Consider the following 72089-nt stretch of genomic DNA (forward strand, 5'->3'; position numbering starts at 1 on the left):
AATTTTGATCTAACTCTTCACGTTTAATTTTTGGGTTCTCGAAAAACTATAAGTTGTCAACGGATCTCACCGAATATATATATATATATATATATATATATATATATATATATATATATATATATATATATATATATATATATATATATATATATATATATATATATATAATTTTGATCGAACTCTCCACGTTTAATTTCGGGTTCTCGAAAAACTATAAGTTGTCAACGGATCTCACCCGAATATATATATATATATATATATATATATATATATATATATATATATATATATATATATATATATATATATATGCTAATAAAAAAGACAAAAGAAAATAACAATAATTTGGTCTTTTTTGTATAGAGTAGAGAACTAAAATGCAATATTCACTATAGACGCCGAAACTCCAAATTCGAAAAAACGATAAGCACCATTTCGTTAATTTACTCTGTGGATAATGTGAAATTACATAAAAAAATAAATATATGAGACCCACATGCCTAAATGTCATTTGAAACCCACTTTCAATATTAATACTAGATGAAAGATTATATTGGCCCTTTGCATGTCATTTACAAGATCATTAGCAATGCTTGTGAATGCCTGTGTTAAATGGCAAAAAATTATACAAACTGCTAAGCCATATAAGTGTGTCATTTAGGTCTTAAGTCATTGATTTCAAAGACACGTGCGGGAGATAAATGAAAAATAAGTAGAAGAATGAGGAGACCTTTCTAATATTTGAATCTTGTGACGTTTTTTGTCTACTTGTCTGTCGGCCCCTCTAATAATAAATTCCCAAAATAAAGACAAAATAACTACACATATAAGCGTACTTTTTTGACGCTAAATTTTCTATTCTTTTGTTTTTATTAATATTAGAACTAGAGTTGGTTATGATTTCTGCTCATCTATTCGACAATAAGTTGAATTGTTTATTGTATGTTTTTGATAGATTGAAGATTTTTGAGATTTTAGTCTTATTTAGTATAATCATGATTGCTTCGAGACATAAAGTTTATCTTTTGCTATTACATAATTTGGAGCTCTAAAGTGAACGATAAATTAAACTTAGAAACACAGGGTGTTTGAGTTCAGTGTCTTTGGTGGGGTTCTAAAGGGCAACGCCCTTAACACCTTACTAGGTCCAAGGGGTTACTCCCTTAGCGGCAGTCCCTAGTTCAAAAGGGGGTCGGCCTTACAAGATGCGGGGTGGCGCACCGGCAAGATACTCCATCCATATGCAATAGGGGTGGGGAAAACCCGGTACCCGAAAATCCGGATATCCGAAAATTTTTACATAAGATTTTAGTATCCGAATCCGTATCCAGATTTCGGATACCAAAATCATATATCCGAATTTTTTGTCTAATCTATTAAACAGTCAATAAACTCAGTAAAGTAAAAATTAATAAAAAAAAACTAATAAGCTATGCAATGTTAATATTACAAACCACAACAAATATTAGCTTTCAACTAGTTCTTACAAATAATTCAAAACTTCAAACCAGATCAAAAATTACAAACCACATAACTTAAATATTAAAAGTTCAAAACTATCATATTCTTAATAGAAAACCAACAAATAACGAAATAGCAGTATCCAAAAGTGCATTCTTTTATTCCTGATTCACCAGTAGCATCACTTCATCAATCACCATTCAAATACTTGTAGGTTGTATTTCGAAATGATAATTATTAATAACAACTTTATAACAATCAAACACACCAGGAGCTTTGAAATATAGCACATATGAAACAAAAACAACAATATAAATATATACATAATTATATATATGTCATAAAAAAGAAACATACCCATAAGCCTTAATCAACTTTAATACTTTACTTACTCATCAGTTACATTACTTTCATCTACACTTTCATCAATGATAAGTTACATTACTTTCATCTACACTTTCATCAATGATAATGATTGGTTGCTCCAAAATCAATTCCTTATAACCTATTAGACACAAAAATTACGACATTAAAACTATGTACAATTAGAATTAAAATAATAATATTCACAAGTTACAATTAACAATTTTCTTCCAGCTTCTCTATCTCAAGCATGATATCGTCAATCACAATCGGCTTACGCGAAGAACGTAACCAATCTTGTGCACAAACGAGGGCTTCCACCATTCTTGGAGTTATGGAAGTACGGAAAGAATCAAGCACTCGGCCCCCGGTGCTAAATGCCGACTCCGAGGCAACCGTAGAAACCGGGATAGCAAGAATATCTCGGGCCATCTTAGAAAGAATCGGGTATCTACATTGTTGAATTTTCCACCACAAGAAGATGTCGAAATTGGTGTCCATTGGTTCACGTTCTTCCCCCAAATATATATCTAATTTTGTTTTCTTCGATGTAGTATCTAAACTTCCCATTGCCATTTCAAAATTTTTTGTCATGATAACCTCAATATCCATTACCATATCACCCGCCACGATGAATTAGGATCAGAAGTAGAGTATGTAGATGACACCTTGGCATCCTTCTCTTTTTGAGGCATAGAAGACTGATAAAAATCAAACAAAGTGTGAATGTTGTAATCTAAGTTGAAAATGAAACAATTGGCACTATCTGTCTCGAAGTTTTCTTTAACAACCCGGTGGATATATTGCCATTTACGCCTTGGGTCGAAAACTACACCAATAAACATAAATTGATTAAGCTTGGTAACGTCCCCCCAACACTTCTTGTATTTCAATTTCATTTTTTTTTGCTATTTCCACGATGGACTTGTCGGGATGCATCGTGAAACCATCAATCACATTACCACTACCAAATATTTCATGTACATAACCATTTAATGTTACATACTTTGAACCAGAGAACCTTGATGTAGCATCAAAAAATATCTTCAAAAAAGGGAACAAACTTTGCACATTCACCCAATCCATGTCACCAAACAACCCACCATCAATCTTTCTTAGTTCCTTGACACAACTTGAATCCTTCAAAAGCAAGTTTGAGAACGCTTTCCTAAATTTAATTGCGCTCCCAAGCATCAGGTAAGTCGAATTCCACCGTGTTTCAACATCCATGGAAACCAAACTATTGCTTTATATTTTTTCCTCTTGAATGCACTTTTTAAATCCTTGCAGGAGAAGACCTCACATATTTCACAAATGCACAGATTTTCTTTATAGGTGAACTAATATCACGCAAACCGTCCCTAACAACTAAATTTAATACATGAGCAGCACATCTCATATGTAGAAAATATCCTTTCAATACATCACTTTCCCAATGGTTAAACACCTTTTTCAAATGGTTAATTGCTACATCATTTGAGCTAGCATTATCAACCGTTACAGTCAAGATGTTTTTCAATCCCCATTTAATCAAGCATTGCTCAACAGATCTGCCAATTAGTACCCCTTATGACCAATGATTGGACAAAGTAAATTTGATAATTCTTTTATGCAAACACCAATCATTATCAATGAAATGTGCGGTCAAACACATATAACATAAATTTTGCCTTGAAGTCCAAGTATCCATGGTTAGGCAAACTCTGCAAGACAAAGTTTTAAAAATATCTGTTAACTCTCTCCTTTCATCAATAAAACAAGCGTAGCAATCATTGGTAGAGGTCGAACGTAAAGGAACAAGAAAATGGGGATTAACTACCTTCATAAATTCACGAAAACCCTCACGTTCCACAAAAGAAAATGGAAACTCATCAACGATTTTCATTTTAGCTAAGGCTTTCATAATTATGTCTTGGTTGAACTCCCACGGCTTAGGTATTGTTACAGTTTCAACAGAACCATCATCACTTGCATGTGTTTTGGACTCGAGATCGATAAGCTTTTGTTTCTTATCAATATTTGGTTGGTATTTTTTGCAACTCAAGACATGATTTTTCAGAAGGGAAGTACCATAAACAGTTGCACAACCGATCCTACGCTGACAATGTATACACTCTGCAAGATCCGGAATGCCTGTATCTTGAAAGTGAGCCCACCAAATAGATTTTCTTTTCCCCACATGTATAGAAGGGGATACACTTACAGAAGGAGCACGAGGTGGTTTTTTTTAACATGTTTCGAGTTTGAGGTCTTTTTCTTTTGTTTCTTTTTCCATTTGTCATTAGTCGTCACATCGTTTTCAGATACAAATTAGCATTCTGAGCTAACTTCATCAACAATTTCCATTGCAAAAAACCTGAAATAATACATGTTATTGAGGTCGAAAACATAAACACTAAATATGGTCTAAAATGGCAACTTTTGAAAAATGAAAATTAATATGACTTTTTGGAATCTATTGTTTAATAGTTGAAAGTTATACATGTGAAATTGTTAGTATGTTGTGATAGCCTGATAGGTTATTAGAAAGCATCTATAAATAATATATTGTGGGAATTGAAAGTGGAGAATCATAAATTTAAGTGCAATATTATCTAGAATCATAAATTTAAAGTGGTAATTGAAATAATACATTTTAATCTGATAAACAGATTCGTATTCTATCCCACTCAAGTATAATATTGTATAAAGCTTCTTTCCAATACACATTCTAATAGTATGTGTTATACTATTACTCACACTACAGTAAAGTTCATTATTCTTGATGAACTAGAGAAATGGCAAGAAGAGGCTTTAAAGTCAGAAAATGTAAAGAAAGAAGGGATGATACATTATACTGATGCTTTACTTGATGATCCACGAGCATTGAAGGTATTTAAGAATCAGTTATGGATCCCAAAGATTGGTCGATTAAGACAAAAGATTTTAGATGAAGCTAATTAGTCTAAGCTGTCTATACATCCTGGTACAAGTAAAATTTACCATGATGTACGAACTGATTATTGGTGGCCTGGATTAAAGCGAGATATTGGAAGATATGTGTAGGAATGCTTAGTATGCTTACAAGTCAAAACAGAGCACCAAAAGCCTTACAGAACTCCAGAAAGTCCTTGTGTTCCCATGTGGAAATGGGAAGCACTGTCCATGGATTTTATTACCAAATTGCCAAAGACTGCTAAACAGCACAATAGCATTTGGGTAATTGTCGACCGCCTAACTAAGAGTGCATATTTTCTCACCATGCGTGAAACAACTCCAATGGAGAAATATTGCGAGACATTGTGTGCCACTAAAGATCATTTCTGATCATGATACTCGCTTCACTTCTCACTTTTGGGCGAGTATGCAACGTGAATTGAGATCTCGATTTGCCTCAACACATCTTATCATCCCCATACAGATGGTTAAACGGAGAAAAAAATCCAAACGGTAGAGGATATGCTTCGTGCATGTATCTTGGAGTTCGGTGGTAATCGGGATAAGTACTTACCTCTTTTCGAATTTTCGTATAATAATAATTACCACACTTCAATCAAAATGCCACAATATGAAGCACTTTATGGACTTAGATGTCGTACTCCATTATGTTGGTGTGAAATAGGATAGAAAATCCTTGGAGGCCCTGAAATGATTCAAGACACCACCGACAAGACTGAAATCGTACGAGAAAGAATGAAAGCGACCCATGATCGATAGAAGTCCTATGCAGAAAAGAGAAGACGACCCTTAGAATTCTAGGTGGGTGATTTTGTAATGCTAAAGGTATCCCCATGGAAAGACATTATGCAATTTGGGAAGAAAGGAAAAGTGAGTCCTAGATTTGTTGGTCCTTTCAAAATCATCTAGAGAAATGGTAAGCAAGCATACCGCTTGGAATTACCTGAAGATTTGACAGGTATTCATTATGTGTTTCATGTGATTTATGTACGCATATGCTTGAACATATATGATGAAACAGTCCCATTATCTAAGGTGAAACTGCATAATAAGTTAATGTATGTAGAAGAGCTTGAAGAGATCGTAAACGAAAGAACGACTAATCTACATAATTAAGAAGTGGAATTTGTGCTTGTCAAGTGGAAACATCATTGAGGCCCAAATTATACTTGGGAAAATAAGATGTGATAAGGGGGAAATATCCCCATTTGTTTTAATCACTGTAATTTCGGGGATGAAATCCTCAAAAAGAGGAGGTATTTGTAATATACACGTTCGGTTATCGTGTTTTGTAGTTTAAAAATAAATAATATTATATGATATTCAGCGTTGAGTTCTAACAGATGTTTTTTAATAGAAATGAAGCAAAACTATGTTTAGAATCACTCGAAAAATATTGGAAATCTTATGAGATTTCAATCAAATGTCAAATATTGAAATTTAACGAAAATATAAAATTTAAAATAACTAAAATTTGATTACTGAAAGTTGTAAAGAATCTCGTTAGAAACATTTTGGTGAAACCCTCATCTTAATCCGAGTTATAACGAAGAAGTTATGACTCCATAAAGTTTCACGACAGAACCGGCACAATGCCATATGACGTAAAATGTGAGTTTTCGATAAACTACTTTTTAGCCTTTATGATATAAATGAAAGTTGTAGTATTCATTAAACCGAGAACTTTCATAAATAGAACATCAATATCTGACTTCGTATGAGGAAATTATGATTTTTCTAAGTTTCGATATAGCTAGGGATGTCAACGGGACCAAACGGGAGCGGAAATAGCTGCCGCCGCTCCCGCCGCCGAAATCAGTTGTTGCCCCCGCTCCCGGTCCCGCCCCCGGATCCCCCGTTTACATAGCCCCCGGTCCCGCACCCGTTCCCCTGGTTTATAGGCTTAAAATTCATTTTTTTTGCTAAACAACTAATTTGGTTTAGGCTAAAAAGTTTATTTTTAATAACTTTAAAAGTTTAAGACATAATCTTCTAGAAACAAAAAAAATTAAAAATCCAACATTACAAATTCATCGTTACAAAACGATAATTCCAACAATCTTAAAAATATAAAATATGGCAAATCCAATATTACAAATATAAAATACTAACATATCCAAAAATATATGATCAATTCACTACCTCTTCAATATCTATTAATTGGAAATGGAAAAGTGAAACCTAACCTATCCCTAAAATTAGAAAATCTATTTTGTATATTTATTTTATATTAAATATATATTTTTTACATAAATGTACAACCGGGACCCCCACGGGAGTACGGGATGGAAATACCAACTCCCGACCCCGGTCTCGAAAATAAGCGGGGTTTAATTCTGCCGCCGCTCCCGTTTTTTTTTTTAAAATTTAGTCCCGTACGTGGTCGGGGTCCCACGGGGGTTTTTGACATCCCTATGTATAGTAGTAGATAGCTAAAAACTCGAAATAAAGATTGATTGATTTTTAGCCGACGCAACCTAAACGAGAATCGAAGGTCTCGTCAATAGTAGTACAAAGGTAAAAAGACAGACTAAAACGGACGTCAGAAGAAGAAGTTATGAATTTTTAACGGACTTTTCCTATCCCGGCCTGTTAAAAATATAATAATAATAATAATAATAATAATAATAATAATAATAATAATAATAATAATAATAATAATAATTTCAATATTAGCCGACGGAGTCTAAACGAAAGTTGTAGAGCATAATTTCACCTACGCATGCATATAAAGAACGTCAAAAAAGAGCTCGTATGCAAAAGATATGAATTTTTGAAATTAAGGGCACAAATTACGAGAATTTTTCGAAGTCGTACGCCCAGTGTACACGGAATCAAGGTAAAAGATCGGCCACGTTACCCTCTCTTCGCTCAGGTGATGTGCAAGAAGCCAATTCTAAGGCCTAGGTTTCGAACGATGCACATGTCACTGGAACGCCCCGCATATGAGGGGTACGCCCTGCGTAGCGGACGCCCAACGCCCTCGCTGGACGCCCAACGGACTCCGAGGCTCCACTACCATATAAATAGAAACCGAAGACTCACGGATTATTTTTACGAATTCTCCCATTTTATGCCCTTTACTCTCTCTAAGTTTACCCTAACACCCCCCCCCCCAAGTCCCAGTATCATCCCCGACACCCGAAGCATGTACTGATGCTCCGATGTTCCCGAGAAAATCATATTTTCTATTTGAAACTCTGCCCGAGTAAGGCCGATTTTCAACTAAAATCCCTAGTTTCATCACAGAATGTCATATTTAGAGTTGAAGTGCTGCCTAAATTAATACTTTAATCCGCAGTTATTTCACGGTGAGCTCAATATATAGGAATAATTGATGTTATGTGTTATATGTGTTATTATTTCATGCTATTATGTTAGCAAAGTTGCACCCTTAATCATGTGATCAGTGAAAGGACTAGTATCACAGTGGTATTGGTATGTAGCCTCTGGCCATGTAGTGCATGTCTTGTAAAAGATTGACTTCTATCCTATGGCATTGGCAGAAGGTTAGATAGGGCTGAAAGCCTAAAATCTACCAAAAAGTTTAATCAAAAAGTGCATGTCTTCTATGTCATTTGGGCCGAAGCTTTATTGATGTAAATCAAGTATGGAAATTTTTATTTCTCATTGATTATATATCTTTGAATCGAATCATTGGTTGATATGGAAAGCTTGTCACATGATTCACATATGCATTTGTTGTTCCTTGTTCCTCTTTGCTTCTGCCATATTGAATTATATATATGGCATAATGTTATATCATATCTATTATTGAACTCAGTAAGCGTCACCGCTTATCCCTCTCGGTGTTTAACCATTGCAGGTAATAAGGATCCAGTATAGACGTATACTGTTAGAAGATTTTGAATAAATAATACTATTACTTTTGTAATTAGTGTTCATGTATGTATAAAACTATAATATCCTGGTAGTTATGTAATATATAACACTTTGTAATGGTTTAAATTGCCGGTTTGTATCCAGTACTTTGTAATCAAATTATCAATGTAAAATATTATTTATGAATATGCATGTAGCATGTTTTGAAGTAACATAATGTAGTTTAAAGTTTTATTGAAAGTGGTTCTCTCAATCATATGAAAGTGTGGGTCTTTCAGTATATGCACGGCATGTCGGCCAGCTTCCTTGGGGATTCATTTGTAATTTAATCCATTAATTCCTGACGTCCATAATGTAGATCTAGGCCCTTTTGGACATCCTAGTGCATAAAGTCACAAACTTTATGTGTTTGCATGCATGGTTGGGGGTCAAAACATGATTTTGGTCCTTTAACCAACTTTGTGACCATAAAACACTTGCATGGTTGTGGCTTAACCATCAAGGTAGGATTTTTATTACTCTAAGTGCTTCTAAGAGCTCAAAAGGACAATTCTTTTGTTCTGAAACTATCAAGATTCAAGCAACCTCAACAATGGAGTCCAAAAGTGACATAAAACACCCCAAAATCAAATCTAAGCATGAAATGATCATGTTTGAAGCTTGGTACCTCAAATGAGTCAGAAATGGTGTTAATCTCCTATATCTACAAGCTCCATTTGAATCCTAGCTCCTTCTTCAAACTTCTTTCTCTTCTACACACCAAAACAACAATCAAGTGCTTTCAAGTGGTTTCCAAATCACAGGAACACGCAATTATGGGTTAGGGTTTTCGTGGTGGCTGTCTAAGGGTGAAAGGGAGGCTGGAAAAAAGGCATAAGGTCCTTTATATAAGGATCAAACCGTAAAATTTAGCATTTTAGATTTTGCATATGTACGATGTGCGTATTCTTGGTATGTTGGGCGTGCGTGCATGGCTTCCACGTTCCAGTCTCTTGAGTACGCTAAGTGTACTTGGCGTAGTATGCCCTGCATACGACACTTCTCAGCCCAATCTTAAGGGCCCAAATGCCTGATCCCAAATATTTTTTTAAAACTATTACATTATATAAATAAAAATAATACCTTATAAATCCTTGACGTTACAATGTTTATAGACGTTCCTAAGAAATCTATTAAATTCTCATTAATCCTGAGTAGTACCTTCCAAAATCTGATCATCGACCATGCGACCGAAATTCATTTCTCGCAATCAGATTTAGCTTACTCTTCTTAAGCTTCATTCTTTCTCTTAGATCCAACAAAACATTAAAATGTGATCATCACATCATGTATCAATAATCTATGAATAAGAACTTGTTAAAATAATGGAGTTACATAATGGATGTACCTGAAGTAGAGTTACACGAATTGACTTTACCGTTTCTAAGATCTTTCAGTTAGTCTGGGAAACTTCGCAACCAATGTCCCTTCAAATTGCAATGCAAGCATATGGACATTTTAGGGTTAGCACACGGAACTATCTCAGAAATAGCCTTTCTCTTTACCATATGATCACACTGTTTGACCTTGGCCAATCCCTATCCATCGGGTTGAGAAATCTCTTCTGGACCACCATTTTCAATGTCAATGGAAACCATAAAATTTGATACTTCAAACACTTTTGCTTCACTTGTGTTCTTAAGCATTTCTGCTTCAAAAACAATAACCATATGTGTTATATCAATTAGGGTCACGTCGTGGTCTGTCATATTAAAGTCCTCAACAAACTGACTATATGACTTGAGAAGTAAAAGTAGAACCAAATCAATGGCCTGCTCCCTTAGGAAAATGACACCTAATCTATCCAATTTGTCAATCTACGATTTCATTCTCATAACATGCATACACACGAAATTTCCATCTCGATGTTTACTTGCCAATAGGGTTTGCACAATTTCGTATCTTTCAACTTGTGACGTAGGGAGAGTTATTGGAGGAGGAGGAGGGGAAGGAAGATTTTGAGAGGCATGACGTCCATATAATATATATTAAACCATTTTATAGGCCGCTTCCTTAAACTCCATTTATAGTATGGCTTCGTGAATTACCCATACTAGCGGTTCGACTAACTTTTTTTTATACATATCATATATATTAAACCATTAATGATATATACATAGTATAAAGTGTATTTTAAAACATTTTAAAATAGCAAGGGTTTAAGCTTTTAGTAAAGTAAACTTTTAATTTAATTAAACTTATACCTTTTATGGATTTATTAATTACCTTTTAATTAATTACTTAATTAAATTAATAATAAGATCCATAATGATGTATCTTAAAATTTTCAAAATACCAAATATTGTTTAACATAATTATTTATTTCAGTTAATATCTGGATTTATTATTTATTCACTTGGGTTTATTATTTATACACTTAAAGGATCAATCATATTAATAAACAACACAAATAATCAAGCAAAATGATTTTCTCCTAACTTCTAGGCTTTTAATTTATCATTCTATATACATCAAAATCCTATTTGGAATATAATTATAGCAAGAAATCATCAAATAAAATCATATTAGGAAGAAAAAAACACAAAATCATGGATCATGCCAGAGCTCACGACGTGAGCAAGCATGCTCACAATGTAAGTTGCGATAATTGCAAAAACAGGTTTCGTTGATTTCTAAAATCGATTCACCAATGTGCAAATATATGAAATACAACCCCAGGATCTGACATCACTAATGGTTTTATAAGGTTACAACTACAATGCACTAAGCAGAATATATTCAAACAATTCAAATAATTAGGGCACATATAACTTATTTGGATCTGTCTTTCACATATAGCAACATACTACAAATGGATAATCTACAAAAATTTCCTATGCACAAACGAAATCATAATATAAGAAGCCTAACCTTGAAAATTGTTATTGTAAACAATCTTGAATCCTTACTTGAAAACCTTTGGTAGCAGGTGTCACAAGTGTCGTGCCTCTAATGGTTCACACCCAAGTCAAGCAATCTTAGGATTATGGAGAGAGAAGAAGAAAATATATGCCATAAGTATTCACAAGGAGTATGTCACGAAATTGTGATGGTTTAAGGCCCTTTATAGAGGTGAGGTAGCTTACAGCTAAATTAAGCTAGGGTTTAAGGACGGAAACCCTAATCCCTTTGCTTGGTGACCAAGCAACTCATGAGCCTTCCATTTAGGATGATTTGGATGAAACTTCTAGGTCCTTCCTAGAAGTATTCATCCAACCCCTACAAGGAGGTTCCAAAGCCTCTTTCCTCAACTTTCAATAAATTACTAAACAACCCCTACACTTTTAATTAATTGAATTAATCCCAAAATTAATTCCAATTAATTTCTGACTAACTATTAATTAAATATTATAATTTCTAAGTAATATATTATTCTTATAATATATTAACAAATTATAATTTTCCAATTTATTAATCCAATAATAAATTATCTCTCTCTCTTCAATATAATCCTATCCAAATATTAGCTTTGCGGGTAACCCAAAATGATTGTTCTACCATCAATTCAACTTTATACCAATTATAGTTATGTACATAGACACCTAATCCAATAAAAACATCATTAAAAGTTAGCAAGCTCTTTCTATTGCATCTTCTGCTTTATCAAAAGCTGATTCCGTTTTAGAGGAAGTCAAGGGTATTCGTCAAACTGTTGTTGTTGGGAATTCCACTCATAATCAATAGGTTATCAATTCTATTAATACTATTGTTGATAAATACACTACTAAAGCTACTTTAGCTGATCAACTAGATAACAAAGAGATAAAATTTTAATCTTTACGATTGGAGTTAATTCAACAGAGAAATCACTGTGAAGATTTTGAAGAGGAGTTGATCTTGACAAAAGGGAATAAATTTGAGATTAATGAACACCTTGTGAGATAGTGTAAAATAAGTATGATCCATATATTGATCACATATATAAGATTCTTGATGCGAACCTCACTCCAATTCTTTCTATTATTAATGTTGGTGTTACGAATAGGATGCTCATTCACAATAAGGGGGAGAAAAGTAGACAGTTCAGATTAAAAGTCCTTATGTTAACCCAAACCTGGTGAAAAGCAATTGTATTCCTCAAATTAAAATGGGTAATATTTCTATGTAAATAACTATTGAGAAAGCCTGTTTTGATTCTCAAAAGTTTATGGATATATGTTCTAGATTTGTTTCTGTAAAGATTTTGATTACAAAAGAAGTTGATCTGAATGATGTTAAGGCTTTGAGAAAGGAAGAAAATGAAAAGGAATATGAAAATGAGAAACTCAAAAGGTATCAAATTGAAGTTGAGAAGAAAGAAAAAGAAGCTATTGAAACCTTTCTGAAATTGATCTGGCCAGAATGGACAATGGAAAGAGTTCAAGTGGTTGCAATTAAGAAGGCTAAACCTTATTGGATTGAACCAAACTCTTCTTATTTCATTGAGAACTTGAAAGATTCCCAACTTGATTTTCCAATATGTAAGAGAGCTTTCTTATTCGATGTTTTATTCATCTGGCCAATATTTCGTTATCCAATTTTGAAGAGAACAAGAAGTTGTTTATGTTTTATTTGAAGTACTCCAAACCAAAATATGAACTTTGTTCTCTGAAGCGTATTGCTGCAATCAAGAAGCTGGAAGAAACAAAGATTAATGAATTTACAAAATAAAAATTCACAATCTTAAGAGGTGATTTAAAGGAGCAAGTAGAATATTGTTTTTTTGATCTTCCGATCATGAATCATCGTGATTGGATTATGATATATTATCAAATGATGAAGAATGCATAAAAGTTTGGTTATCAACTTCGTCACTTTATAAGAACGCTCAGGATGTATTTCTTTAAAGTTGGAAAGATGGATGTTGAAATTTCAATTGTTGCAAAGAGACGTGTAACTTTGAAACCTAGAGCTTAACCTAAGTTGAATTACGAATTGAAGGAATGTGTTATTCAAAACTATCCCTTGGGGATTTTTTATAAAGTGAATGAAGATAGTATGGTGACGAACAATGTACTATTCTTGGATAAAAAGACCTTGTTTCGGTTATGATACTATAAATAATATTCTTTCTAAAGATGAAATGTGTAAGTCTATTTCCAAAGAAGATGTTAAGTGTGTTGCAAAAGTCATAGTAAGGTGGATAAAGATTTTTTAGTGATAAAAGGAATTGCATAAGAAGTTTTTGCTGAATGATAATTGTTTCTTCTCAACTCAATACAAAGGGAGAGATTGTTGGGTTCATATTGTAATAGATTGTACTGAGTCAAATTGAAAAATGTTGTTAAGTACGATTTCGTATTTTGTGCTACTTAATGTGATTGGTATGTTGATATTCACATTAAGGTGTTAGGTTCATAGTTGTTAGTATTTTGTTATGACAACTGTTGGCAGCCTATGTGTCCTGACCTGATTTGTTGGATGCCACTCTAGCTTTCTTTTCTGTCATATAAATAGAAGTTTAGTTAGAAGTACAGACTACCATTTATGAGGAGTCTTACATTCATGTTGTCACAACTAGAAAATTTGGGTTAAGATTTCTAGCTTGTGCATGGTAATTTCTTTGTGTAATCTTGTAACCCAACATTTGGTATAAATGAAACTTCAAAGCTATAAGAACTTACACATCCAAAAATTGTGATTCAAGTCGAAACTTCCTCGTGAAAGCCCAAAACCTAACTCAATAAGCTATGTCTACTCAATTTTGGGCCTTAACCCAAGCTTTCATGGTCCAAACCTCTTAATGGACCAAGGCCTTTCTTACTGGGCCCTAATGGGCCAACAACGCTTCCAATGGATCTTTTGGGCTGTAAAACCCTTATTGGGCCTTATTGGGTTTCAAGAATTTATTCTAAGACGCTAATGGGCCAAATACCACTATTAGGTATTATTTTGGGCCAGAAAACTCTCTAATGGGCTTCCAAGACCGAAAACTACTATTGGGCCCTTTTTGGGCCAAAAGCCCTAGTTGACCTGTATATGGGGCGAGAACCCGTATTTGGGCCATTGTTGGGCTGAAAACCTTTTTTTTGGACTCGTCGAACCGAAAATCAATATTGGGCCTCCTATTGGGCCGAAAACTCTTCCATTTAATCTCTTTGGGCCGAAAAAACGTATATCGGCCTTAATAGGTTGAAAATTCTTATTGGGACCTATGTGTTCTTGGTTACCCTTCAAGCCTAAGGTTTTCACATCACCCTAGCTAAGGTCAAACTCCACTACCCCCCCCCCCCCCGGTCCCCCTTCATCAGCCAAACCCCCTTTTTATCCCCTCTCCATTTTTCATTTTAAACTACACACTTATCTAACTTTCCTCTCAACACTCAAGGAAACTCTCTGATTCCTCCTTCAATTTTTGTGGGTTTTGTGTGTGTGTGTGTGTTTCAAGAATTTTTCTTCAAGCATTGTACTCATGGTAAGATCCTATCAAACTTAAGATGTTTTATTTACATATTCTACTAAGATCATTCCTTGTACAACTCTATTTTTTGTGTTTTGCTTCCTAGAACCACCTTAACTTAAAAAAATCTCCTCAAGGAAGCAATCTAGGCCAAAAACATTCTCCATCTTCCTCTTCAAAACTAAAAAATCCCCAAGGTGAGCTTCACACCCCTTGTTCTCGAGTTTTTCCTTCTTGAGGGGGGGGGGGGGATACAAGTCAAAGTCTTGTGTAAATCTTTGTATATTTGCTTGCATGTGCATGTGTTGTATGATATGTGTGTGAAATGTTGTGATTTCATGTTAATGGTCCATAAACTCGAGATTTTGTACAAGTCTCAAGTTGATGGAGCTTAGTTATCCTAATATGGTTTCATTACATTGGTGTTTGTCAAAAATTGAAACAAGTTACTTGGTTTAAATGCATTTTCTTGGTTTGTGTTGAAGATCACCAAAACTATGTCCATGAAGAAGCTAAAACAAATTCTTGGCATGAAAACTTGAAAATTGGTAAAAGATGGAAGTTTCACTCAATAAGGGTTGTTTCTGGCCATAAAGGCAAAAATGGGCCATTTATAAACATTTTGGTAAAATGAACTATTTTTGACAACTTTAGTGAAAATGGGCCAACTATGAACATTTTATTAAAATGGGCTATTTTTTACAACAATGGTAAAAATGGGCCATTTATGAACATTTTGGTAAAATGAACTATTTTTGACAACTTTAGTGAAAATGGACCGTTTATGAACATTTTAGTAAAATGGGTTATTTTTGACAACTTTAGTGAAAATGGGGCATTTATGAATATTTTGGTAAAATGAGCTATTTTTGATAACTTTTGTGAAAATCGGTCATTTATGAAGATTTTGGTAAACTGGACTATTTTTCACAACAATGGCAAAAATCGGCTATTTTTGACACTAATGGCAAAAATGCCTAATGATATTCGTTCCAACTTTAATTATTCATAAAAATAATTCTATAAATAAATCTATCAATTTGGTGAACAAAAACTCACTTCATGACACCAAAGTTGCGTGTCATAAAGGACATTCAAAAATATACATTACTAACATTATTCATAACGTTAAATAATGGGATTAAATAATTGCATAAATTTATGTTAAGGCTTTTGTGAGATACTCCTTCAGTCGTACCTACCTAACGTACATCGTAAGTACTGTAGTTATAACCAGAATCTCCTAGAGGGAGAGCGGGATAGTATATGTAGATATATACAGGGTTGACTCCCTCACACCTGAGTTGTTCGCTACAGCTAGATAGAATAGTCTAGGGTGATAATTATCTTTAGAAACCGATTCCTGAAGAACGTTAAGACAGGCACTCTCATCATATCAGTATGGTTGTAACGACTCACATAGAGAATAACATTATCATTTTAAAATTTACGCAAGATGTAGACTCTACACGTTTTACAAAGTACAAAACTACGTGCCACCTATTTTTTTCACTAATCTCATCACTCTGGTCTTAGGGTCTTAAGACCACTATATTTCGTATAACAGAAAATTTAGGATTTTCTAAAAAACTCTCTATGAAATTTTCAAACAAAGTATACACATGCAAATACACAGGATTTTAAACAAGACCCTCAAAACTATTTTTACATAAAATATTGTATTTTTTGGAGTTTACAAACAATTACACAGTTTTTCATACAAACTTGGTTATGAACTCACCAGCATTTTATATGTTGATGCTTTTCAATCGATTTGTATTCTTAGGAACGCATTAACCAGGTTTTTCTCAGTCATCGACATTGGATATTTGTTGTATTTTTGGATTATCATACATTATGTTATTTTGGATGTATTTACAGGAACAAATTTAATGTTGTAAACAATATATGTTGGTATCCTCAATGTATGATTGTGATTGCTATGTTTCATTCATATTCAAGTGTTATGATATTACAAGATGAAGTCACCCGCCTGTGGACGTTTCTGCCATCCCGGTTTGGGGGTGTGACAGATTGGTATCTGATCATTGTTTATAGTGAACTAGCATATCTAACCAAACAAGATATGCAACTATAAATACAATGGGACTAAAATACTCTGAATAAAAAAAATCCATACATCTGTGTATTAGGAGTATTGTTATAACAAGAAACAATTAGAAGTCTTTAAAAGATTTTGACATCGCGGTTAAGCGTGGGAAATTATGTAGTCGTATTGGGGATAAATATGGCCTGATCAACTATATATATTCAAAATACGACAAATATGTGCTTGTGATCGTGGTGGACAACGAATCTAAAACTTACCAATTTTGTATGCCAAAGTTATAAGGAACCAAACCTAAACAATTAAAATACTATAGGAGTATTTTTTTAGCAGGTTATATGTTTTATTGTACTTATACATTCTTGTACAGACACTATGGTTGGCTTTCATCCAGTCCCCTATGTTCCCAATCAGGGAAATGTCGGATGGTTGGAAGCAGAGCCAAAAGAAGATCCCAAAGAATTGGAAGTGGAACCCGAGGAGCCTGCGGTAGATTTTGATGAGGAGGAGCTTGATGTTAGCGAAGAGGAAAACGAGGAGGATGACTCGGACGTGGAGTCCGATATCATCGATCCACTTTACATGGCTAGAGTGCCAGCATATAGGATGGGCCCCAATGGCCCTACACCTCCGTGGGCTCACGACATATGGCGATGTAGCAGGCATCAGAGGATGTGTCCACCGTTTGGCACAGACCGAGGATTTTTTTTACCTTAGCCATGGAGGGCTAGCGGATCGGGCTCTACCAGTTATGGTCCAAAGTACCAGAGACATTGGCAACTCGGCCCAAGCAACCGCCAACCAAATAGACGAGATGAGGGATGTGGTGGAGCGCACAAAGAGGAAGACCCATGCCATAGTAAGGGAATACCAGGAGTGGCAGGCCACCCTTGAGGCAAGGATACGAGTCACAGAGCGCAAGCTATCCCGACTCTAGGGCACTTCTACTTCATCATCAGCACCACTAGATACCTCTCGAAGTGACTAGGACCCATCCTACTCGCCACCGATGTTTATGAGACTTCCTTTTCTTATACTTTATGTATCTAGGACTGGCCCTACTATTAAGTGATTACACTACTTGCGGGTGATGTGCACAAAATTACCCACTAATTTTATATTTATAACCTAACTAACTTAACTTACTAAAATGCACCTAGGCAGTGTACCTAATCGAATTATAGAATAGTTGGGTAAGTCGGGTGTCGATCACAAGGAACAGTGTTGACTAATTAATTTATCTACTACTAAACTAATCTAATTACTAGCAAAGGAAGGGTTTTTATCTAAGTTTGCAAGTTTAGATGAACTTAATTATTTATCACAAACTCAATCAATAAACAAGACACTTCTATTAGTTCGAATCCACTTTCACTCAATGGTTATACATTAGCTATAACTATTACTATTGGTTACCAATTAATGAAGTATTAGCAATTTAGTTCTAAATCTACTAGTTATTAATCAATTCATGTAAATCTATGTGTGGTCACGCAATAGTTAACACAAAATCAATTATTAAATAAGATTGGAGCCATGAAAGATTGATTAATCAAAACACAATTACAGTCATAATATGAGTTCTCTAACACAACTTAATTCAATGATTCAATAACATATCTAAGATTTGTTTGATCTTATCTCTAACAAACTTGTCACAACAAGGAAATTCGATGCCTTGTAAACATGGAACAATGATAACAAATGTGAACCAACAATGTGAAAGCATGTAAGATGCTTATTTCCAATAACAAGAAACTTCAATCAAAAACTTCATGGAAGCACTGCAAATAGTCAACAAAGAATTGGAAACCCTATAAATCCTGGTTTAAGTCCATTCTGGACTAGGATTTTCTTATTGGACCTAGTGGGCCAATAAGCTTCCAATTTGACTATCTTGAACCTAAGACTCTCAAATCGGCCCTAATTGGACTCATATACATGAACCATAACACTTTTGGGCCTTAGGAGCCCAAAATACACTAAGTTAACTTAGATAGGCCTTAATGGGTCACAATCAAGTTAAATTAGCCCTAATAGGTCATAAAAATCATATTTTTATTTATTTGGGCCATAAATCACCTAACTTAACCATAAAATGGGATAATCATTCACAGACCAAAAGTCTTCTCTTTCCCTCTCCAGTTTCGGCCCAAGCCCACAAAGAAAGAAAGAGTTGACTTTGTGGTGCCAACTCATTTTTATTTAGTGGACTTCCATGCAAGCTCTCATACTTCCATGCAACAATCCCATCACCTTCTCTCTTCTTGTCCCTTTCTTCCTCTCGGCCGAACCCAAACAAACACACACACACTTCATTTAAAATTCTCTCAAGAAACTCTCTCCATTTCTCTCCAAATTTTCGAGATCTAAGAGGCTTTCAAAGAGATTCTTCCACAAAAATCATCATCCAAGGTAAGTTGATGTGTGATCCATGCTTTAACTCACTTCTTTTCATCAAAACTCATCTCTTAATGCATTCAAATTCATGATCTTGCATCTTAGAACACCGTAACTTCGAGATCCATCCAAGAAACTTGTTAGGGCCGAAAATAGCACCAAACTTCTCCCAATCTTCTTCAAAACCGAAAATACAACTCAAGGTGAGTTTCATACCGGTTTTCATGAGTTTTATGGGGAGAATACAAGAAAATGTGTAGATCTATGTGTATGTGTATGCTATGTGTGATTTTATGCATGTATGTGTGCGATTCCATATGTTTTTGTGATGAATATGTTAACAAAAAGGGGTGTAAACCCGAGATCTATGACATGAGAAAGGAAACAAACATAATCTAAGCTATTTTACACCAAACAAGTCAAGAATGATAGCTTATAAGGTTATGATGATCATATTCTAACATAAAACCCATTTTAGGGTTTTAAATTGTCGAAAATACAAAACATGGGTTACAAATCGACAATTCACGATTTCTTGAGGGTCAAAAGTGTCAAAACAGTTTCTATAATCATTTTCTGAATAATAAAAATTTCAAGGGACTTAAAATGTCAATTTTTAGCTTAATGGGCTAATTTTGGGCTTTTCGGCCCAATAAGCCTCAAAATGTGAAAAATGATAAACTTTAGGGGCTGAAATGAAATTTTCGATAAAACAGGGGGTAATTAGCATAACAAAGTCATTTTAAGAGTCAAAAATGCTTTCACTATCAAAAACGACCAAAAATGTAAAGTTTTTAGATTTTGGGCCAAAACTGTAAAAGTTGTGAAAAATGGGGTTCTAACCGAGAATCACTATTCTGGGAGGGCTGAAGCTGTCCACAAAATAAATTTTGGGTTAAAACAGTGTTTTCGTCAAATAAATGATACAAAAGTCTCAACAACATGTTTTAAGGACTAAAAATGAAATTCTTTTATATAAAAGGAGCAAAAGTGTTATTTTTATAAAAGAAAGATAGCAAAAAGGTCAAATCCCACTTTGAAACAAATTAATTCATTAATACAAGATACAAAACCCACAACTACCGACGAAACGAAAAACAAATAGACTTTCTACAACAAATATCGTTACAAACGAAGTGATTTGGTCTCGAATCAATACAAACAACAAGCGTTGAACCAAACCATCTAAATAAATACGCGATAACTACGATGAGAAAACTTACAAAATTTGGGCTTGGAAGTTTCAAATCATGCTTGTTGGGCCTTGCTAGCCCATTAACATGATCTTTGGGCCCAAAGGGAATATGCTTATGTGCTATTGGGCCTCCTATGACCCGATTTCATGTAAAAGGACTTTCAATGGCTATGATGTGCTATTGGGCCCTAGTGGCCCATTAGTATTGCTAGTGAGGTCAAGAAATCAAATGCGAGTTGGGCCAATGTGCCTTTCGCATTCTTGACAACCTAAAATAACTCACGGAAATAATGGGACTTCGTACTCCCTTTTCCTCGTTTGTTAGGCTTATGCGTAATCAAGGTAAAGAAATTCAGGACGTAAATAAAGAGTAACCATGGTCATGGATTAAGTGAGTAGTAACGGGTAACGCCTTCAAGGATCGATCAAAAAATGTAGTTATAAACTAGTCATTTTCTAATGTGTGGGTATAACAACTCACAACCCAAATGATTCCAGCGCCACCCAAGAAATCAAAATCATTCGTCGTGACGGTATAACAATTGAGAAATCACTGTATTTTATGTATTGGGAAAACATCGGGTTTTCCTGGGAAGTTCAACATTTTCACTTGCTCTATTAATACTACAGTTCAACAATTATACTTGTTTTAAAAAAATCAACAAGCATATATTTACGGATCTTCACACTTTTTATAAACATTGATCTTTTCAGAAAATATAAGATTTTCTGGGTTTTACAAACTGCACAAAAATCATTTTATCACAACATTGCTTATGAACTCACCAACATTTTATATGTTGATGTTTTTAAAAATTAACTTGTATTCTCAGGTAACAGGTAAACCGAAGAATAAGTACCAAGTAATGTCACAGTGTTTTGCTTATGATATCTATCACATAATTATGTTATGAATTTGTAATGTTTAAAACAAAGTACTGGATTTAAACAATAGTAGTTGTACTATTTTAATGCATGGTGATGATTTATGATATGATTCATGTATATTCATGGTGATGGTATTTAATTTAAGTTACAAGATCCCTCAGACGTTTCCACCGTCTGGTTTGGGGGTGTGACAGGTTGGTATCAGAGCTCTATTTATAGTAAACTAGCATATCTAACCATACATTGATATGCAACTATAAACCAAAAAGAGGGACTAACACAACTCTGAACAAAACAAGTAGAACACAACGATAAAAACATCTTTGCTTGTGTGAATTAGGAAAAAGAACATAATACCGAATCAAACAAGATAATGCTAGCATATTGGTTAAGCCAAGACTATTCATACTCGTATCAAGGAGTAGATGTAGTCTGATCAACTACATTTCCTCCAAGGCACAACTATCACATGTCCCTAGGAAATCGTGATGGCTAGGGAACCTAAAAACATACCCCTTTATCACCAATAATAGAACATCAGCTCAATCTATACAATAATTGTAGCGTCCTAGGAGTAATGATAGTTTATTCGTACACCTCCTCTCAGTTGCTATGGAAGGGGAGCAGCAGGGCATTCAGTTTCATTATGTCTTAGTGGCTCACGGGATGATTGAAGATGAGCCTGAAGGAGATCAAGGGGGAGCACACGACGTTGGGCCTGAAGAATACATAGAAATTGACTACGAGTTTGATGAGGCCAACGATGACATGGAGGAAAGACAAGACTAAGGCAAGGACTTCGCCACACCACCGGTCAGCGAGGCACAGCAGGACCACCCCGTCCACCAGTGAATCCCGCAATGTAGAATCGCTCCCCCGAAGCTGAGATTGCCGCCCTGCAGCAACAACTATTCGCGATGGAAGCACATGCAGTGCGAGTTGAGCATGAGAGGGATGATGTCATTGGAAAAATGACTGAGATGAATCAGTTGTTGGCTCAACACTTCGACATATGATCTCGCTACTATCATAGGGCGCTCCATAGGGTGTTAGGAATAGACTTATCTTACTAGTACTACGATCTATGCTATGCACCAACGACTCTATGTTTAAGGGATTACACTACTCATAGAGCCGTTATGCTGCCGAACTTGTACCGCTTATGTATGCTCTCTCGAGCAAAATTTTCATGTATCAAAGTACGGATAATATTAGTGAAAAAATTTTATATGTTTACTGTGATGTTTTAATCTGCTATGTGTTATATATCCATGATTGTGAGCTAAGTTGTGAAATTACTTAATTTTGTGCCACACACCTGGTTTATAGGAGCACAACCTCACAAAAAGCACAGACACTCAACATCTTTCCGTTCGATGACAAAAAGATGCCTCAACAACCCACCCGTGGAAACCCTGGGCCAACCCCACCCGAAGTTGACTCAGATGCATTCCAGGCAGCTGTATCTGCTGCGGTCACTGCAACGATGACACGAATTCACCAGGGGAACAATGGAGGAGTCAACGGAAAAGGGGCTAGAAGTTCAAACAACTGGATAAATCAAGGACCTACCAAAACATGCTCCTACAAAGATTTCACCAACGCCAAACCACGAACCCTTAACGGAACTAGAGGAATGATTACCCTGAAACAATGGATCGAGAAGGCGGAATCAGTGTTCGAGATATGTGAATGCCCTGAGGAGATGAAGGTGAAGTTTGTCGCATGCACTTTTGTTGACCAAGCACTCACTTGGTGGAACGGACACGTGGAAGCCATGATACTCCCCGTAGCCAATTCCATGCCATGGGCAGAGATGAAAGAAATGTTGACTGCTGAGTACTGCCCTCATGGAAAATTTCAGAAAATCGAGCAGGAGCTGTGGAATCTCACCGTCCGAAATGCTAATATAGATGCACACATATCAAGGTTTAGCGATCTGTCACTGTTATGCCCTGGCATGATCACCTCAGAAGGAAAGAAGATCGAGCGATTCATTTGGGGACTAACCTCCCCGATCCAAGGAAACGTGATAGCTGCAAACCCCAAAACTTTTAACAGTGCCAAGAGATTGGCCAAGAAGCTGTATGACCACAACAACAAGAAGGGTGAGAAGCCAGTGGAAGTTGAAGGTAAGAAGGAAAATGACAATAAAAAGAGAAAGAACAACAAGACGAAGGGGCGTCCAGGCTCCGAATCATCCAAGAAGAAGCAAACAATGGCAGTTAATGCTACTGCCACTCAAGTTCCACCCACACCATATGCTCCAGCCTCAGTTGCTCCAAGTGCTCCTAGGCCTTAATCTGGTAAACTTCCTAAGTACAAAAAGTGCGGTCTCCATCACAATGGAGAATGCAGAGAGATGCAGTGCACTAGTTGCAATCGGAAGGGGCACGCGGAGAAGTATTGCAGGACCTACCCTCCTCAGAACCAACTACAGGGAAGCAAAAACAACAATAACCGCAACAACAACAACACCGATAATGGCAGCAACAATACAGGACCAAGCCACACCTGCTATGTATGTGGAAGGACTGGGCATTTCCATCGAAACTGCCCCAACAACAACAATTCCGAGAATGGAGGGACAGGAAGAGTGTTGACCATGGGTCAGGGAGAAGCGGTTCAGGATCCTGCTGTCGTCACCAGTACGTTCCTCCTAAACCACACTTATGCATGCATCCTATTTGATACCGAAGCAGAATGAAGTTTTGTGAGCAATAAGTTTAAGCATATGCTAAAACAACAACCCCAGAAGCTCAATGAAACCTCTATGGTGGAAATGGCCAATGGGAAAACAGAATGCACTGGGGAAATCTATATCGAATGTACCCTAGATGTGATTATTGGCATGGACTGCTTAAGCCCCCACCATGCTGAAATTATGTGTCACGAGAAAGCCGTTAGCCTTCACCTTCCAAATCATGAAACCCTCATTATTTACGGAGACAACCCCAACACAATCTTCTTCTCATCTCGTGCGTCCAGGCACAAAAGTATTTGCGAAAGAAACATTGACGTTCCTGGCGTAGATAATGGCTAAATCCAAGGAAGATGTTAACATTCAAGACATTCCTGTAGCATGTGAATTCCGAGACATCTTTGTTGAAGATCTTCCTGGGATACCCCCAGAAAGACAAATTGAATTTCGAATTGATCTTGTGCCAGGAGCTACTCCCATCGCTAAATCGCCTTACTGATTGGCTCCTACTAAGATACAAGAATTGTCCAGCCAGCTCAGTGGGCTCCTGGACAAGGGATTCATTCGACCCATCTTCTTGCCATAGGGAGCTCCAGTTCTCTTTGTCAAGAAGAAGGATGTATCTTTTAGGATGTGCATCGATTACAGAGATCTAAATAAGCTCACTGTCAAAAATTGCTATCCACTCCCATGACTCAACGATCTATTTGACCAGCTCCAAGGACCTATTTACTTCTCTAATATAGATCTGCGGTCAGGGTACCATCAACTCAAGGTCCGGGAAGAGGATATTCCCAAAACCACTTTCCGAAATCGTTACGGACATTATGAATTTGTCATAATGCCCTTGGGTCTAACGAATGCCCCTGCCGTATTTATGGACCTAATGAATCAAATATGCTAACCATTCCTCAACAACTTTATTATTGTTTTCATTGACGACATTCTAATTTATTCTCGAAGCAAAGAAGAGCATGGACAACATCTCCGACAAATCCTAGAAACATTGCGAACTGAGAAGCTATATGCAAAACTCTCTAAGTGTGAGTTCTAGCTCATTAGCGTGAACTTTTTGGGTCATGTTTTTAGCCAGGAAGGAATACATGTGGATCCTTCTAAGGTCAAAGCCATCGAAGGATGGGCAGTCCCAGCAACGCCCACAGAAATTCGCCAATTCTTAGGTCTAGCAGGTTACTACAGGAGGTTCATTTAAAACTTCTCTAAGACCGCCAAACCACTTACCTCACTTACACAAAAGGGCGTACAATTCGAATGGACAGACAAGCAAGAAACTGCGTTCCAAACTCTGAAGCAAGCAATCTGCAATGCCCCGGTACTATCACTACCAGAGGGAACAGAAGATTCCGTAGTCTACTGTGTCGCATCAAATCAGGGTTTAGGTTGCGTTCTCACGAAGCGTTGAAAGGTGATAGCTTACGCGTCCCGGCAACTAAAGACACATGAAGTGAACTATACAACCCACGATCTGGAATTTGGAGCAGTGGTCTTCGCCCTGAAGATCTGGAGGCACTACCTTTATGGTACGAAGTGCACCATCTTCACGGACCACAAGAGTCTCCAGCACATCTTGAATCAAAAAGAGTTGAATATGAGACAACGAAGATGGGTTGAACTATTAAACGATTATGAGTGTGAAATCAAGTACCACCCAGGCAAGGCTAACGTGGTAGCTGATGCCTTGATTCGGAAAGAGTACTCTAATCGCCGTGTGTAAACTCTCTCAATTACCATCCAATATCACCTAACCACTCAAATCAAGGCAGCCTAGTCAGATGCCATGAAGGCGGAAAACAGAACAAGCGAAGCATTATGCGGAATGGAGAAGAATCTCGAGGTGAAAGAGGGAGGATTATATTATTTCATGAACCATATTTGGGTCCCTAAACTTGGAGGATTTAGGGAGGTGGTCATGAATGAAGCTCATAAGACACGATACTCCATCCATCCGGGTTCAGACAAAATGTACTTTGATGTTAAACAACATTATTGGTGGCCTAACATGAAGGCAGATATTGCCACCTACGTTAGCAAATGGTTTACTTGCGCCAAAGTAAAGGTAGAATACCAGAAGCCCTCTGGGTTATTACATCAACCAGTAATTCCCGAGTGGAAATGGGAAAGGATTACCATGGATTTTGTGACCAAGTTACCGAAGTCGTTAGATGGATTGGACACTATATGGATAATAGTTGATATACTGATGAAATCCGCTCATTTCCTGCCAATAAAAGAATCCTACAAGATAGAGAGATTGACAAGAATATACATTCAAGAAATCGTGAGACTTCACGGAGTGCCAGTGTCTATCATATCAGATAGAGATAGTAGATTCACTTCACGTTTTTGGCAATCACTTCAAAAAGCACTAGGAACCCATCTCGACATGAGCACTGCTTATCACCCACAAATGGATGGTCAAAGCGAACGAACCATTCAGACGCTTGAAGACATGCTTCGCACATGTGTGATAGACTTTGGGAAGTCCTGGGATACCCACTTACCCTTATTTGAATTCTCATACAACAACAGTTACCATTCGAGCATCAAATTTGCTCCTTTCGAGGCACTGTATGGATGCAAGTGTAGATCACCGTTGTGTTAGGCTGAGGTAGGCGACACCCAGCTAGCAAGAGAACTGACATCAGAGAAGATGTTAACAGGACCGGAGATCATACGTGAAACCACATAAAAGATATTTCAAATCATAGCTCGACTACAAGCATCACGCGACCGACAAACGAGCTTTGCTGATAAACGGCGAAAGCCCTTGGAGTTTCAGGTCGGGGATCGAGTACTGTTAAAAGTTTCTCCCTGGAAAGGAGTTATTCGTTTTGGAAAGCAGGGAAAATTGAATCCACGATACATTGGACCTTTCGAGATTCTTTCCCGAATTGGTCCAGTGGTGTACAGACTGCAGCTACCCACTGAGCTCAGCAACGTACACCCCGTGTTCCATGTCTCAAATTTAAAGAAGTGCCTATCCGATGAAACTCTCGTCATTCCCCTTGATGAAATTGAAATCAACGAGAATCTTCTGTTCGTTGAGGAACCAGTCAAAATCATGGACAGGGAGGTGAAGCGTACCAAGCAAAGTCGCATTCCGATTGTGAAGGTATGGTGGAATGCTAAGCGTGGGCCAGAATTCACATGGGAACGCGAAGACCAGATGAAGCAGAAGTACCCTCACCTATTCTCACATTCTCAAATCTAGCTTTCAAAATAATTTCGGGATGAAATTCCCTCTAACGGGGGGATGATGTCACAACTAGGAAATTCGATGCCTTGCAAACATGGAACAATGATAACAAATGTGAACCAACAATGTGAAAGCATGTAAGATGCTTACTTCCAATAATAACAAACTTCAATCAAAAACTTCATGCAAGCTCTGCAAATAGTCAACAAAGAATTGGAAACCGTAGAAATCCCGGTTTAAGTCCATTCTGGACTAGGATTTTCTTATTGGACCCAATGGGCCAATAAGCTTCCAATTTTACTATCTTGAACCTCACACTCTCAAATGGGCCCTAATTGGACTGATATACGTGAACCATAATACTTTTGGGCCTTAGGAGCCCAAAATACACTAAGTTAACTTAAATGGGACTTAATGGGTCACAATCAATTTAAGTTAGCCCTAATAGGTTATAAAATTCATATTTTTATTTATTTAGGCCAAAAATCACCTAACTTAACCATAAAATAGGCTTAATCATTCAAAGCCCAAAAATCTTCTTTTTCCCTCTCCATTTTAAGCCCAAGCCCACAAAGAAAGAAAGAGTTGACTTTGTGGTGCCAACTCATTTTTATTTAGTGGACTTCCATGCAAGCTCTCATACTTCCATGTAACAATCCCGTCACCTTCTCTCTTCTTCTCCCTTTCTTCCTCTCGGCCGAACCCAAAAAAACACACACACACACACACTTCACTCAAAATTCTCTCAAGAAACTCTCTCCATTTCTCTCCAAATTTTCTAAATCTAAGATGTTACGCCCATAGATCCGGGCTAGTCGATTTAGAGGTAATAGGGGTCGAAAATGACTTTTCGACAAAAGATTATTTAGAATAAATAATCTTAACCAAGTTGTAGAATATGTCACAATGTTTTCGACAAAAGATTATTTAGAATAAATAATCTTAACCAAGTTGTAGAATATGTCACAAGGTTTCCGTACATATAAAGACCGTCAAAACCGGAGTTATAATGAAGAAGTTATGACCCGTCGAAGTTTCGCGACGGAACCTGCACGACACCGGGAAGCGTAAATAGTGATTTTATGATGCAGGACTTTTTAGCCTTAGTGATCTAAACGAAAGTCGTATAATGTGTTAAACCGAGAAAATCCATAAAAATAATGCCCAAATCTGACTTCGTATGAAGAAGTTATGATTTTTCTAAGATTCGGCTTAGCAGTGCACGACCCGAAACTCGAAATTTAGTTCGAGTGGTTTTTGGCTTACGTGACTTAAATGAGAGTTCAAGATCTCATTAATAGGAGCTTAACAGTAAAAAGACAGACGAAAACAGAGTCTGTATGAGGGAGTTACGAATTCTTCGCGGTCATTTAACAGTCTAAACGCCTCGTACTGTTAAATTTAAGATCGGTCGAGAATTAGCCGACGACGTCAAAATAAAAGTTGTAGATATTATTTTTACCCATGCATGTATACAAAGAACATCAAAAACGGAGGTCGTACATGAATGTTACGGATTTTAGAAGTCGGAAGTGTGTTGTGCGAAAATGGGTGATGTGGCACAATCTTGGCCATTGCTTTCTCCCCAAATCTTGCCACTAGATGGTGACATGTGGCACCAAGTTCAGCCATTTTCACCCTATAAATATAACCTATCCCACCCTCATTTTCTTCACACCTTTCTCATTCTTTATTCTCTTTACTCTCTCTCTAGAACCTCTCTCTAGCCCCGAAATCCCCCGAAAAGCCTAGGGAACCTCCCTAGCACGAGGTGGAAGCCCCGGAGTGCTCGACGACTCCAAGAAGAAGAGCTTTTCGGCTTGGAAACGTTGCTCCAAGCAAAGCCTGGTTTCTATAAAACCCGCTGTAAGTGAGCTACGCCTACGCTATTTTTAATATAGTTTTTATTTAATTATATTAACGTTATGAAGAGCATATAATAAGTAATTGGGCTATTATTATGGGTTATATAAGTATTATTTAACGGTTATATAATAGTAATAATAGCTAGACTATTAATTAGTCTCGGTGAATAATAGACTAAACTCTAGTGGTAATAATACTAGGTTTCGTCGAAGGAATTTTTTTTTTCAAGAAGTGAAGTGTTGTCTGAGTTCGTAATCACCACCTTTTCAAGTGAGTGCATAGTTACTTTCATCTTACACATAGATATGAAGTATTTTATATAAACTACGTGCTATGTGTGCATATTATTTGTATACTTGTTGTCTATGTTGGATGAACGTTTTTATACATGTTTTAGATGATTTAAATTGTATACGTATTTTATATACGCGAATATGTTGGGTATGATACGGGTAGATGAATGATGAGAGATAAAAGATGATATGATTAAACATTGGCAGCTATAGACTTAGTGCCTAACAAATAACATCGGCAGCTATGGACTTAGTGCCTATTGGACAAACACTGGTAGCTATGGACTTAGTACCTGTTAGGAACTGGTAGCTATGGACTTAGTACCTGTTAGGAATTGGTAGCTATGGACTTAGTACCTATTAGATAAACACTGGTAGCTATGCATTTAGTACCCAACAGCTATGGAATTAGTGCTTTACGAATGAGCATTGGCAGCTATGGATTTAGTGCCAGTCCTATAACCCTGGAAGCAAGGGACTTCGGAATAAACGAATGCAGGATAAATGACTCTTAGGATAGATGCTTAAGAGTAAAGAATACAATGGGGATGGGTAATTGGGTTTATTGTTTGATTGTTTAAACATAATAATTATATTATTGTGGGTTGAAAACCCTATGTACTCACCAGGTTTCCCAACCTGACCCACTCAGTTTATTTATATCACAGGTGTTGATATGAAGTCACATTACACTGATAGATTAAAGTGATATAGATCACTAGTGTAAATAAATGTAAGTTCTGTTTATGCTTATGTTCCTGTATTGACAATGACATCCCAAACGTTTTAAAATGAATAAAATACGTTTCTTCGAAAATGTTTTAATAACGTATTTATCGTGTTTTTCCGGGAACGAATTCCGCAACATTTTTATTAAAAGAAGAACTATGATTTTTATAAAGCATAAACAAAATCGGTCTTTTCTGGCCGTGAAAATGGGAATGTCACAGTTGGCATCAGAGCATTAGTTTAAGCGAACTAGGAATTTGTAGGAAATTTCTAGAATAAACTTAGAATGCTAAGCGATGATTGTGAGATGTGAGCACTAGCTTATTTTAGGAATTATGACTAAAATGTTTCTATGTGCTACATGCTTTGTGATTTATATGTTGTTATTTATTCGGATCTATGGTCTGTTGCCAACCGTATCTGGAAACCTTATGTGTTTAGGAATCTAAACGTACGACTATGATATTAGAACTAGCATATAAACGTTTCGGAGTGATAAGGATGATTCAAAATGTCAATCCTAAATAAATAACTAGATTCACCTTATTTGATGTATAGATCAAAATGGCAAGAACCCGCAGTGGAGCTGGGAATACAAATAGGAATAGGAATCAGCCCCGATGATTTAGCAAATACCTGTTGTAGTCGAAGATGTACCCGAGCCAATCACCATGGCTGGAGTACAAGCCATGATTCGGGCTATGTTAGCTAAACAAAGGGAAGAAATGAGGCGGATGTTGAATAGGGACGAACCTACTATGCCCATTGAGCAACCCGAGGTGATTCTCGAGCAATCAGAGGAAGGGAACTACATCCGCCAAGTGAGTCAAGTGGGGACTCAAAGTGAACGAAGGGATGGCCCGGAGAGGAGAAATGACAAGGATGGGCGAATGTACAAGAATTTCTTGGGTGCGAAACCACCGAGTCTCTTAGGAAGCCCGAAGTCGGTTGAGATTATGGATTGGATCTCCAAGATGGAGATGGTATTTGAGAGCTGCAGTTGTATCGAGAAACAGAAGACTGTCTTCGCTGTCAGATAACTAAAAACTGGAGTCCTGAGCTGGTGGAAGCTATTGGCAGATACGATGCCACTAGGAGAAGCCCTAAGGATGTCATGGGAAGAGTTCTTGGAACAATTGAAAATGCAGTACTGCTCAGAGATAGATCTGATAGACCTGAACAACGAGTTTCAGAACCAAAAGAAAGGGAAGATGAGTGTTGATGCGTATGCCACCGCATTCATCGAGAGGATGAAGCTATTTCCCTACTTGGTTCCTACTAAACTCTCGAAGATTGATAGGTTTGCTAACAGATTGCCCATTGACTTTGGCCCAATGGTCAAAATGGCAACTACTTTGAAAACAGTCGTTAGAGCAGCTAAGAACGTAAAGACCCAGATAAGAGAAAAGGTCTAGAAAGAGATAAGGCAAGAGAAAAACGGAAGCTTGAAGGATCTTCAAGGTCGAACAAGGAGAGCAAATTCTCAAAGCTTGGAGAAGGAGAAGGAGGTGAAGCAAGATGGTGCGATAAATGCAAGAAGAAGCATTGTGGGAAGTGCAACGAAGAAGTGACTTGTTACAAGTGCGGAAGGACTGGTCACTATTCCAAGGATTGTACACATAATGATAGGGTATGGTACAGATGTGGAGGCAAGGGGCACATGTCTAGAAATTGCCCAAAGAAAAATGAAGCAGTTAGGCCAAACACACCACCAAGGCCAAGGGCATTCCACATGATCCTCGACGAAGCAGAAAACAACGTGAGGAACCAAGGATGAGGAATCCATACTCGAAGACCGAGTTATGAGATAGCCTAAGAGATAGAACAATATGATGTAGCCTATTAGAGGCATAGTCTAGGGTGAACTTGAACACCTATGTAATAGTTTCAAGAAATAATAAAGCCCTTGTTTTGTTATCTGATGTGTTAAACTGTTATGTGATTTTTCCTGTATGGTGACTTGGAAAAATACGAGACAATACTTGGGACGAGTATGAGTAGGTGTGAAAAGTAGTAGATGCATATACTACCGGAAGCACATGACTCACGCTTGGATCAGGGAAAGTCACAAGGTTACGAAGAAGCCAATAATTGAGTCTGTTTTATTCAAGCATGTAGTTACCATCGTTTCGGTAATGACTAAGACGATTGTTGTTATTATGACCCTAGTGGTCATATCAAATGGAGTCCGAATACGATGAGTATGTTACGTGGTTCAGAGAACCAAATTCGATGTAGCATCTAACTTAAACCAAAACATTGAAATGAGAGCTAACCCAGGGCGATCAGTAGAAGTATCGCGATGATTGTTAAAGAAGTTGGTAGCTAGAAATGCTACATATTAAAATGTGATTGTATCACATTAGAACATGAAGGAAGGTATACTTTGTTTTGGAGTTTGACTCTAAGAGACCTAAGTCTAAAGCGTTGCAACATACGATGATAGGTCATTAGAATATGACACATAGATCCATAGTAGTAATAAAAGAAATTATCTCAAGTTCGTACCCAGTAAGGATCGAGATTGTAACTTGAAGGTCATAATTTGGAGTCTAGCCTGAAGAAGAGAGCAGGTGCACGATGGAGTACCTCTTACAGTCAATGAGTCTAAGAGATAGACCTGAAGGAATATAGAAGTTACAATTATTACCTAGGATGAAGAGATGACATATGGAGTCATTATACGAGCCCTGTTTCATTGATGATTCCGGGACGTAATCATCCTAAGAGGGAGATAATTGTAACGCCCGTAGATCCGGGTAGTCAATTTAGAGGTAATAGGGGTCGAAAATGACTTTTCGACAAAAGATTATTTAGATAATAAATAATCTTAACCAAGTTGTAGAATATGTCACAAGGTTTTCGTCCATAAAAAGAGCGTCAAAATCAAAGTTATAATGAAGAAGTTATGACCCGTCAAAGTTTCGCGATGGAACCGACACGACACCGGGAAGCGTAAATAGTGATTTTACGATGAAGGACTTTTTAGCCTTAGTGATCTAAACAAAAGTCGTATAATATGTTAAACCGAGAAAATCCATAAAAAGAACGCCCAAATCTGACCTCGTATGAAGAACTTATGATTTTTCTAAGATTTGGCTCAGGAGTGCACGACCCGAAACTCGAATTTTAGTTCGAGATTTTTGGCTTACATGACAAAAATGAGAGTTGAAGATCTCATTAATAGGAGCTTAACAGTAAAAAGACAGACGAAAACAGAGTCCGTATGAGGGAGTTACGAATTCTTCGCGGTCATTTAACAGACTAAACGCATCATACTGTAAAAACGGAGGTCGTATGTGAATGTTACAAATTTTAGAAGTCGGAAGTGTGCTGTGCGAAAATGGGTGATGTGGCACAATCTTGGCCATTGCTTTCTCCCTAAGTCTTGCCACTACATGGTGACATGCGGCACCAAGTTCAGCCATTTTCAACCTATAAATAGAACCTATCTCACCCTCATTTTCTTCACACCTTTCTCATTCTTTATTCTCTTTACTCTCTCTCTAGAACCTCTCTCTAGCCCCGAAATCCCCCGAAAAGCCTAGGGAACCTCCCTAGCACGCGGTGGAAGCCCCAGAGTGCTCGACGGCTCTGAGAAGAAGAGCTTTTCGGCTCGGAAACACTGCTCCAAGCAAAGCCTGGTTTTCTATAAAACCCGCTATAAGTGAGATACGCCTATACTATTTTTAATATAGTTTTTATTTAATTATATTAACGTTATTAAGAACATATAATAAGTAATTGGGCTATTATTATGGGTTATATAAGTATTATTTAACGGTTATATAATAGTAATAATAGCTAGACTAATAATTCGTCTTGGTGAATAATAGACTAAACTCTAGTGGTAATAATACTAGGTTTCGTCGAAGGAAATTTTTTTTTTCAAGAAGTGAAGCACTGTCTGAGTTCGGAATCACCACCTTTTCAAGTGAGTGCATAGTTAATTTCATCTTACACATAGATATGAAGTATTTTATATAAACTACGTGCTTGGTGTGCATATTATCTATATACTTGCTGTTTATGTTGGATGAACGTTTTTATACATGTTTTAGATGATTTAAACTGTAGACATATTTTATATACACGAATATGTTGGGTATGATACTGGTAGATGAATAATGAGAGGGAAAAAGATGATGTGAGTAAACATTGGCAGCTGTAGACTTAGTGCCTAACAAATAACATCGGCAGCTATGGACTTAGTGCCTATTGGACAAACACTGGTAGCTATGGACTTAGTACCTGTTAGGAACTGGTAGCTATGGACTTAGTACCTGTTAGGAATTGGTAGCTATGGACTTAGTACCTATTAGATAAACACTGGTAGCTATGCATTTAGTACCCAACAGCTATGGATTTAGTGCCAGTCCTATAACCCTGGAAGCAAGGGACTTCGGAATAAACGAATGCAGGATAAATGACTCTTAGGATAGATGCTTAAGAGTAAAGAATACAATGGGGATGGGTAATTGGGTTGATTGTTTGATTGTTTAAACATAATAATTATATTATTGTGGGTTGAAAACCCTATGTACTCACCAGGTTTCCCAACCTGACCCACTCAGTTTATTTATATCACAGGTGTTGATATGAAGTCACATTACACTGATAGATTAAAGTGATGTAGATCACTAGTATAAATAAATGTAAGTTCTGTTTAAGCTTATGTTCTTGTATTGATAATGACATCCCAAACGTTTTAAAATGAATAAAATACGTTTCTTCGAAAATGTTTTAATAACGTATTTATCGTGTTTTTCCGAGAACAAATTCCGCAACATTTTTATTAAAAGAAGAACTATGATTTTTATAAAGCATAAACAAAATCGGTCTTTTCTGGCCGTGAAAATGGGGATGTCATATAAGAGGCTTTCAAAGAGATTCTTCCACAAAAATCATCATCCAAGGTAAGTTGATGTATGATCCATGCTTTAACTCACTTCTTTTCATCAAAAATCATCTCTTAATCCATTCAAATTCATGATCTTGCATCTTAGAACACCCTAAGTTCGAGATCCATCCAAGAAACTTGCTAGGGCCGAAAATAGCACCAAACTTCTCCCAATCTTCTTCAAAACCGAAACTACAACTCAAGGTGAGTTTCATACCCCTTTCTTTTCGGTTTTCAAGAGTTTTATGGGGGAGAATACAAGAAAATGTGTAGATCTATGTGTATGTGTATGCTATGTGTGATTTTATGCATGTATGTGTTTGATTTTATACGTTTTTGTTATGAATATGTTAACAAAAAGGGGTGTAAACCCGAGATCTATGACATGAGAAAGGAAACAAACATAATCTAAGCTATTTTTCACCAAACAAGTCAAGAATGATTGCTTATAAGGTTATGATGAACATATTCTAACATAAAACCCATTTTAGGGTTTTTAATTGTCAAAAATACAAAACTTGGGTTACAAATCGACAAGTCATGGTTTCTTGCAGGTCAAAAGTGTAAAAACAGTTTCTATAATCATTTTTTTGAATAATAAATTTTTCAAGGGACTTTAAATGTCAATTTTTAGCTTAATGGGCTAATTTTCGGCTTTTCGGCCCAATAAGCCTCAAAATACAAAAAATGATAAAATTTAGGGGCTGAAATGAAATTTTCGATAAAACAGGGGGTAATTAGCATAACAAAGTCATTTTAAGAGTCAAAAATGCTTTCACTATCAAAAACGACCAAAAATGTAAAGTTTTTAGATTTTGGGCCAAAACTGTAAAAGTTGTGAAAAATGGGGTTCTAACCGAGAATCACCATTCTGGGAGGGCTGAAGCTGTCCACAAAATAAATTTTGGGTTAAAACTGTGTTTTCATCAAATAAATGATACAAAAGTGTCAACAAAATGTATTAAGGACTAAAAATGAAATTCTTTTATATAAAAGGACCAAAAGTGTTATTTTTATAAAAGAAGAATAGCAAAAAGGTCAAATCCCACTTTTAAACAAAATAATTCATTAATTCAAAATACAAAACCCACAACTACCGATGAAACGAAAAACAAATAGACTTTCAATAACAAATATCGTTACAAACGAAGTGATTCGGTCTCCAATCAATACAAAACAACAAGCGTTGAACCAAACCATCTAAATAAATACACGATAACTACGATGAGCACATTTACAAACTTTGGGCTTGGAAGTTTCAAATCATGCTTATTGGGCCTTGCTAGCCCATTAACATGATCTTTGGGCCAAAAGGGAATATGCTTATGTGCTATTGGGCCTCCTATGACCCGATTTCATGTAAAAGGACTTTCAATGGCTATGATGTGCTATTGGGCCCTAGTGGCCCATTAGTAATGCTAGTGAGGTCAAGAAATCAAATGCGAGTTGGGCCAACATGCCTTTTGTTGGGTTATGAGCATTCTAACACTCCTAAGTGTACATGCAACCCTAAATACCTTGGATCTATGTTTTCTCTATTATACATGCAAATATGAACATCCAAGGTATTATCCTAATCTAGCATACAAAACTATCAATATAACAAGATAGAATACATACCTCTTTGATGTAGAATGTCTTCATGAAGCTTGAGTGCCTAGTGCCCCAAGTGTGACACCTCAAATGGTTCACAATCATCAAAACACTTAGAATAACTTAGAGAGAATTCTACACTTCATGAAAATCGGCTAGCCCTTTCTTACTCTCACTAGTGTCCGATTTTGGTCAAGAATAAGATCTTTATATAGTGTTACAATTAGGGTAAACTCTAATTTTCATGACTTTCCATTTCCTTGGATCCATGGGTTCAAATACACCATGGAGCATCCATGGAGCATCATATGGGTTTTGGCCCAACTAGATAATCCATGGAGCATTAGCCCACTATACAAGTATGGATGATTTACACAATCAACCCATATATTTAATTAGTCTTCTTTTGATCACTTAATTAATCCTAGATTAATTCTTGATCAATACTAATTAAATAATCTTATTATTCTTATTATTAATATACTAGAACTTATAATATATTAATAACCATAAGTGTCTTATTTCTCTCATTATAGTCTATCCAAGTGCATGATGGCAACCCAAATGGACCATGCCGGGTCGGGTCAAGTCGTACCAATTATAGTTATGGACTTAGACATTAATCCAACAGTCTCCCACTTGGATAAGTCTAAAACTATTATTGCGTATGACTTCAGGAACCAACTAGCAATCGTAGCTCTCAAAAGCTTCTGTCGAACTCTGACCTTGTAGATGAACTCTGACCTTTGTTAATGACTTGTCCATTAGATAAGGGATCATATATTCCTCCATTCTATATATCATATGGACTGAGACATGGATTATAATCATTCTCTCTGTCCATTTGTTGTTTCCCGATTTCTGATTTATGACGACTGACTAATTGAACAAATCAAATCAGTCCTGGTACGGCCGAGCACTTCCATTTGTCATCATCAAATCATCGAGGGGCCCACAGATATCACTTTTATCCCGAAGGTAAAAGGAATGGATAAACTTCGACTCATATGGCTTGTTCTACTACTTGTTGAATCATACACAAAGGCACGTTTTATAGCACCGAGTTACCAAATGCGGTTTCATGCAATCAATGTACAACCAACTCATAGTAAAAACTCATATCTCTAGGTTTGAAGAATATAAGATATTATCGTCTCATGATCACTCGTGATAAAATCCATGAAATGATTCCAATGAGCGCGGGTTGAATCCAATACTCAGAACTTATGAGCACTCATGAGTGTTGTAGCCATTTGTCCAACAACTTAGACCTCTACAAGCCAACCCATGACAATCTTAATTCATATCTGCTTCCAACATATGACCGACTGTGGATGGTTTGAATAACTTAGTCATTCCGGAAGAATAACCTAGTTTACTTGGGAAGTCAAAACATGCAAAGTGCAACACAATAATAATTGAATCCAATATGGTCTTAGAACTTATGAATATAAATAAAACACCTTTTATTTATCACCATATGATTACACATTATTCATTGTATACTGTTTCAACTATCAACTTTATTCTTGAATTTAAAACAATAGTTGTCCCATGCTCCAAGCATGTACACTATGTTTTCTAAACACTAGTCATGCCACACACCAAGTATGCATACTATGTTTGTCTATGATCTTTACTTTGTGAACTAGATCAACTGAACATAACTTCAATGATTCTCTTTTCACACTCCCAAATCCTTACTGCAAATGCAAGAATTCCAAATTCATGTCATTTACTGAAATCTGTTAGATTCTAAACTTATATGCATTGATCCTCTTGTAATGGTTATGTACAAAGTCAGAAAGACTTGACAACAATCATTACAAAGCATTCCAAAGGAGATAAACTCCTTGGAACCATCCTTCTTGCATTAAGTTTCCTTAATCTTACACAGATTGAAAATTCTAACTTTGAAACATTTCCAGATTCCATTTCGACTATCACTTCTGAACAAGAGTTGCCTCCTTACAGACTATGTCAATATGGTCCTTCCAGAATTATCACTATACTTCCAACTGTCCTTAAGCAACCATTCTTTGTTAAACCTTAGATTGTCCTCGACAATTGTTTAATCCTTTTAGTCATATCCAGTTCTAAACCTTTTCCCTTCTTAATGCCCCAGGCATTTGGAAACTTTTAGAAAGGATAAATATAGCACATGTAATCGATCCTATATCCGAAGCATATGGGACACAATTCATGATGTCTCACATAAAGACTAAACCAGTCTTTTGCTATAACATTTCCATTTCTATTTGCCAAGTTCTAATAATTCAGATTATGAAAAGGGATGCCGTAATCATAATCGAATTTTAGAACGCAAATAATGGACCCATATACAGAATTTCCTTATGTTGAGCCATTCCAACATGAAATTCATATATATTCTTGACTAAATGATTAAAACCTCACGATCTAAGCTTATAGATTTGAGATGAAGTATAATTTCCTCTCCCTTAATTATAGCAAAACAACTTTTTCCCAATTGAAACCTTTTGTTTTCTATAATTAACATTGCTAACTTGAAATCTTTATCATAATTATCATGCTCCCACTAACATGATGATTATTAGCATAACACTTATGCTCCCACTAGCTTTGACATGTACTCAGAAATCAGGTGGACTTCTAGAAATCAATACTTTATTGACTTTCTTACCAAAGTTCAGATTTCTGATACTAGATTGTTTTGATAAGACTTTATCAAAAACATACACCTTCCCTTAGATAGCACACTTGTGTGTCTAAACAATTATGAAGAGGGATGTCGTAATCATAATGGTTAGACCTTTTTGCTACTTCTCACAAGTCCAGGTTAGTGTGCCGGTAAACCACACACGCTCCACTAACAACTTTGAGAATGCAAAATATCACATTTGCTATCTAGCTAAATTCTACTTAGTGAAAGTGTTTCCTCACCATCATTTTCATGAATCGGAGAGAAACTTTATGACACTTAGATTTAATGGTATATGTGTTCTTATCCATGTGACTTGTCAAAACCATAGTCACAAGACAAGGATAATGACAAATCCAAACTCATATGGATTGAACTCAATCTTAATTTCTTGCCACCTGGTAGCTCAAGGGCCTACCATTGCTTCCAAGTTGTTGTGCAACACATTGAGAACTTTAAGAACTCATATGCAAAGCCAACTTTAACTGGAATGGGCACAAAATATGTCAACACGATAGGTTATAAACCTTAAGTTTTGTGCTAGTGAAGAACTTTAGGTTTTATTCTTGATTAGTTCTTGAGACTTTCAAGACCTTTAAGACTCCCATTATCCTCTTAACCTATAAGACTTCCTTGTCAAACATCCAAGAGATAGTGTGGATTCTAATCAAGACAAACACTTCACACAATTGGCCTAAGTTGGTTTTTGTTTTATCCAAAACATCACAACTTACCAATTTCAAATGTACAAGAGTAGAAAACTTTTACTCTTACATTTGACAAGTGTTTTAAACCTTCTTAAAGACATGTCACTCAAATTACAATCTTGGAGTATGACTCTAAGACTTGTATTGGAACGAAGTATGACTCATCTTCTTGATTTAACCATCTCAACAATTCAAGATCCCTTCTTCTTAGTCATAAGAATGCACTAAGACTTCCTTAGAGAACTAATTTTGATATGGTTTCTTAATCATTAAGATGATCACAAAACTGATACTAAAGTATTCTCCCATCTTTTCAGATTTGAGAAACTTTTATCTTTCTGCCTAAGTTGATTCTTCTTATTCGCTCTGCCTTACATTGGAACCTTTTCCAATGTCTCAGAGTTACACTTAAGCCTGTAAGTATAATCATATTTACTGAGCTTTAGTAAACTATGACGAATAGTCTTATTAATCTTTTGTGGTGGACTTAATCAGTGCACATGACTATGTACTCGATCCCTTAGTCCATTACTTGACTCACACATCCATGTGAATATGTAATTAGTCTTAATTTTCCAATACTTGAAAGTTCTCATTCATCATGCTATACACCTTGCATGATTCCAAGTTCCGGTCCAATTGAGACTTGGGTGATGAGAATCTTTCCTTTATTTGATAAATTTAGACATTACCACAAATGAAAGAATCAATTTCATATTTCCACTCTTGCTATTAATGGAATCATATAAGCAACAATTTTTCCTCAAATGCCATTGTAAGGATATTTAAAATAAATAAAATCAAAAATTTCTTTTATTTTAAAACTATGCGGAAAAACTTATCCTTACAACCCATATGAAAACTTGTTGTTATCTATTCCTAAGAAATATCTCATAACTCCTAAGAAGTAGCTCAAGAATCCGATCTTCAAACTACGCGATAGAAATCCATCTACGCGATCAGATTCAGCATATTCTTTCTTTAAGTTTCTTCACTTTTCTTTGATTCTTAAAACATTACCATGTGATCCAGTCACATCATGTATCAGGAATCTCATAATAGAAACTTAACAGAGTTAGATAGTGGACTTTACCTGAAGTAGAGTCAATCTTATTGACTTTAACATCCTTAGGTAAATTTGGCAGCTTCGCAACTAATGACCCTTTCTTTGGCAATATAAACATATGGACCCTTTGATAATGGTACACGGGACTATCACAAACTTAGCTTTTCTCTTTACCATTTGGTCAACCTAGTTGACTATGGTCAATCCCTTTCCATTGGGAAGAGAATGCTTTTCTGGATTTCCTGTGTCACTATTATCAATGCCCATAAAGTTTCAGGAAGTTGATCTTAACAAATAGATAAGATCATTAAGGGTCTTGTCATAGTCTGTTTCATAGGTGTTCCAAAAGAACTCACTATGTGACTTAGAAAGTGATTGAACCACCAACTTTCTCAAGACTTTGACACCCAACTCTCCCGGCTTGTCAATATGTGACTACGTCTCCAAGATGTGATCACACCTAGACCTTGCCTTGCCAAAAGGGCTTGAGTGACTTTGAACTTGTGGGTTGGGAGAATAATTTGAGGAGGTGAAAGAAGTATGATTTCCAAGGGACATCATCTTCATTAGGAAAGCTTGTTTCAAGAGATTTGGGAAGATCATAAATGTCTAAACTAGACATCTTTTGGGAGATATTCAAGATAGTTGATTTAAAGTCCTTAATATGACACCCAATATGAAATATTAAGGCTAGGACCCAACAAACTATTTTATAACTTAGAAGAGGGATGCCGTAATCCAAGCTATAAAATATTTGAAGGTAGGTGAATGACGATTCACCAATTTCCACCATGAAAAACGAAATAATAATTAGGTTTTAATTGGTTTTGAAACTCCTAGATCTTTGAGATTCATTGAACTGTTCAATGGCATGTTTCAATCTCGAGTGTGCCCTTCAGGTTTTGTGACTGGGATGCCGAGGATCACAAAACAAGGTGTGAAGTAACCATGCAAATTACTTGGCACCCTTAAGTGTTTACCCCTCAATCGATGTGCCGGTTAACCACACACGCTCCATCGATACTATGATAAACATTAAGTCACCCTTTACCTACCTTGTTAAGTCCAAGTTAGTGTGCCGGTTAACCACACACGCTCCACTAACGACTTAGACAAAGTGTAAAGTGTAATTTCATGGATTAGCACCTTATTCACATTTTCCTAAGTAACTAAGATTGGGTATTTATAAAAGGTTTAGTTACTTAGTATTTATCATTAATACTTTTAATGAAGAGAGAATTATAGTCCTAGTCCTACCCGTTCGGCTAACGACCCTCCACCAGTCAAGCAAGCGGTGGGTGAGAGTGGACACCCATTAAGTTGCCATTTTATAGGCAACAACCTTATACCCACCTTATAGACCGGCTTCGTGAATGAGGCGTACTAGCGGTAAGACCGACTTTACTATTATACATATATATATTATTAACTTATAACATTATAAAGTATAAGGGTTGAATTTTAACTTTTAAAATTCTAAGGGCTAACTTGGAATTAAAGTATTCATAAGAGAAAACTTTACAAATTCCAAAACTTGAGGGCAAGTTTTGAAACTATTCAAAACTAATTAATTCCATAACTTATGTGTTTAAAGTAGTTTTAATCCAAAAAACTCTTCAAGTTCCATAACTTATGGAAGACTTTAAACTAATAAAAGAATTAACTTTTCTTTATTTTTATAATTTATGGAATTAATTAAGGTTACATTTTTTATTTATTTATTGAAGAGACTCTTGGTCCTCCATAACTTGAGGACAAATTATGGAGTCATAACTCCAATTAATTAGAACTAGACTCTTCATTTTTGTCACCTTTGCCAATTTTATGAGTTTTATGAGTCTTTAATGTAACTCTTCATGTAACTTGAGGACAAGTTACACAAACACATTTTATACTCAACTCTTAGATTAAAATGGATTGAAAACAACTAATTCAATTAACTTTTCTATTAATCTAAGCAACTCATAAGAACAAGATAATTCAAATCAAACTTTTTCATGTAATTAGTCTAAACCTTAAACTAATACAAAACATGAATCTATTGACAATTATCTTTGAAAATGGATTAGCATGAACATTACCACATTAAAAAACAAGTTTATAAGTTCAAAAACAACATAGGGTAATGTTCCTAGTCCATTTCTAGCCAAAAAAACTCGAAAATATGCTGTCTGGGGTCCAACTCGTCGAGTGCATGAACATAACTCGGCGAGTTGGACGCATTTTGCGTTGGACTCGTCGAGTCCCTTCATGGACTCGGCGAGTCTGCTGGGTAGACAACAACAAAACTCGATTTTTCAGCTTCTATTGCAAGTATAACAAGAAAACAAACCAGTCTCTGATACCACTGTTGGGTTATGAGCATTCTAACACTCCTAAGTGTACATGCAACCCTAAATACCTTGGATCTATGTTTTCTCAATTATACATGCAAATATGAACATCCAAGGTATTATCCTAATCTAGCATACAAAACTATCAATATAACAAGATAGAATACATACCTCTTTGATGTAGAATGTCTTCATGAAGCTTGAGTGCCTAGTGCCCCAAGTGTGACACCTCAAATGGTTCACAATCATCAAAACACTTAGAATAACTTAGAGAGAATTCTACACTTCATGAAAATCGGCTAGCCCTTTCTTACTCTCACTAGTGTCCGATTTTGGTCAAGAATAAGATCTTTATATAGTGTTACAATTAGGGTAAACTCTAATTTTCATGACTTTCCATTTCCTTGGATCCATGGGTTCAAATACACCATGGAGCATCCATGGAGCATCATATGGGTTTTGGCCCAACTAGATAATCCATGGAGCATTAGCCCACTATACAAGTATGGATGATTTACACAATCAACCCATATATTTAATTAGTCTTCTTTTGATCACTTAATTAATCCTAGATTAATTCTTGATCAATACTAATTAAATAATCTTATTATTCTTATTATTAATATACTAGAACTTATAATATATTAATAACCATAAGTGTCTTATTTCTCTCATTATAGTCTATCCAAGTGCATGATGGTATGCAACCCAAATGGACCATGTCGGGTCGGGTCAAGTCTTACCAATTATAGTTATGGACTTAGACATTAATCCAACACCTTTCGCATTCCTGACAGCCTAAAATAACTCACGGAAATAACGGGACTTCGTACTCCCCTTTTCCTCGTTTGTTAGGCTTACAAGTAATCAAGGTAAACAGATTCAGGACGTAAATCAAGAGTAACCATGGTCGTGGATTAAGTGAATAGTAATGGGCGATGCCTTTAAGGATCGTTCGAAAACTGTAGTTATAAACTAGTCATTTTCTAATGCGTGGGTATAACAACTCACAACCCAAATTAATCCAGCGCCACCCGAGAAATCAAAATCATTCGTCGTGACGGTATAACAATTAAGAAATCACTGTATTATATGTATTGGGAAAACATCGGGTTTTCCTGGGAAGTTCAACATTTTCACTTGCGCTATTAATACTAAAGTTCAACATTTATACATGTTTTAAAAAAATCAACAAGCATATATTTACGGATCTTCACACTTTTTATAAATAATGATCATTTCATAAATATCGGATTTTCTGGGTTTTACAAACTGCACAAAAATCATTTTATCACAACATTGCTTATGAACTCACCAATAATTTCATATGTTGACGTTTTTCAAAATTAACTTGTATTCACGTGTAAAAGGTAAACCGAAGAATAAGTACCAAGTAATGTCAGGGTGTTTTGCTTATGATATCTATCAGACAATTATGTTATGAATTTGTAATGTTTAAAACAAAGTATTGGATGTAAATAATACCAGTTGTACTATTTTAATGCATGGTGATGATTTCTGTTATGATTCATGTATATTCATGGTGATGGTATTTAATTTAAGTCACAAGAGCCCTCGGACGTTTCCGCTGTCTGGTTCGGGGGTGTGACAAAACTACTTTTCACTATATTATTAGGTATTCAAATTCATGCATAATTGTATTCACTAACTAAACAGAACAAGAATTTAAATCAATCAAATATTTAATTTAGGCATGCTAGGTAAAATCAATCAACACAATCATATCACCAACAAGTAAAGTCAAATCTGATGCATTAAACCATGAGTTCCAGCTTCATCTAGCTAACAAAAGCAGCTAGATTTAGTTGGAGATACTAACAGCTAAACAAACAAAAACTATAATCAAATTTTTAAGTGTACCAATCTATAAACTAAATTATGAACTTCTCCTTCCTTGGTGTTAAAACCAACTTCTAGATCTTCTTTTCCTCTGAATTTCGTCTCTAAGAAACCTTCTCAGTCAGCCAAAAGTCTCTAAACCATAATGGGCAAGGGTATTTATAATATCCTCCAAATTCCCGTTCATGTCGTGACAATTTGAGTCTTACGTCGTGAATTTGTGATAATCGTGATCGACAAGGATTCCTTCACTCGGATGCTTATCTTCTAGAATTTCATATTCACGTCGTGAATCGTACTTCCTCACGCCGTGAACTCGTTTTTTTCTAACTTTTTCATCCTTATTTTCTTCAAGCTCCGAAAAGTTCCAGGTATTGTCGCTTTTGGTCCCTTTCTTCGAAAATACTTCTATTTGGCTGCACATAACAATTTATCCTTATAAGTACCATAATAATATGCAAATAACCAACATATTTATAAAAATGTAGATTAATATTGCCTAAAAATGTGTATAAATATGGCAATATCAAAATACCCCACACTTAGACTTTGCTTGCCCTCAAGCAAATCTTCTTACTTAAACTTAAACCTTTATCACTAGCATCACATAAAACAATCCAATTCCAGCTCAGCCATTATGCTAAGACCTCAATACATGCATTTGTGTCTAAAAATTGTTGTAAGTAACCCCCCTCAATTTTAAATACTCACAATCCTCATAAACACTTGCCCTCTTCTTGTGAACAATGCTCATTTTATGCAACCCTCTGAATCCATCCCCAGAAATCCTACTTAACCTCAAAGTATTTTTGTAAAGCTATCCAAGCATACATAAACTAGAGAATTTTAACTTTTTAGAAGATACCACAAATTGGAGCTCTTGAATTCTTCTTTCTTTGATGTTTGATCTTTGACTTCTTTGAATTCACTTCTTTCATGATTTTTGGCATCTTTAACTTTCAACTTTGAGAATTTTTATCTTCAAACTTTGATACTTTTATGCTACAAAATTCTTCAATTTCTTTACTTTTGGTAATTTCTCTCTTTTTTTTACATGTATCTCACTTTTTTATATCACTCAAAAACCTACATGCTTAAGTACGGACGCTTAACTTCAACCTTTATTGGTTAAGACATATCTCTCCTGGATACATTTCAGGTTTAGGGTGCTAAACATATCGTGTCTCTCAAACTAAGCGAGATTGTGTTTTTGTCCCATGATTTCACTAGAATAAGGGAAGCCACAAATGCATTATAACATGTATTGGCTCAACTAAACATTTAAGCTCTCATGATATCATCCCATATAATACTAGCAACTACAGCTCAAATTATTACTACTAGATTCAGTTATTAAAATTTTAAATTTTCCAAGTTATCTAAATAATATAAATTTACCAAATTTTCTAGCAATTTACTTTTTCTACCCCTACCCTACACTTATTACATACAATGCCCTCATTGTATGCATAAAATAAATTAAAATTAAGAAAAATGGAGAAAAAGGAACAGACTCCCCTGGGATAGTGGCGTGATCATCTCCAAAAGTGTGGGAAAATGTGTATCTCAAATATTGGACCTCTTCAAAAATAAGGACTTGGACTTGAACTTGCGAAACTAGCCATCAATCAAAACTTCAATCTTCAAAAAGAATGGTGCAAGCCTCCAAATCGTGTATACAATGTGGGAAAGCATACACCACATTGTATATTAGAGAAAACAACCCATTGAATCATCACAAAAGTGCCATAAGGAATGGTAGTAATTCAATGTAATGAATAAGAGCGGAACGGAATCAATATAGTGGAAATTCAAAACTCACGACGTGAAGCAGTACAAGCTCACGAGGTGAAGTCGCTGGATTGCGCATTCTAGATTTCCTAGTAACTTTGTTCACGATGTGAGCAAAGATAGGGTCACGATGTGAATTTTGGGTAAACCAGAATTGAAATTGCCTTCTTCCATGTAAATACATATACTCCAATCAGCTTCTTAATAAATTAAGGCCTTTCTAAATTTAGTTTATTTTGATGATTCTTCTAACTATAACCTCTCTCTCGACTCACCCCACACTTATTTCCAATTGTGGGTTTCAACTTTCAATTTCTAGACGTGAACGACACTCGCCTAAACGAACACGACTCTTGACTCGACCATACTCCTTCCCGAAGACTCCTTAGCAAGCTGAAAGTTATCAATCAAAGAAGAGAAAAGTAACATAATATCTTAAAGTATTACAATCCAAACAAATTTAAAAACAAAATAAAAACAAATCAAATAAGTCTAAAACAAACAAGATAAAAGCTAAATGATCAATCATCTTTATCCTCCTCGTTTGCTCCATTAGTGCCCACACCATCTCCTCCTTATCCCCGATACTCTGTCCACCTCGAGAAAATTGGGTAATGATACCCCAAATGAGCCGGCTGCTCCACATGGAAATGTTGAACCATGTTCTCCATAGTACCTCCAATCCAATTGACGCGCAATGATAACTGGTCAAAATACCCATCCATATCATTCCCAATGTGTGATCCTACCATGGGTGCGGGTGGATGCATATGCTGCCCTTTCTCTCCTCTTACTCTCACGTTTCTTCTCCTAGGTCAGGGATATGTTTGTTGTTCTAGTTGTGTATCCGGCTGCTCATCACCCTCATTACCCTCATCATCTGAAGGTATTATTCCCTAATGCGACCCAAAGTTTCTGACAACCCACATGGTCTCCAAATACCCCATGCCAAACTCATGCTCATACACACAAGTCATGGAATGAGTAATATCAGGGACAAGCAAATGATACGAGAGGGCCAAATGCGCAATAAATTACCCTCCACAAATAGGAATCCCCTTGCAAGAACTAGCTGCAGACCCGGCCAGAAAACCTGCCAAAAAATAAGGAATGTTGCAATAGACTCCGAGTTGCAAGATATACCATAAGAAGAATAGATTTTTCTTTGTTACTTTATCTCCATGCCTCCTATGATTGATGGAGAATGTGATGAAAATGTGGATTAAGCGGTGGATAGGGGACCGAATACTATTCTCGGGAGACACTCCGGAATTAAAAGTCTCGGATGCAATACCATGCCAGAATGCATATCCACTGACACCCTCCGTGTACCCTTTAGCTTCCACACTCAAGAGCATACCAAATTCTAGAGTCATTGCCTCTTGTCGATCATATATTCCAACCCTCCAACAATTCAACGAGGCTGCATTCCTGATACTCACCCCATAACTGGAATACCAAAGCTTGCGGCCAATGTGAGTCTAGGACAGTCTCAACACAAAATTCCTTATACACCCACTCTTGGATATGAAATCGGTTAAGCCACCCTGAGCAAGTGAATGAATACCCATCTCCAATGAATATTTTTGTCAAAAACGGGGACAACCTTTCCACGAGCCTGACTTCCCTTAACCACGTCTAATTGATTATAGGAGCAACTGCAATCTCTCGGTTGTAGATTTACCCTAATTTGTTTTTCCATCGGGTCAAAATATCTCGGGACATCATTGTGGGAAAATTTTAAAACGGGTATAAACCCGAAACTCCAAGAGGTGCCTCCTTTCTAGGACCCATTTCTGCAAAAACACAGAGCAAACACAACCAAAAGAAACAAACCACGAGTTTAGAAATAAAAGAAACAGAAAACTGTTTAACCCAGAATTCACGTCGTGAGTTCGTCATCGATGTCAAATTCTGTTATGTTCTTGTACAAATCGGCCAATACAATGTTGGGGGTTTATTCCTATGTTATTTTCGACCATAAATCATCTGCATTCCAAGGCTAATTCACGAATTCTAGGGCACATTTTTTTACATTTCAACTAACTAGAAAACCCTAAACCTAAATTCAACTATTAGAGAAGAATTAAACTTAATAATTAAGAATCATTACCTTAGATTGAATTATTACGTAAGCAAACACGAAAATTGAGTGTATGTAAGAAAAAATCGGAGAAGGGGGGACCAGATTTGTTGTTCACTTCATGAGGGATAAACAAAGTGGTAGGTCAAACTGATTCCTTATCCTTTAGTCTGTGGTTTTGAATAATTTAGAACTCACATCGTGAATCCATAATGGTTCACATCGTGAGTTTTGTCTGGACTCTAAAATTGGGCCAAATAATTAGGAAGTGGGTTAAGGCATATATTGGGTCATCACAGAAAGTGGGTAGATTTACAAAAAATGGTTAACGTATAAAATAATTATGCCCGTTTTCCATCCGAATTCACGTCGTGAACCATAAGGTTCACGTCGTGAAGTACGTCTGATCGTGAAAATTATTAATTTCTCCAAATTTAATTTTTTAAGACATTCAATAAGTTTTACTACTTGATTTTAATGACTCATTACTTGGTAATTTATTATGCATATAATAATTCGGATGAGATGATCAACTTCCTAATAACTAAAAAAATGCGAAAAACTAAAAAGAAAGAAAACGCAAAACAAACTCGGGTTACCTCCTGAGATGCGCTTCTTTTTTAGGAGTCTTGAGTTGGAATCCGTGCCTCCTACATTGAATCATCTGAAGAGTCCACCACTAGGATCTTCTGCTCCTTGAAACACCTCTTGTAAGCTTGCACTCGACGAATATATGCCTTTTTAGAATTTTCCTTTTTAGCTTTAATTTCGTTTCCATCGAGCTTCCGTTTGATCCCTTGAATCTTCAATTCTTCATCATCTTTAAGCTCCATAGCATCCTTCTTTTCTTTCACCACTGGACTTGTTACTGTTGAAGTAACCTCCTCTTCATCACTCGACATCTCATCATCTTCCTTGCTTACCCAAGAAGTTAGATTCGTGTAGGCAATGACTTCAACTAAAAATGGAATAGATGCTCTCGGTTTTGTTCTTTTAACTTGTTGAATTGTTTTGAATTCTTCTTCCATGAGCTTCTCTAATTCTTCAAGTTCATTGTCTTCATCAATGTTGAAAACCTCTTCTTGAGCATGATCCCCTTGGAAACCATCTTCTATTCCAAATATTTCCCTCTCATATCCAACTCTCAAGGTGAGCCTGGACTCGCGTATATCAACCAGAGCTCTAGCAGTGTTAAGTAATGGGCGACCAAGAATAATCAGTACATTGGGGTCTTTTTTCATATCCAAAACCACAAAGTTTATTGGAAAAACGAATTTCCTAATTTTCACGAGAATATCTTCCACAATTCCCCGGGGCTGTGTCACATAACGGTTCGCCATGTGAATAGTCATCTTTGTAACCTTCATTTTATGAATATTTAACTTTTGATAAAACAAATAAGGCATCAAATTTATGCTAGCTCCAGAATTGGCTAAAGCATAAATCTTCATATTATTCCCAAACTCACATGGAAGAGTGAGTCGTCCAGGATTCCCATCTTCTTAGGTATTTCTCCTAACACCACTTTTGAGCTTTTCTCACTTAGAATCACCTTAGAATTCTCCTTTAATTGCTGACGAGTGTCTAAAAAGTCTTGTAGGAACTTAGCATATTCTGGAACTTTTGCAAGTGAATCAATAAAAGGAGTATTGAAAGGAATACCCTTCAATTGATTGATAAACTCCTGATGTTCTCTCTCCAGTGGACTAAGATTAGCTCTAGATAGGAATGGCAAAGGTATTTTATAAGCTGGAACAGATACGAAATTCTTCTGTTCAGAGCGAGCCCATGACGTGAGCATAGCGGGCTCACGACCTGAACTGGGTCCAGTAGATGCTTCAATTTTGAGCTTTGGCTTCTTTGGATTTGGATCGAGTTGTTGTGGCTCCACTTCTAATGCTTCTAGGAACTCATATATCGCCTCTTCTTCAGTATCAATGGCCATTACATGAGATTGGGTATTCTTTTAAGGATTTTTTGGGAACATTTTCTAATTAACCAAAGTGGTAAGTTGACCAAGTTGTACTTCATGCTTATTGATGGAGGCTTGTTGATTCTTTATTAATGCTTGCTGATCTATCATCATTACGTGATGATTCTTCATCATAGTTCTTTGTTCTTCCATTGCAGTGTCAGTAGCATCATGCTTTTTTTCTGAAGCTTCCATGAATTTCATCAACATGGTCTCTAATTCTGATTTCTTCTCAACTAGTGGTTTCTCTTTTTGGTAAAAGCCTCTGCCAGGTTGTCTATTTTTTCTTCCTTTTGCTTCTTCTATTCATCATAAGACATCAACTCTTTCTTTGGTTTCCTCCAATCTTCATCATTCTTGTCCCCACTCGAATAGAAAACTTGAGCTTTCTTGTTTCCATATTCACCCAAGTTGCAATCTTTTATCAAATGTGGGCCACTACAACTGTCGCAGCCAACTCGAATTGCATGAACTGATTGCTCCATTTGAGTTAATATCCTTTCCATAGTATTAAGCATTGCCATCATAGCAGCCATCTCTTCAGTTTGTGCAACCCCAACTCCTTTCATGCCTTCATTCCTTGGACTGTGATATTCATTAGAGTGTTTTTCAAATTCTTCAACTAATTCCTTGATTTCACCGTAATTTTTCTTTGTAAGTGATCCTTGAGAATCAAGGAGTTGCCTTGTCATCACAATGACTCCGTCACAGAATATGGACACTTCTTGTTGAATGTTAAGATCATGTTGAGGAAAATTCCTTAACAACCCTTTGTGACGCTCCCAAGCTTCTTAAAGTGACTCACCCGGGTTTTGCTCAAAATTGGCTATTGCCTTCTTGAGTTTAACAATCTTGGATGGTGGATAGAATTGGTCTAGAAACTGCTCACGCATTTGAGCCCAACTAGTTATTGTACCAGGTGGAAGTGTTTTTAACCAATCCTTTGCAGCTCCTTTAAAGGTAACGGGGAGCATCCTTAGTAAGACGGTGTCTCTATTAACATTTGGGACATTGAAATAATCATCAATATCGTTCACTTCATCAAAGTGCTTGAGTGCATCCTCATGATCTTTTCCATAAAATGGGATACTCTTTAGTGCGGAAAGGATATGTCTCTTTAGCTCGAATGTGGCAGTGGCAGGAATGCCAGGTTGTACTAAGATTGGACTAACATCATCTAGAATTCTTTTTATGTAAGCTCCCATAGACATTTCTTCAATATTCACCATCTCGTTCCTTGGCTCGTTCTCGGGTTGACTTGTATGTTCTTCAAATTCAGGCTCGGTATCGTATTCAGATTCGGTTTAGACGGGTATTTGATCCAAGTGTTCAAGCTTGCTCTTGTTCTTTGAAGATGAACTTGACTCCCCCATTTTCTTCCTCGACTTCTTTCAGAATACTGATTTGAATTCTTGTAAAGGTGTCTTCGGTGTTTGATCTTCTTTCACGCTTTTATGCTTCTTTTTGTGAATTGCAGACTCGGGATTTTCAAGTGGTGGCACCAAAGGTGTGTTAGAGCATCTGGTCATGAACTCCTGAAATAAGACAAAAATAAAATGTAAAACTGAACTAAGAAAAACGAAATGAAATAAACAAAACTAAGGACTTCAGAACTCACGTCGTGAATCTTAAAGGTTCACGTCGTGAATCATGTAATGCAGGAAAAAAAATTAACACAAAAAGTAACTTCTTGCAGGTTTTACCCTATAAAAAGGATCAATTAATTTAAAGCAAACAAACTAATAATTAACTAAGCCGTTCACCGGCAACGGCACCAAAAACTTGATGTGCACAAAAGTACCCACTAATTTTATATTTATAACCTAACTAACTTAACTAACTAAAATGCACCTAGGCAGTGTACCTAGTCGAATTATAAAATAGTTGGGTAAGTCGGGTGTCGATCACATGGAACAATGTTGAGTACTTAATTTGTCTACTACTAAAGTAACCTAATTACTAGCAAAGGAAGGGTTATTATCTAACTTTGCAAGTTTAGATGAACTTATTTCTTTAGCACAAACTCAATCAATAAACAAGACACTTCTGTTAGTTCGAATTCGCTTTCACTCAATGATTATACATTAGCTATAACTATGACTGTAGGTTACCAATTAATGAAATATAAGCAATTTAGTTCTAAATCTACTAATTATTAATCAATTCATGTAAATCTATGTGTGGTCACACAATAGTTAACACAAAATCAATTATTAAATAAGATTGGAGCCATGAAAGATTGATTAATCAAAACATAATTACAGTCAAAGTATGAGTTCTCTAACACAGCTTAATTCAACGATTCAATTACTTATCTAAGATTGGTTTGATCTTAGCTCTAATAAACTAGTTTTCACTATATTATTAGGTATTCAAATTCATGCAGATTTGTATTCACTAACTAAACAGAACAAGAATCTAATGCAATCAAATATTTAATTTAAGCATGCTAGGTAAACTCAATCAACACAAGCATATCACCAACAAGTAAAGTCAAATCTAATGCATTAAACCATGAGTTCCAGCTTCATCTAGCTAACAGAAGCAGGTAAATTTAGCTGCATATACTAACAGCTAAACAAACAAAAACTATAATCAAAGACATGTTTAAGTGTACCAATCTATAAACCAAATTATGAACTTCTCCTTCATTGGTGTTAAAACCAACTTCCAGATCTTCTTTTCCTCTGAATTTCATCTTTAGGAACTCTTATCAGTCAGCCAAAAGTTTCTAAACCATAATGGGCAAGGGTATTTATAATATCCTCCAATTTCCCGTTCACGTCGTGAGAATTTAAGTCTCACGTCGTGAATTCATGATAATCGTGATCGACAAGGATTCCTACACCCATATGCTTATCTTCTAGAATTTCATATTCACGTCGAGAATCTTACTTCCTCACGCCGTGAACTCGATTTTTTCTGACTTTTTCATCCTTCTTTTCTTCAAGCTCCACAAAGTTCTAGGTATTGTCACTTCTGGTCCCTTTCTTCGAGAATACTTATATTTGGCTGCACATAACAATTTATCATTATATGTACCTTAATTCTATGTAAATAACCAAAATATTTATGAAAATGTAGATCAATATTGCCTAAAAATGTGTATAAATATGGCAATATCAGTGGGGTCGTCATGCGGTCTGTTTTTCTATCCTCTATGTACTGTAGACCTTTCAAATGTCAATTTTCATGCATTTATGTACTCAAATGTTATCATTTAATGAAACAATTATGTGTTTTTATTATGACATTATTATCTATTATGTTCTCTCTTTTTTTTATATATATTTGATATAATGCAATTCAATTATAAGTACACTCGAACCACCTTAACCGCTAAAATAAGGCTTTTCGTAAACTCATCAATGTTCCCGTCTCATAACAGGAAATGGCTAGAAAATACAATCGCAAAAACACCACAGCGACGCCAACACCACCACCGTCCCTGTAACAGCCCGGAAATTCCAGGTATTTATTATTGGTATATTTTGGAGAATGGTGAGTGGACTCGGCGAGTTGGAGCTCAAACTCGCCAAGTAGGATCGCGATTTTGGACGCAGGTTCGCGTCTGGACTCGGCGAGTCCACGCTGTGTAATGAAACCCTAATTCCTAGGGTTTGAGACCTGTTTAAAGGGCCTTATGGCCGTCATTTGTGCTCACCAATCCATAGAGAGAAACCCTAGAGTGCTTGAGCATTTTGAGAGAGAGAGAGAAAGGAAGCCATTCTTGACCTTTGTGGTGTTGTTTAGCAAGAAGAAGGAGGTCCTAACCAAGAGGAAGCAAAGGAGGTTGCTATACTGTGGATTTGAAGCTTAGATCATCACACTTGAGGTATTATTTCAGCTCAAGTATATTTGGTTTTAGGGTTTCTTGTGGCCTTTGTTGGGTTGATTTGATGCCCAAATAGTCCCTTTCTACTGATGAGGCTTTGGATCTGGATCCATAGAGGTCCAGAGAGCCTCACTCATCAAGCTTTATGAAGAGCAATGGAGGTTATGACCTTGAGTTGTGGTATTTGGGGCTAAATCATCATATATGGTCATATAGATGTTGTATGTACATCAAGATAGTGACTTTACGTGATAAATAAGCTTGGAAGGACTGGATCAATGAGTTAGTGAAACAGATCTGACCTCAGGAGTGAGTTTGAGTCGTTGCATGGCATGGACTCGCCAAGTCCGAAGAACAGACTCGGCAAGTAGCATGAAGATTTTCCAGCACCACTCAGCGAGTAGTCTTACCGAGTTGAGGGATTGACTCAGTGAGTCAGGGAGAGTCAGAGTGGGTTGACAGGTGGACTGAGTCAAGCTGGGACTCGCCGAGTTGTTCTTAAGACTCGGCGAGTTGAGTCGTGGAGGCCCAACAACTCATGCCAGGTGGAACTCGGCGAGTTAGGAGAATACTCGTCGTGTCAAGCGAGGATCCCAAGGAAATCTGTGTATGCGTATAGACTCGCCGAGTCGCTATAGTGCACTCGCCGAGTCCGGTCAAAGTTGACCGTTGACCATTGACCAATGTTGACCTATGTTGACTTGTTAAGGGATAGTCAACCTTAGTTGGGAAAGTGTTAATTAGAGATGTATTGTGTTATAGGAGGACTATAGCTCGGGAGATCGAGCACTAGTGATTTCAGGGATTTACGAATTACCGAGATACGCGAGGTGAGTCTTCTCACTATACTTTACCTTGAGTAGGTAAATAGAGTTATGTGATACAGTGCTTGTATGCTATATTTATATGTTATGTGTTGCGCTGCATTATTCTTTGTGATTTATGTTGTGCATGTTCACAGAGTTAGAACCTGAGGGTTCACAAAGTTTGGGTGCACGGACCTACAGAGTTATAGCCTCGAGTGGCTAATATGTGTTATATGTGGTATTTTAGGGAAATCACTAAGCTTTGTGCTTACAGTGTTTGGTGTTATTTGTTTCAGGTACTAGTGACGGCCATGGGAAGGCGTCGGCTTGATAAGTACACACGCATGGGATTTATGATTTTGAGATCTTGGGATTTTTGTATTACTTGGATTGAATGTTCAAATGTGGTTATTTTATGAATATTAAGTGAATTATGTTTTATAAAATTTGAAAATTTTGTTTTCAAATTTACGGTGTTACAAGTTAGTATCAGAGCCTTGGTTTGAGGGATTCGGGTACACCTTCGGGACTATTTGAACTCAAACTGAGGATTTGGAAAATATTTTCAAAAAGAATACCAAATTTTCTAAAAGTAAAAGATTTCTAGAGAAACTCAGAGGAGAAATGTGTGTACAATCAGTCAGCGCTCGTACGGTGATTTCCCAAAATACCCTTATATTATATGTTTATGAGATTGTTATGATGTATTCTCTTGCAAAAGTAGGATAGGTATTCCTATTAGGACTAGAGTGCCCTGATTTGTGATGCCTTAGCCTAGGGAGAGGTGAGCTGCCATGAGATGCTTGAGAGAGAATAGGTAGCAGCAAGGAGCTTATGAGAGATCTGTTAGAAAGTGATTGAGTACTTAGAAATTGAGATTCGAAGAGGAGGATTTGGGGTGTATGCTGAAACGGTGTGGACAGTAGTATTGGGCCCGTACTACTGAAAGCACCGGGGCGGTGTACAGTCCGAGTAAGAATCTTCGGAATGCCAAGGATCAAGGAGGGATGAGTTGTCAAGTGTGAGGATGCTCGAGCGGATTCTAATTTATCATATGTTGTATTTCAGAGGTTGATCATGGTGAGGACACGTCATATGCCGGAGGGCGTCGAGGGTAGTGATGAGGAGATCCGTCAGATCATTCACGAGGAGGTGGCTGTGGTCATCAGGGCAGAGATACCAGAGATGTTCGGGTCTATTAAGACTGCGCTGATTGAGACTTTCGACGAGCGTTATGCTGCTCTTTCTGAGGCTGCTGTTGCGGCAGCCACCGCAGCTGTTGCTGTTGCGAGGCTGCAGGGTGGTGACGCGTTGCTGTTCCCGGAGTTCAACAACACGAAACCACCAGAGTTTGATAGGACCCAGGACCCGGTGGCGGCTATGAGATGGATTTCTGACATAGAGGGGTGTTTCTTCACTTTCTCATCTCCTGAGCATTTGAGAGTACGGTTTGCGCTGAACCAGCTTCGCTTGGGAGCGAAGGACTGGTGGAAGTTTGTGACAGCACACTTTTCGCCTGCTGAGCTTGTGGCAATGACCTAGGAGAGGATCACTGCCATGTTCCGAGATGAGTACGTTCCCCAGGTGGAGAGGGAGCGTTTGGCCCAGGAGTTTCTGACCCTCAAGCAGGGCACTGAGTCTGTTACGCTTATTACCAGGATGTTTCACGAGAGGGCGATGTTCTGCCCTGAGCACGTGCCCACTAAGCATGCACGTATGAGCCGGTATTTGAGTATCTTGAGGCGATACATTCGGGAGTTCATGGCGAACTCCTCATACTGGACATTTGCTGAGCTTCAGGCAAATGCCCGGAAGAGGGATATCGAGCTGGAGACTCAGGCTAGGGAGGAGGCTGAGTCTCAGGGAGGGATCGGCAACCGGCACAATTCCAGCCGGCAGCCAAGCGGGTCAAGCCTGCTGATCCCAAATCAGGGAGCCAGAAGGTCCGCACTTGTGGAAAGTACGGAAAGGGTCATGTTGGAGTATGTAGAGCTGGATCTTGCTACAAATGGCCAAGGACTGCCCCAAGGGTTTTGCAGTATGTTTTCACTGCAACCAGACCGAACACCGGAAGGCGGAATGTCCACAGTTGCGGGGATCAGCTCAGGGAGCACTTCAGGGATCTTCCCCTGCCGCCATCAGAGCTACCGAGAGTCGGCTAGTGAAGGCCGAGGCGCCGAGGGCACGTGGGAGAGCGTTTCAGTTGACCGCGGAGGAGGTGTGCGCAGCGCCCGATGTCATGGCTGGTATATATTCTTTTGTGTATTTATTGTAATGTTGAGATATTATGCTTATATTATGTTATGCGTAGGTACTTTTCTTGTGAATTTTGTACCTGCCTTAGTATTATTTGACTCGGGTGCGAGTCGGTCTATTGTATCTTTGGCTTTTAGTCAGCACATCAGTGTTAGTCGCGAGGCGCTGAGTCGGCCTCTGAGAGTTTCCATAGTTGACAAGAAGGTGATATATGCCATGGAGGTGATCCGTGGGTGTGTACTCGAGATTTTCAGTGTTGAGTTTCCGATTGATTTGGTTCCTATTGCCATGGGGGATGTCTGTGTCATTGTGGGCGTGGACTGGTTGAGCAGGTTCGGTGCAGTTATCGACTGCGAGCGACAGCTAGTGACCATACAAGACCCTAGTGGGGGAGTTCTTACAGTGTACGGCGAGGGTACCCGTTCTAGATCAGCGTTTTGTTCGGCCGCTAGGGTGAGGCAGTGTCTACAGCAGGGCTGTAAGGGTTTTGTGGCGTACGTGTCGGATACGCGGGTTGATTCCAAGAGGCCGAGGTCGGTGGAGGAGGTTCCTATAGTGCGTGAGTTCCCGGATCTCTTTCCAGAGGAGTTGTCGGGTGTGCCTCCTGTGAGGCAAGTAGAGTTCGGTATTGATTTGGTCCCGGGGGCCGCACCTATCGCTAAGGTGCCTTATCGTCTTGCACCTCCAGAGATGCAAGAGTTATCCTCGCAGCTTCAGGAGCTGCTAGGGAAAGGGTTTATTCGGCCGAGCAGCTCCTCGTGGGGAGCGCCTATTCTGTTTGTCAACAAGAAGGATGGTTCACACCAGATGTGCATTGATTACCGGGAGTTGAACAAGCTGACGGTCAAGAACCGTTACCCGTTACCAAGGATCGACGATTTGTTCAACCGGTTGCAAGGAGCATCTTGGTTCTCCAAGGTCGATTTGAGGTCTGGATACCATCAGGTGAGGGTGCGAGATGAGGACGTCCAGAAGACAGTATTTAGGACACGTTATGGGCATTATGAGTTTGTGGTGATGCCTTTCGGACTCACCAATGCCCCGACAGTGTTCATGGATCTCATGAAATGGGTGTGCAGGCTGATGTTGGATCCGTCGGTGATTGTATTCATTGATGACATTTTGGTATATTCGAGTTCTAAAGAGCAGCATGAGGAGCATTTGAGGGAGATCCTCGGAGTTCTGAGATCGGAGAGGCTTTATGCCAAATTCTCCAAGTGTGATTTCTGGTTGCGAGAGGTCCAGTTCCTAGGACATCTTGTTAACCAGGAAGGGATATTGGTCGATCCGGCCAAAGTTGAGGCGGTGATGAGTTCGGAGGTGCCGAGGTCACCCTCCGATATCAGGAGTTTTCTAGGGCTGGCCAGTTATTATCGGAGATTTATCAGGGATTTCTCTAAGATCACAGTACCACTCACTAGGTTGACCCGGAAGGGTGTCGCTTTTTCATGGGGCCTCGAGCAGCAGGCCTCCTTTGAGACGATTCGCCAAAGGTTATGCGAGGTCGCGGTGTTAGCCCTCCCGGAGGGAATTAAGGACTTTGTTGTATACTGTGATGCATCGATCTTGGGGTTGGGAGCGGTGCTGATGCAGAGAGGGCATGTGATAGCATATGCATCGAGGCAGTTGAAGCCTCATGAGACGAGGTATCCCACCCATGACCTAGAGTTGGGGGCAGTGGTGTTCGCCCTCAAGATTTGGTGTCACTATTTGTATGGGGTTTGAGACCTATTTAAAGGGCCTTATGGCCATCATTTGTGCTCACCAATCCATAGAGAGAAACCCTAGAGTGCTTGAGAGTTTTGAGAGAGAAAGGAAGCCATTCTTGACCTTTGTGGTGTTGTTTAGCAAGAAGAAGGAGGTCCTAACCAAGAGGAAGCAAAGGAGGTTTCTATACTGTGGATTTGAATCTTAGATCATCGCACTTGAGGTATTATTTCAGCTCATCTTCTGTTTTATGAAGTATATTTGGATTTAGGGTTTCTTGTGGCCTTTGATCTTTTGATTTGATGCCCAAATAGTCCCTTTCTAGTGAAGAGGCTTTGGAACTGGATCCATAGAGGTCCAGAGAGCCTCACTCATCAAGCTTTATGAAGAGCAATGGAGGTTATGACCTTGAGTTGTGGTATTTGGGGCTAAATCATCATATATGGTCATATAGATGATGTATGTACATCAAGATAGCGACTTTACGTGATAAATAAGCTTGGAAGGACTGGATCTATGAGTTAGTGGAACAGATCTGACCTCAGGAGTGAGTTTGAGTCGTTGCATGGCATGGACTCGCCGAGTCCGAAGAATAGACTCGGCGAGTAGCATGAAGATTGCCCAGCACCACTCAGCGAGTGGTCTTGCCGAGTTGAGGGATTGACTCAGTAAGTCAGGGAGAGTCAGAGTGGGTTGACAGGTGGACTGAGTCAAGCTGGGATTCGCCGAGTTATTCTTGAGACTCGGCGAGTTGAGTCGTGGAGGCCCCATAACTCATGCCAGGTGGAACTCGTCGATTTAGGAGAATACTCGTCATGTCAAGTGAGGATCCCAGGGAAATCAGTGTATGCGTATAGACTCGCCAAGTCGCTATAGTGCACTCGCCGAGTCTAGTCAAAGTTGACCGTTGACCATTGACCAGTGTTGACCTATGTTGACTTGTTAAGGGATAGTCAACCTTAGTTGGGAAATTCTTAATTAGAGATGTATTGTGTTATAGGAGGACTATAGCTCGGGAGATCGAGCACTAGTGATTTCAGGGATTTACGAATTACCGAGATACGCGAGGTGAGTCTTCTTACTATACTTTACCTTGAGTAGGTAAATAGAGTTATGTGATACAGTGCTTGTATGCTATATTTATATGTTATGTGTTGCGCTGCATTATTCTTTCAGATTTATGTTGTGCATGTTTACAGAGTTAGAACCAGAGGGTTCATAGAGTTTGGGTGCACGGACCCTCAGAGTTATAGCCTCGAGTGGCTAATATATGTTATATGTGGTATTTTTGGGAACTCACTAAGCTTTATGCTTACAGTGTTTGGTGTTATTTGTTTCAGGTACTAGTGACGACCGTGGGAAGGCGCCAACTTGATCAGTACACACGCATGGGATTTATGATTTTGAGATCTTGGGATTTTTGTATTACTTGGATTGAATGTTCAAATATGGTTGTCTTATGAATATTAAGTGAATTATGTTTTATAAAATTTGAAAATTTTGTTTTGAAATTTACGGTGTTACAACCCCCACCATAGATAAAATTTGTAGCATTACTGGTGGCAGTCTTAGTTGCACTCACTACAACATTGGCCCAAATCAACCAGGGCACAAATGGATGAGGTAACGGGAATGGGGCAGGAAGCTCCAACCAAGGGAATAATCACGGGCACCAAAGAACATGCACCTAAAAAGACTTCGCCAATGCTAAACCAAGGTTATTCAATGGAAGTGAGGTGTAATAGTCCTCACTCAGTGGATCGAAAAGACTGAATCTGTTTTCAAGATTTGCGGGTGTCCTGACGAAAGCAATGTGTAACAACCCGAAGTTTTCCATCGTCGAAAACTTGTTCTACCCGTGAGACTTCGCCGTCAATCGATTCATTTCGTTCTCGCTTCGGGATAATTAATTAAGTTTTATATGTTATTATAATTTGATGAGTGTTCAAATCCCTTAGGAACTCATGAAATTAACCCAAAAAGTGTTCATTTCAAAAGATAGAAACATTCCCGCCGGGTGACGGTAACTTAATCGGGTGCGACCAAAAGCCGCGTTTAATGTCGGTATCGGGTAGAATTCCACCGTGACCAAAACTTAGACACTATTTAAAGTTATCTCAGCACTCATTTGAAGCTTTTTCTTCCTCTCTCTACTCTCTCTCTAAACCTCTCTCCTAAATCCAAGTTTAAAGGTCCAAATCATCAATTTTAAGCTCCAAATCTTTGAGGTACTTCCCTTAGCTTGTTATGTAACATTCCTAGCCTTCAAATTCGAGTTCAAAGCATGAAATATGACCATAATCATGAGTTTACGGCCATGGAACCATCCTAGGCCGTAAGCTCATATATCATGGGTTTTGGAGCTCAAAGACCCTTCCTAAGCACAATTGGACCTTAGATATGGCTAGATGGCTTTATGAATTGGACTTATAACATTTTAAACTTGGATTTTGAGTCATTTGAAGGTGTTTACAGCCAAGGATCATTCTTGGGCCGTAAACTCATGTATCTAGGGTTTTCATGCCCTTAAACCCTTCCAAATCACTCATATGCCTTAGTAATGAATTATAGAACATAGATCTTTGCATTTGGACACTTGAAACACAACTTTTGGGGGGCTTACATGAGTTTACGGTCAAGGCTTGTGCTTGGGCTGTAAACTCCATGAAACATGGTGCAAATCCAAATCTAGGGTGTTTGAAAGCCATCCAACACCACCAAAAGCCTTGGAATAAATCAAAGGACCAACCAAAAATAGTTTTAAGGCTTTAAAAACATCAAAACCCCACATTTGAGAGTTTACGGCCATAGAACATGTCTCATGGCCGTAAACTCATAAAAAGGTGTCAAATGGTGCCTTAAACTCATTTCTAGGCTTGTGGGAACTTTTAGAATCACATGTGATTGATTTTAACACCTTAAAAACACTAAATCTTCGAGATTTGAGAGTTTACGGCCAAAGACCCTTTTCCTAGGCTGTAAACTCCCTTATGTATTGTAAATGATGTTTTTAATTCAATCTAAGCCTTAAGAAAAATTAATCCAAGCATGCCCAAGTGTCCATATCCATTTATGACTCAATTTTTGCACCATAAACCACCCTACCATGAATTTACGGCCGTAAACTCATGGGGAATGGGTGTTTTGGACCAAAAACTCTTGTATAAGTTTATTCATGGGGAGTAAACTCAAGTCCCAAGTCCCTCACTTCAATTCCCGTCCTTAAACGCCACCCGGGTCCCTCCAAACACTTGTATCGGAGTGTTTTCGTGACTTGAAGCAATTGTCCCTATCCAACAATCAATCTAAGTCCTAATTAGATACAAATGTGTATCTTAACATCATAATTAGGAACCTCGCGTGTTTACAAGTCCCGGACCAACACTTAGCATCCGAATTCGCCACATTTCTCATCCGGTGAGTTCATACCCCTACCCTTTTTCAACTGTTTTCACTGTTTTCAGGGGGGGAATACAAGCAAAAGTACAAGGAAAACTTGTACTCAAACTTATTGTTTTCAGTTTAAACGTTTTCATTCCGTATGTTCTAATATCAATAACTGTGTTTATCAAATAGTTCGAATTACGAATTTAGCTTTCAAACGAATCATAGATATCTCGATGAAATGCTCTAATCTAAACTATGTTTCATAATCTACGAATAACTTACTAATTTCCAATGATAACTAATTACGAATATGAAAACGAATACGAAGTTATAACTAGAAACAGGACGAATAACACATCTATAACTAGAAACAAAACGAATAACACATCTATAATTAGGAACAGAATGGATAACGAAACTATAATTAGGAACAGAACGAATACGAATACTAATACGACTGCGAATACGAATTCGAATACGAATACAACTACGAATACGAATACGAATACGAATACAACTGTGAATAGTATTAGGAGTAGGATTAGGGATAGGATTGCGACTACGAATACGAATACGAATACGACTGTGAATACGAATACGAATATGAATAGTATTAGGAGTAGGATTAAGGATAGGAATGCGACTACGAATACGAATACGACTACGAATACGAATGCGAATACGAAAATTGATAGGAGTAAGAATAGAGAAACGAATACAGTATCAAATACGAATACGAGGACGAAATAGTACGTGAATATGTTTAAGAATAAGAATATTGAACATCCGTAACCAGTAAGGACACACATACACAGTCAGGAAAACATGGGGTTTTCCTGGAGAAAACAAAACATTACCTAATCACTTGTATATCTTTTACATCCTTAACATCTTTCACATTAGAAACCAACATGCAGGAAAGCATGGGGCTTTCCTGGGTAACACTTATATAACTAGAAAGAGTAGTAAACCGAATAACATTACATATTTCTCAACTAGTAATGTACAATTAGGAAAGTATGGGACTTTCCTGGGTTCATAGTTAAACATAACCATAATCGTGTAACCTAATAATCAATTAACTTTCTCTTTTAAGAAAATATGGGATTTTCTTGGATAACGACTTTTCGATAAACAAAATGAAACTCGTACATTTTCACAAAACAAACATCTTATGAACTCACCAGCTTTATGTTGATTTTCAAACTGCTTGTATTCTCAGGTCCACATTAGACAGGTACCTAGCAAATCTTTTGGAGAAGACGGAGCGTACAGAAGACTCGTCTCTACTTTTTTTCATATATACTATGTATTACGAATGTACAACTTTACTTTTGAACAAATGTAAACTTTGATATGTAATGTATTGTTTGTTTACTTTGCTTACTATGTACATTGGATTTGATACTCAACTTGGTAGTCCACCCCGGAGACGTTTCCGCCTTCGGTTTTCGGGGTGTGACACAATGTAAGATTTGTAGTTGCACGTTTGCTGATAGGGCCCTTTTATGGTGGAATGGCCACATCAAATCCCTAACTCTCCCAGTCGTAAACACTATGTCCTGGGAAGATCACAAAACGATGATGTTGGAGGAGTACTATCCCTGAGGAGGCGAAATACAGAAACTCGAGCAAGATCTGTGGAATCTTACCGTACAGAACTCCGACATTGAAGGATGCATTGCCCAATTTAGTGAACTGGCACTCCTGTTCCCTAGAATGATAACTTCTTAGGCCAAAAAGTCTGAACACTTTATTTAGGGGTTAACTCCTCCAATTCAGGGGAACGTGATTGTCGTTAACCCCTCAACCTTTGATAGTGCCAAACGTCTGGAACAAAAGGTGTATGATCACAGGGATGGAAAGGGTGCGAAGGTTTTTGGTGCTGAAATAAAGAAGGAGGAAAATAACAAGAACAACTAACAAAACAAAAGGAAAGGGCAACATAATCAAGAATCATCGAAGAAGTAGCTAACTGTAGCAGTCCAAGCTACTAATACTCAAACCGCACCAACACCAGCTACACCAACATCGACAAAGTCATATGCGGGTAGACTACCAAAGTATGATAAATCTAATTTCCACCACAAGGGCACTTGACGAGACTTACAGTGTACCAATTGCAACCAATAAATGCACACTACCCAGTATTGCGTATCTAAACCACAATAAGACAACCAACCCAATAATATTGGGGTCAGTCGCATGTGTTACGGATATGGGGAGACTCGCCATTTCAAGTGCAATTGTCCAAAAGTCAACAACCAAGCTGATGGGGGATCGAGCAGGGTCCTAACATTGGGGCAAGGGGAGGCTGTGCAAGATTCGACCATAGTCACTAGTACGTTCCCCTTAACAACATCTATGTATGTATTTTGTTTGATAGTGGGGCGGAACAAAGTTTCGTGAGCCATCAGTTTAAGCACTTGCTAAATTAAAGTCCTTAGTGCTTAAATGAAGCCTTCACAGTGGAAATGGCTAATGGGAGGATTGAAACAGCAAAACCACATTTTCATAGGGTGCACGTTAACATTAAATAATCACTCATTTTCAATCAACTTGTTGCCCGTAAATATTAAAGCTTTGATGTGATCATTGGTATGGATTGGTTAAGCCCCCACCATGTTGATATTATGTGCCACGATAAGGTCTTTCGCCATCACCTACCCACGAACGATACACTAATTGTCTACGAAGATAAACCTGGTACAAATCTCTATCTTATCTCATGCATCAAGGAACAAAAGTGCCTACATAAAAAGAATCGTTCCTTTCTAGCCCACGTAGTGGACAAATAGAAAGAGGAGAATAACGTGAAGGATATCCCGGAGGTGTGTGATTTTCCATATGTATTTCCTAAAGAACTCCCCGGAATAACCCCCGAGCGACAGGTCGAGTTTTGAATTGACCTAGTGCCCGGAGTCGCGTCAATTGCCAAGTCATCGTATAGATTAGCCCTTGTAGAAATGCAAGAGATATCTAGCCAGATGAGCGAATTATTAGAAAAAGGATTCATAAGATCGATTTTCTCTCCGTGGGGAGCTCAAGTTTTATTTTTAGAAAAATAGATGGCTCTTTCCGCATGTGTATCGACTACCGGTAACTCAACAAAATCACGGTAAAAAATCGATACCCTCTTTCTCGGATCGACAATCTATTTGACCAATTGCAAGGAGCCAATTACTTCTCAAAGATAGATCTAAGATCTGGATACCATCAATTGCAAGTCCGAGTAGAAGATATCCCCGAAACTGCCTTCTGAACTTGTTACGGGCATTACGAATTTATGGTTATGCCCTTAGGTCTGGCGAAGGCACCCGCAACATTTATGGATATGATGAACTGAGTATGCCGACCGTTCCTTGACAAAATTGTGATACTCTTTATCGATGACATATTGGTTTATTCTCAGAGCAAGGAGGAACACATCCAACATCTACGACGGGTTCTGGAGACCTAAGGGTGGAAAATCTATATACAAAATTCTCCAAGTGCGAGTTCTGGATACGCAAGGTGGATTTTATGGGACATGTTGTCAGTAAAGATGGAATTCATGTGGACCCATCTAAGGTTAAAGCAATTGAGGGATGTGAAACTCCAAAACACCTACTGAGATCAGGCAATTTTTGGGCCTCACTGGATATTAAAAGAGGTTCATTCAAAATTTCTTGAAGATCACAAAGCCTCTCACCACTCTAATTTCTTAAAGATCGCAAACCCTTCACTTGGGAAAAGAAGCAAGAGACAACCTTTCAAACCTTAAAGCAAGACATCTCCAGTGCTCCGGTCTTGTCACTTCTAAAAGGAACAGACGATTTTGTAGTATATTGCAACACTCCTAACTAAGGTTTAGGCTATGTACTAATGTAGCGTTGAAAGGTGATTGCCTATGCATCTAGATAACTGAAAACCCACGAGGTGAATTATACTACCAAGGATCTTGAGCTAGGAGCGGTGGTCTTTGCTTTGAAAATTTGGAGGAACTATCTCTATGGGACAAAGTACATAATTTACACAAACCACAAAAGCCTCCAACACATTCTAGATCAAAAGGAATTAAGCATGAGGCAACGAATATGGGTCGATATGCTAAACGACTATGAATGTGAGATCAGGTACCATCTTGGAAAAGCAAACATGATAGTTGATTCCTTAAGCCATAAGGAGTACTCTGGTCGTGGAGTGCAAACACTATCAATAACCATCCATTCCCACATATCTTCACAAATTATGGAGGCTCAACAAGAAGCCTTGAAACTAGAAAACATCATAAATGAAGTGTTACATGGGATGGAAAAGAACCTAACCATCAAATAGGAGGGAGCCTATTATCTTATGGACCGGATGTGGACACCGAAGTTCTGTGGATGTCGGGACATGGTGATGAATGAGGCACACAAAACAAGATATTTCGTCCATCCCAACTCTGATAAGATGTACCTGGATATTAAACAACACTATTAGTGGCCTAATATGAAAGCGGAGATTGCAATTTACATGGGCAAGTGCCTCACTTGTGCCAAAGTTAAGGTGGAATACAAAATCCCTCAGGTCTACTACAACAAACAGTCATACATGAGTAGAAATGGGAGAGGATTACAATGGATTTAATAACCAAATTACCTAAGATGACGGATAGACTAGATACCATCCGGGTGATTGTTGATCGGTTGACCAAATCCAACCATTTCCTGCCAATAAAGGAGACGTATAATATGGAAAGACTGACGTGGATCTACGTAAGGGAGGTGGTGAGACTACATGGAGTACCAATGTCTATTATCCCTGACCAGGATAGTAGGTTCACCTCTCGATTTTGGCAGTCGCTCCAGAAAGCATTGGGAACACAATTGGATATGAGCACTGCCTACCAACCCCAAACTGTTGGCCAAAGTGACGTAACCATACAAAAACTAGAATATATGCTCCGAGCTTCTGTGATAGATTTTAGCAAGGCATATGATACCCACTTGCCACTAATCGAATTTTCGTAAAACAATATCTACCACACAAGCATTAAGGTCGCTCCCTTCGAGGCCTTATACAGACGGAAATGCAGATCACCTCTTTGTTAGACGGAGGTAGGAAACACACAATTGGCGAGAGGGATGGTACCAATCAGCACTCTCACAGGACCTAAAATCATCCGGGAAACAACTGAGAAACTTGTCCAGATCAGGGCGTGACTTCAGGTGTCTCGAGACCGATAAAAGAGCAACGCAAACAAAAGACAAAAGTGTCTGTAGTTTCAAGTAGGAGATCACATGCTGCTAAAAGTCTCTCCGAAGAAAGGGATTATAAGATTCGGAAAATAGGGAAAACTAAACCCATGATATATCGTACCATTCGAGATCCTCTCCAGAATCGGTCTGATGGCCTACAAGCGGCAACTACCATCGGAGCGTAGCAACATCCACCCTATCTTCCACATATCAAACCTGAAGAAATGCTTATCAGACAAAACCCTCATTGTTCAACTTGAAGTGATTGAGGTGAATCAAAATCTACTGTTCGTCGAGGAACCAGTTGAAATCATAGACAAGTAAGTGAAAATTACGAAACAAAGCCACATTCCAATTGTGAAGATTCAATGGAGTACCAAATGCAGACCTAAATTCACGTGGGAACGTGAGGATCAAATGATGCAGAAATACCCTCATCTCTTCTCAAGTTCTTAAGGAGTGCTTTTGAATGAATTCCAAGACAAAATTCCCTCGAACGGAGGGATGATGTTATAACTAGCAAAGTAGGGTTAAGATTTCTATCATGTGCAGGATAATTTCTTTATGTAATGTTGTAACCCTACATTTGGTATAAATCAAACTTCAATGCTATATCAGTTTACACATCCAAAAATTATGATTCAAGTCGAAACTTCCTTGTGAAAGCCCAAAACCTAACCCAATAAGCTATGCCCATTCAATTTTGGGCCTTAACCCAAGTTTTCTCGGTCCAAACCTCTTAATGGACCAAGGCCTTTCTTACTAAGCCCTAATGGGCCGGTAGCCCTTCCAATGGATCTTTTGGGCTGTAAAACCCTTATTGAGCTTTATTGGGCTGCAATAATTTATTCTTAGACGCTAATGGGCCAAATACCTCTATTAGGTATTATTTTGGGCCATAAAACTCTCTAATGGGCCTTCCAAGACCGAAAACCGTTATTGGATCCTTTTTGGGCGAAAAGCCTTAGTTGACCTGTATATAGGTCGAGAACCCATATTTGGGCAATTGTTGGGCTGAAAACCATTTTTTTGGGCTCATCGAACCGAAAATCAATATTGGCTCACCTATTGGGCTGAAAACTCTTCCATTTAATCTCTTTAGGTGAAAAAACCATACATGGGCCTTAATGGGTCGAAATTTTTTATTGGGCCCAATGTGTTCTCGGTGGCCCTTCAAGCCCTAAATTTTTTTCTCTTTTCTCCTTGGGCCGATCGGTTAACATATATATATATATATATATATATATATATATATATATATATATATATATATATATGTATGTATGTATGTATGTATGTATATAAATAAAGAGAGAAAACGAAAAATGAAAAACAAGAGCTTCTAACTTAATGCCACCTCAAATTTACATTGCATGTAACCATGCTTAGTGACCAACAAACATCTAAGGCTTTCACATAACCCTAGCTAAGGTCAAACCCTACTACCCCGCCCTCCCCCTTCATCAGCCGAACCTCCCTTTTATCCCCTCTCCACTTCAAACTACACACTTATCTCACTTTCTTCTCAACACTCAACGAAACTCTCTCATTCCTCCTTCAATTTTCTTAGGGTTTTGTGTATGTGTGTTTCAAGAAGTTTTCTTCAAGCATTGTACTCTTGGTAAGATCCTATCAAACTTAAGATATTTTATTTACATATACTACTAAGATCATTCCTCTACCACTCTATTTGTCATGTTTTGCTTCCTAGAACCACCTTAACTGAAAAAATATCCTCAAGGAAGCAATCTAGGCCGAAAACCTTCTCCATCTTTCTCTGCAAAACCGAAAAATCCCCATGGTGAGCTTCATACCCTTAGTTTTTTAGTTTTTCCATCTTTAGGGGAGGGGGGATACAACTCAAAGTCTTGTGTAAATCTTTGTATATTTGCTTGCATGTGCATGTGTTGTGTGATATGTGTGTGAAATGTTGTGATTTCCTGTTAAAGGTCCATAAACTCGAGATTTTGTTCAAATCTCAAGTTAATGGAGCTTAGTTATCTTAATATGGTTTCATTATGTTGGTGTTTTCAAAAATAGACACAAGTTACATGGTATAAATGGATTTTCTTGGTTCGTGTTAAAGATCACCAAAAAGATGTCCATGAAGATGCTAAAACAAATTCTTGGCATTAAAACTAAAAAATGGTAAAATATGGAAATTTCACTCTATGTGGGCTATTTTCGGCCATAAAGGCAAAAATGGGCCATTTATAAACATTTTGGTGAAATGAACTATTTTTTACAACTTTAGTGAAAATAGACCATTTATGAAAATTTTGGTAAAATGGGCTATTGTTGACAACTTTACTAAAAATGGACCATTTATACACATTTTGGTAAAATGATCTATTTTTCACAACTTTATTGAAAATGGACCATTTATGAACATTTTGGTAAAATGGACTATTTTTGACAACTTTGGTGAAAATGGGCCATTTATAAACATCTTGGTAAAATGTGCTATTTTTGACAACTTTAGTGAAAATGATCCATTTATGAACATTTTGGTAAAATGGGTTATTTTTTACAACAATGTTAAAAATCGGTCATTTGTGAACATTTTGGTAAAATGAGCTATTTTTGACAACTTTAGTGAAAATGGACCATTTATCAACATTTTGGTCAAATGGGTTATTTTTTACTACTTTAGTGAAAATTGGCCATTTATGAACATTTTGGTAAAATGAGCTATTTTTGACAACTTTTGTGAAAATCGGTCATTAAAGAACATTTTGGTAAAGTGGGCTATTTTTTACAACAATGGCAAAAATCGGCTATTTTTGACACTTATGGAAAAAATGCCTAATCATATTAGTTCCAACTTTAATTATTCATAAAAATAATTCTATAAATAAATCTATCAATTTGGTGAAAGAAAACTCACTTCATGACACGAAATTTGCGTGTCATAAACGGCCGTCGAAAATATACACTACTAACATTATTTATAACGTTAAATAATATGATTAAATAATTGCGTAAATTTTTGTTAAGGCTTTTGTGGGACACTCGTTCAGTCGTACCTACCTAACGTACATCGTAAGTCCTGTAGTTATGACTAGAGTCTCCTAGAGGGAGAGCGGGATAGTATATATAGATCTATACGGGGTTGACACGCCCACACCTGAGTTGTTCGCTACAGCTAGACAGGCCAGTTTAGGGTGACAATTATCTTTAGAAACTGATGCCTGGTGAACGACAAGACAGGCGCTCTCGTCATATCATTATGGTTGTAACGACTCACATAGAGAATAACATTATCATTTTAAAATTTACGCAAGACATAGACTCTACACGTTTTACAAAGTACAAAACTACGTGCCACCTATTTTGCACTAATCACATCACTATGGTCTTATGCTTTTAAGACCACTATATTTCGTGTAACAGAAAATATAGGATTTTCTGGAAATACTCTCTATGAAATTTTCAAACAAAGTATATACATGCATATACACACGATTTTAAACAAGACTCTCAAACAATTTTTTTAAAAATTATTGCCT

The 72089-nt window shown here is 37.4% G+C and overlaps 1 non-coding gene across 1 annotated transcript; it reads left to right on the forward strand.

Annotated features, from left to right (window-relative positions):
- Window positions 1-52105: 52105 nt before the first annotated feature.
- Window positions 52106-52212, forward strand: LOC145044484 (small nucleolar RNA R71). Its single transcript, XR_013681433.1, has one exon. It is a non-coding gene; the product is annotated as a small nucleolar RNA R71 (small nucleolar RNA).
- The last annotated feature ends 19877 nt before the right edge of the window (window positions 52213-72089 follow it).

The sequence above is a fragment of the Lactuca saligna genome, chromosome 4 (genome assembly GCF_052625555.1).
Source record: "Lactuca saligna cultivar CGN05327 chromosome 4, ASM5262555v1, whole genome shotgun sequence".
Taxonomy (NCBI): Eukaryota; Viridiplantae; Streptophyta; class Magnoliopsida; order Asterales; family Asteraceae; genus Lactuca; species Lactuca saligna.